Genomic DNA, 72089 nt, shown 5'->3' on the forward strand with positions numbered 1-72089 from the left:
GCCTTTGCAAAGAAGCATCTCTGGGACCACTACCCCACCTCGCCGAATAAACCACTTTACTTCTAGGTGTGGTTCTGGGGTACTCAACATACCTGTGTCTGTTGCCATTAGCAACATTACAATATCGTGCAATGTGACCGTATTCCCTGCATGAGAAACAAAGGATAGCTCGCCTCCCTCCACAATAACTGGCACATGGCGATTTGAATTGGCGCACAACATTAACCATCCTAGCATGAGTAGCTCCCACATTACGATCTGTATTGAGTCCACTTACCATGGACTCATCTGAGGAATCTTCTGGCCTTGTGTTAACACTTCCAGCTCCAGGGTCAGACAAATTGTCCATCTCCATCCCTGAATCGGTTCCACTATCTGAACCACAATCCTCAGACTTCTCCGTGCTTACTGCCCATACATTGCCTCTAATCCCAGACACATTACTCTCCAACGGTTGTTTCAATAACTCTGGCAATTCCCTTACAGCACCCTGTGCAGGCCTCAGGCTTCCAGATAAACCTTCATTCTACTTTCCATTGCACCAGAAAACAAACACCACAATGGTTGCTACAAAAAAACAAAACACTAGTACTAGTTGTCCCAATACTTTTGGCACAGAACTACAAGTACCTCCTTTCTACACTGTAATACCCACATTAATTATGCCAAAAGTCTACAATTCAGTGTAACAGCCACAGATACACAAACATTAAGCAGAATCATCAACTATAGGACGATTTCACCACTAAACTGCCACTAATGGTCACACAATGGTTCCTGTATCAGACTGGTCATTGCGCTATAACATAACTGAACACTAAACCGATATCAGCACAAAACTTATTAAAACAAAATCAAACTGTACATAGAAAGGTTACAAAAAGACAAGATAACTATTCAACAAAACTAACATTTCAGGCAAAAACAATCAAATTGCTTCCCATAGCAAACTAATTAAGATGGCCGACAAACTTAAAGATGGCCGACAAGCATGGTAAAGATTGCCGACAAGCATGGTAAAGATGGCCGACAAGCATGGTCACACAAAGGAAATCAAGATAGTGTCTACAATATCCAGCAATAAAAACAGTTTTTATATTTCCCTATGTTTAAACCAGAGCAAAACCTCCCCTCTATGGGTGATTTACAGGCTAACAATACAAAAACCACTCTGAACGCTGTCTCTAATGTACAGACACTAAAACCAATTGCTGCCTCTATAAACCTCTATAAAATCGCTTCTTACAAAATCACAGTAACATAAAAGTTAAGAAGTTACAAAAAACACAATTCCCTGTCCTGCTCATCATACAATCTCTGTACAATCAACACAACGGAAAAACGCTTACCTTATCCTTACACCCCTTGATGCGGCAGACAACAACCACATAGGTTGTTTGAACAGATTTTTCTTTCCTTTGATACCAGCAGATTGGAGGACACAGATTTCAGTTCACAAAGAGCAAAACTTTCTCAAAAATGAGAGTAAAGAAAAGGATATTACCTTATGCCGGCCTTTTTTGCTTTTTGAAAATTAAATTGTGTCTCCTTTTAAGTTCTGCTGATAACAGGGAAAAAAAAATATTTCCTTCCTGAGCTCGCCATCTGTTGTGGAAATTTTATCTTAGGATGTGTGTGTGTTTTATAGATTGTCATCATGTCTCTCAGTGGTAATGGTAGATTATTGTATACATGTGTTTGTATGGGGTGTGTCCAATGTGGCTGTGCAGACAATGGACACACCCCATACAAACACATGTATACAATAATCTACCATTACCACTGAGAGACATGATGACAATCTATAAAACACACACACATCCTAAGATAAAATGTCCGCATAATAAAATTTCCACAACACCACCAAAGAGTGGGCCTCTATTCGGGACGTGTGTGCCGTTTTGCACAAATTTGACTACTCCACCAACATGGCCAGTGCTGAAGACGCCATCCTCAGCGTTACTATCCCAATTCTATGTCTCCTGGAAAAAACGCTTTAGGCGATGATCGAAGAGGATGTAGAACAGAAGGAAGAAGAGGAGGAACAGGGAACATTCCCACGGATATCAGGCCAGTCGTCCACACATGATTCGGAGGGTGGGGTCCTGTTCCAACAGCAACCAGGTTCACATCTGTCCAGCCAGGGCACAGTTTTGGAGGATGAGGAGGAGGATCCACATTCACAGCAGGGTGGCACCCAAATCAGCTGTTGGGCATCAATGGAGCGTGGTTGGGGGAATACAGAGGACAGCTTGTCGTTGCTTCTGGGCAGCCTAGCACACATGAGCGACTACATGCTGCAGTGCCTGCGCAATGACTGACAAGTTTCCTGCATTATTACCAGTGCTGATTACTGGGTGGCCACCCTACTGGATCCCTACTACAAGGACAAAGTGCCGCCTTTACTTCCATCACTTGAGCGTGGTCGGAAGATGTGCAAGTACAAGCGTATGCTGGTAGACGCACTACTGATGGTGTTTCCACCTGATAGCGGGGGCTCAATGGAAGTACAAGGTGAATAATGAGGAGGAGGAAGGCGCCAACACAGCTAGGGCACCGCTATCAGCTCAGAAGGGAGGGTTAGCATGGTTGAAATGTGGTAAAGCTTTGCTAGCATGACACAACATGGTGGAACAATATCTGTGCACACGTCTGAACGTACTGTCTGATGGGTCTGCCCCTTTTAACTTTTGGGTCTCCAAATTGTGCACATAGCTTGAGCTTGCCCTTTACACCTTAGAGGTGTCACATTCATTAAATTGAACCAGCATAGATCCCACAGGACTTGTCCATACCTTACACAGAGTAGAGAGTTATACCGACTGCACCCAGCCATCTCTTTGCCATTTCTGCCTGCACCAGCTCGTCAGCCTCCTCCACTCGGACTTCCATCTCCAGGCTCAAGGTTATTATGTCTTACATTGGCAGAATAGAGAAGTCTACCAGCCATACCCAGCCATTGTTATACTCCAGCGCACTTTGTGCGTTCTCTTTGGCTATAGGTCACACACAGAATTAACAGAAAAATCCAAAAAACTAAAACTTTGTTGGCTTCCTCCTCCCCCTATTCCACCTACACCACCACATCTACAGCTACAACTACCTACTCCACTTCGACCTCCTCCTCCTGGATAAATATTTTTTTTAAAATTGTTTGCAGGGCAATTGTGCTATTCTTACCCCATTTGGATCCATTTGCAGCCCTCTAGCTTTTTATATGACTTTTTACAGCCATTTTTTCAGCCCCAAAGTTCGGGTCTCCATTGACTTCAATAGAGTGCAATGTTCAGGGTCAAGTTCATGACCGGAACCAAACTTTGAAACAAAGTTCAGCCAAACCCGTCAAACCCGAACATCTACAGGTCCGCTCATCACTACAAATAACTGAAAAAGTCGGGAGCTTTTCTACCCCAGTTACAAAATCAAGGCGTTATAGAATTACTTATGTATAAAACATTGTGGACACCACAATAGCAGTATAACAGTAGTATTAGACCGCTTTTTCACCCCAATTAGTGATTCAAGGTGCTATAGTATTACTTATCTCTAACATCATGTAATCACCACAATAGCAGCAATATTAGTTTTTTTAGTTGTTTAACCTCAATTAGAGAATCAATGTGTTATAGAATTGCTTATCTATTAACCAAGGAGGACACTGTTCAATTAGTCCCTTCACTCTCCCTAGGCTCTCCCTATACTGTGTAAAAAGTCACCCTGTGATCTTCCCACACTGTCCCTGCGCTGTCTCTATTCAATATTTCACAATTAGAGGCTTTCTTAATCTCTGTCCCTAGCACGTCTCTCCTTACACTCAGTTCACAGTAAAATGGTGGAGACCGGGCAGGATGAGGATTGTATAGAGCTGTGACATCACAGGAGCTCGCTGCTGATTGGCTGTCTGCATGGCATTATGGGTGTTATTGTTCCCGGGCTTCTAACAGAGTGAAAGTAACTAGAGTTGAGCGAATCCGAACTGTAAAGTTCGGGTTCGTACCGAACTTTAGGTTTTTCGGCACCCGAACATTTACGTAAAAGTTTGGGTTCGGAGTTTTTTATGGCGCTTTTTGAAAGGCTGCACAGCAGCCAATCAACAAGCGTCATACTACTTGCCCCAAAAGGCCATCACAGCCATGCCTACTATTGGCATGGCTCTGATTGGCCAACTGCAGCATGTGATCCAGCCTCTATTTAAGCTGGAGTCACGTAGCACCGCCCGTCACTCTGCTCAGATTAGTGTAGGGATAGGACGCAGCTGCTGTGAGGGAGAGATCAGGGAGGAATCTTATGAAGAACTGCTTCTTTACTCAGCGATCTACAGCAAATGTGTTTTGTGGGTGCAGTGCACAATTGTTTTAAGCCTGCCCTGAGCCAACTACTGCTGAAAACAAACTTTTTTTTACTTCAGTTTGTCAATATCAATACATAATCGGCAGCCATTATATGCAACGATAGTGCACCAGCATAGGCTATCTGCATGTCTGCAAGTCCAGAAATACTTCTTTGAGACACTGGGGTTAAAAACACCTTTGTTTCATATAGTGCACATCTAGGATTATCGCTGCATAAGCGACTGTGAAATTTAGCCCAGAAATATGTCTCTCTCATACTGGGGCATACTGGGGTGAAAAAAAAAAAATCTGTTTCATATAGTGCACATCTAGGATTATAGGTGCATAAGTGAGTGTCACATTTAGTCCAGAAATACGGCTTTTTGTTTACTGGGGTTAAAAAACCCTCTGATATACTGCAAATCTGGGATTAAAACGTGCATAAGTGACTGTGAAATTTAGGCCACAAATACGTCTTTTTGCTTACTGGGGTTAAAAAAAAAACTCTGATATGCTGCACATCTGGGATTAGAGGTGCATAAGTTACTGTGAAATTTAGGCCACAAATACCGCTGTCATATAGAGTTAAAAAAATAATAATAATTGTGCAATACCCTACATCAGGGTTTTTATTGGAGGTTAATAATTTTTCACAGACTTGACCACTTTTTACTTTGCTTGGTGAACGCTAACTATGAGGCAAACATCTAATAAGGGACGCGGTCATGGTCGTGGTGGTGGTGTTGGTGGAGCCTCTGGTGTAGGGAGAGGACGTGGCCGTTCTGCCACAGCTACACATCCTAATGAACCTATTACCTCAGGTCCAGTAGCCACCAGAATCTACAGCGATATTTGGTCGGGCCTAATGCCGTTCTAAGGATGGTAAGGCCTGAGAAAGTACAGGCATTAGTCAATTGGGTGTCCGACAGTGGATCTAGCACGTTCACATTATCTCCCACCAAGTCTTCTGCAGAAAGCGCACAGGTGGCACCTGAAACCCATGCCCATCAGTCTGTCACATCACCCCCGTGCATATCTCGGAACCTGTCTGAGCCTCAAGTCATGCAGCAGTCTCTTATGCTGTTTGAAGACTCTGCTGGCAGGGTTTTCCAAGGGCATCCACCTAGCCCTTCCCCAGGGGTGGAAGACATAGAATGCACTGACACACAACCACTTATGTTTCGTGATGAGGACATGGGAATACCACCTCAGCACGTCTCTGATGATGACAAAACACAGGTGCCAACTGCTGCGTCTTTCTGCAGTGTGCAGACCGAAAAGGAGGTCAGGGAGGAAGACTGGGTGGAAGATGATGAGGTTCTAGACCCCACATGGAATGAAGGTTGTGCCGCTGACTTTCAGAGTTCGGAGGAAGAGGCAGTGGTGAGCCCGAGCCAACAGCGTAGCAAAAGAGGGAGCAGGGTGCAAAAGCAGAGCAGCCGTCGCCAAAACAATTTGCCTGCTACTGGCCACCATCACCAGGGACCGAGCACACCAAAGGCAGCTTCAAGGAGTTCCCTGGCATGGCACTTCTTCACACAATGTGCTGACGACAAGACCCGAGTGGTTTGCACGCTGTGCCATCAGAGCCTGAAGCGAGGCATTAACATTCTGAACCTTAGCACAACCTGCATGACCAGGCATCTACATGCGAGACACGGGCTGCAGTGGAGTAAGCACCTTCAAAACCACAAAAGTGCTCAGGGCCCTCCTGCTCCCTCTTCTGCTGCTGCCTCGGCCTCTTCCTCCGCCTCTGGAGGAACGTTGGCACCTGCCGCCCAGCAAACAGAGGATGTGCAATCAACAACACCACCTCCATCACCAAGCATCTCCACCATGTTACACTGAGGAGTTCAGCTCTCCATCTCACAAACCTTTGAGAGAAAGCGTAAATTCCCACCTAGCCACCCTCAATCCCTGGCCCTGAATGCCAGCATTTCTAAACTACTGGCCTTTGAAATGCTGTCATTCAAGCTGGTGGAGACAGACAGCTTCAAACAGCTCATGTCGCTTGCTGTCCCACAGTACGTCGTTCCCAGCCGCCACTACTTCTCCAGGAGAGCCGTGCCCTCCCTGCACAACCAAGTGTCGGATAAAATCAAGTGTGCACTGCGCAACGCCATCTGTGGCAAGGTCCACCTAACCACAGATACGTGGACCAGTAAGCACGGCCAGGGACGCTATATCTCCCTAACTGCACTTTGGGTAAATGTAGTGGCGGCTGGGCCCCAGGCGGAGAGCTGTTTAGCACACGTCCTTATGCCGCCAAGGAACGCAGGGCATCATTCTTTGCCAATTGTTGCCTCCTCTTCCTACTCGGCTTCCTCCTCCTCTTCTTCCACCTCCTCATCCGGTCAGCGACAGACCTTCACCACCAACTTCAGCACAGCCAGGGGTAAACGTCAGCAGGCCATTCTGAAACTGGTGTGTTTGGGGGACAGGCCCCACACCGCGCGGGAGTTGTGGCGGGCTTTAAAACAACAGACCAATGAGTGGTTGCCGCCAGTGAGCCTCAAGCCTGGCCTGGTGGTGTGCCATAATGGACGAAATCTCGTTGCAGCTCTGGGACTAGCCGGTTTGACGCACATCCCTTGCCTGGCGCATGTGCTGAATTTGGTGGTGCAGAAGTTCATTCACAACTACCCCGACATGTCTGAGCTGCTGCATAAAGTGCGGGCCATCTGTGCGCGCTTCCGGCGTTCTCATCCTGCCGCCGCTCAGCTGTCTGCTCTACAGCGTAACTTCGGCCTTCCCGCTCACCGCCTCATATGAGACGTGCCCACCAGGTGGAACTGCACCTTGCACATGCTGGAGAGACCGTGCGAGCAGCAGCAGGCCATAGTGGAGTTTCAGCTGCAGCACTCACGGGTGAGTCTCACTGCGGAACAGCACCACTTCACCACCAATGACTGGGCCTCCATGGAGATCTGAGTGCGCTGTTTCGAGTACTCCACTTCTATGTCTCCTTGAGAAAACACTTAGGGCGATGATGAAAGAGGATGTGGCCCAGGATGAGGAGGAGGAAGACGGGTCATCTTTAACACTTTCAGGACAGTCTTTTAGAAGTGGCTCAGAGGGAGCTTTTTTGCAACAGCAGAGGCCAGGTGCAAATTTGGCCAGCCAGGGCCCACTACTGGAGGAGGAGGAGAGGAGGAGGAGGATGGGGATTAAGCATGTTCACAGCGGGGTGGCACCCAACGCAGCTCGGGCCCATCACTGGTGCATGGCTGGGGGGATACTGAGGACACAGACGATACGCCTCCCACAGAGGACAGCTTGTCCTTACCTCTGGGCAGCCTGGCACACATGAGCGACTACATGCTGCAGTGCCTGCGCAACAACAGCAGAGTTGCCACATTTTAACGTGTGCGGACTACTGGGTGGCCACCCTGATGGATCCCCGTTACAAAGACAATGTGCCGTCCTTAATTCCCTCACTGGAGCGTGATCGGAAGATGCGCAACTACAGGCGCACACTGGTAGACGCGCTACTGAGAGCATTCCTGACTGACGCCACTGGACAAGTGGAAGCACAAGATGAAGGCAAGGGAGGAGGAAGAGGTCGCCAATGCAGCTGTGTCAGCGCCAGCACCTCAGAAGGCAGCGATAGTATGGCCGACATGTGGAAAAGCTTTGTCACCTCGCCGCAACAACCGACCCCAACTGCTGATATGGGGCGTGTTAGCAGGAGGCAACATTTGAACAACATGGTGGAACAGTACCTGTGCACACGCCTACACGTACTGACTGATGGTTCTGCCCCCATTCAACTTCTGGGTCTCCAAATTGTCCACATGGCCAGAGCTTGCCCTCTATGCCTTGGAGTTGGAGGTGCTGGCCTGCCCTGCAGCCAGTGTACTCTCTGAACGTGTATTTAGCACTGCAGGAGGCATCATTACAGACAGACGCATCCGCCTGTCCACAGCCAACGTGGACAAGCTCACGTTCATTAAAATGAACCAGGCCTGGATCCCACAAGACTCGTCTGTACCTTGTGCAGAATAGACAGTTCTAACAGCCTCAACCATATATATATATATATATATATATATATATATACACACACACAGTATGTCCCATTATTTTGGGGGATACCCTATGTAAAAATGCAAAATAACACACATCTGTTTTGGCTACCTATTCCTACTTCGCCGCCGCTTCCCCCTAGACCGCCACGGGAGCCTACACCGCCACATCCACCCATTCACCGCCTCCTCAACCTCTTCCTCCTACATCATTCCTAATTTTAATTTTTTTACGGTATTTTATGTTTTTTTTTATTAATTTCCCTATCCACCACATTTGTTTTCAAAGCATTTGCCATGCTCTTAAGCACATTTTGCTGCCCTTTGAAGCCCTCTAGCTCTTTCCAGGGCTATTTTGGAGCCATTTTAGTGGGCAAAAGTTCGGGTCCCCATTGACTTCAATGGGGTTTGGGTTTAAGTTCAGGTCAAGTTTGGGTCCCGAACCCGAACTTTTTTTTCAAGTTTGGCCAAACCTGCCGAACCCGAACATCAAGGTGTCCGCTCAACTCTAAAAGTAACATATGTAGCGGATTTGGTGCAAATCGAATTTGTCCTAAACTTTGGATACAATTCCATTTTATCAGCTTTGATTCGCTAAACACTAGCGATAATATAAGGGCAAATTCCAAAGCATGAATATGAAATATTAAAAAATTTAACTAATATATGATTTGGGAATGTAAAGGTGGATTATGTTATAGCAAGTGGATGCTTTGGAGTATTATATTTTCCTTTTACTCTACATGACAGTGAAACAAATGCAGTTAAAAGCGAATAAACTGTTAGTTTTTCATAGTCATTTTGCATCCTTGTGAGCGCATTCATTTCCTGGCAGTCTGTTTCTAACCTCCATTTAACGGCCATTAAAATCAGTCATTAACATGGATGAATTTCATTGGCTTGTTTTTTTAGAGCCCCAAACTCTGTGTTGCCTCAGTTTTTCAAGTTCCCCCCTTATGTCTCCAGTATAGATAATGCCCCTCAATAGTGCCCCTAGTATACAGTACAGACCAAAAGTTTGGACACACCTTCTCATTCAAAGAGTTTTCTTAATTTTCATGACTATGAAAATTGTAGATTCACACTGAAGGCATCAAAACTATGAATTAACACATGTGGAATTATATACATAACAAAAAAGTGTGAAACAACTGAAAATATGTCATATTCTAGGTACTTCAAAGTAGCCACCTTTTGCTTTGATTACTGCTTTGCACATTCTTGGCATTCTCTTGATGAGCTTCAAGAGGTAGTCACCTGAAATGGTGTTCACTTCACAGGTGTGCCCTGTCAGGTTTAATGAGTGGGATTTCTTGCCTTATAAATAGGGTTGGGACCATCAGTTGCGTTGTGGAGAAGTCAGGTGGATACACAGCTGATAGTCCTACTGAATAGACTGTTAGAATTTGTATTATGGCAAGAAAAAAGCAGCTAAGTAAAGGAAAACGAGTGGCCATCATTACTTTGAGAAATGAAGGTCAGTCAGTCCGAAAAATTGGGAAAACTTTGAAAGTGTCCCCAAGTGCAGTCACAAAAATCATCAAGCGCTACAAAGAAACTGTCTCACATGCGGACCGCCCCAGGAAAGGAAGACCAAGAGTCACCTCTGCTGCGGAGGATAAGTTCATCCGAGTCACCAGCCTCAGAAATCGCAGGTTAACAGCAGCTCAGATTAGAGACCAGGTCAATGCCACACAGAGTTCTAGCAGCAGACACATCTCTAGAACAACTGTTAAGAGGAGACTGTGTGAATCAGGCCTTCATGGTAGAATATCTGCTAGGAAACCACTGCTAAGGACAGGCAACAAACAGAAGAGACTTGTTTGGGCTAAAGAACACAAGGAATGGACATTAGACCAGTAGAAATCTGTGCTTTGCTCTGATGAGTCCAAATTTGAGATCTTTGGTTCCAACCACCGTGTCTTTGTGCGATGCAGAAAAGGTGAATAGATGGACTTCACATGCCTGGTTCCCACCGTGAAGCATGGAGGAGGAGGTGTGATGGTGTGGGGGTGCTTTGCTGGTGACACTGTTGGGGATTTATTCAAAATTGAAGGCATACCGAACCAGCATGGCTACCACAGCATCTTGCAGCGGCATGCTATTCCATCCGGTTTGCGTTTAGTTGGACCATCATTCAGTCACCGGACCTGAACCCAATCGAGATGGTTTGGGGTGAGCTGGACTGCAGAGTGAAGGCAAAAGGGCCAACAAGTGCTAAGCATCTCTGGGAACTCCTTCAAGACTGTTGGGAGACCATTTCAGGTGACTACCTCTTGAAGCTCATCAAGATAATGCCAAGAGTGTGCAAAGCAGTAATCAAAGCAAAAGGTGGCTACTTTGAAGAACCTAGAATATGACATATTTTAAGTTGTTTCACACTTTTTTGTTATGTATATAATTCCACGTGTTAATTCATAGTTTTGATGCCTTCAGTGTGAATCTACAATTTTCATAGTCATGAAAATGAAGTAAAACTCTTTGAATGAGAAGGTGTGTCCAAACTTTTGATCTGTACTGTATATAATAACCACACGGTGCCTTTTGTATATATAATGCCCCACAGGATTTATAATGGTTCCTTATTGTGCCCTAGTATATATAGTGCCCCCTCCTTCCCACGCTCCCAGTGTGGTGATGTCATATGATCCATATGATCCCGCTGGGAGTGCCAGGTCCTGCTGTCTCCAGTAGGGAGCACGTCTTTCTGTGCATGCCTGAAGTTGTGATTTTCATAGTGTATCCATTTTTATAAGGTGCACTTCATTGATTTCAACAGGTCCATCTGGCAATTAAACAGCCTAAAATAGGATGTGTCATATTTTTGGATTTCCTATATTAAGTGGCTGTTAAAAAATACAGTCATGAATAAACCCATAAAAAATACAGCCTTGAATAACCCCATAGACTCCATGGTTCTGAAAATGACTATGTGACAAACAGACCCTAATTGGGACTAGAGATGTCGCGAACATAAAATTTTCCGTTCGTGAACAGCGAACGCAAATTTTCGCAAATGTTTGCGAATGTGCGAACCGCCATTGACTACAATGGGCAGGCGAATTTTAAAACCCACAGGGACTCTTTCTGACCACAATAGTGATGGAAAAGTTGTTTCAAGGGGACTAACACCTGGACTGTGGCATGCCGGAGGGGGATCCATGGCAAAACTCCCATGGAAAATTACATAGTTGACGCAGAGTTGGATTTTAATCCATAAAGGGCATAAATCACCTAACAATCCAATTTTTTTTTTAACAACGTGGTTTAAAACATCCATTTGACCAACCGCAAACTTCCCATTTGCACAAGGTTGGATACCAAGCTAGCCATGTCCCGTTGATGTCATTGAAGGTTTCTTCCTCCACCCAGCCACGTACAACACCAAGGGTCCCGGAAAGGTGAATTGAATTGATTTTTCGAATAGGGAGATGGTTAAAAAAAACGCTGGCTCCCTCCCCTTTATTTGAACCCACGCCACGGTCACTGCGTCTGCGCCGTGCAATTTACTATCCCACCCGATATGAGTGGTGTTTCCTGTAGTTCTCTCTTCTCATCAGTTTAATCCCTGTAACGTCCCATATCAGGGTGGGATTGCCTTTTGTGAAAAAAGAATTTAGGCCGGGTACCTTCGACTGCCTTCACAGTGACAGACCAAACTCTGATACACCAAACTGAATTGATTTTAGGAACCGGGAGATGGAAAAAGCAGCTTGGTCGGTCCTCTTACTCCCAAGTTGGGGCACTGCGCGTGTACGGAGCAATGTGCTGTGACACCCTATATGAGTGGTGTCTTAACTAGTCCTATTCCTATCAGTTTAATCCCTGTTACGTCCCCTATCTGGGGACGTGTGTCGAATTGATTAACCATTGTCGAATTAACAAACCATTACGACATCCTGCAATAATTTTGTTCTGAGCTTTGTACTTGATTTGTATTGGAATTGTTGGGGATTTTTTAAATTGTCTGCATTATTTCTAATAAACTATTAAGAGACTTTAGTATGATTTTTCTTATTTTATGTATTAAAAACCCATACAACTTAAAAAAATATAAAATGAAAAAAAAAAAGTTTTTTCTATGAAAAACATCCAGCCGTCCCGATCGCTTTTGGTCTGATCATAATGAAGCAACGGCCTTATCATCTGGGGTGTGGCAACATTGCCAACACACTCATAGAGGTGATGATCGCTTCATTGTGATACGCAAGCCTCTTCACCACAACAAGGTAATGATCACGAAAGGGGAATTGACACTTGTATGTGCCTTTTTTGTTTGTTTTGTTTTTGCAGCCACAGTGCAGCACCAGAGGCCAGAAAAATTAGGCATGTACACATGCCTGAAAAACAATGTTATTGTTGCAGCCGCTGAAGTAGCAGCGGCCGGAAAAATTGATGTTTTCAAGGCAGAAAGGTGACTAAAACATTGCGGCTTGAACCCTAGTTGGTGGCGGAGAATTCACGAAAGTCATCTGGTATGCAGACATTAATTACAGCAGCGTGGGGACCATTTTGAGGCCAAGGCATGTCAGGCCTTTTGTTAGTTACACGTATCCCCTACTGTCAGTCCCTTCGGGATCCATGCCTCATTCATCTTAATGAAGGTGAGGTAATCAACACTTTTTTGACCGAGGCGACTTCTTTTGTCAGTGACAATGCCTCTTGCTGCACTGAAGGTCCTTTCTGACAGGACACTTGAAGTGGGGCAGGCCAGAAGTTCTATCGCAAACTGGGATAGCTCAGGCCACAGGTCAAGCCTGCACACCCAGTAGTCAAGGGGTTCATCGCTCCTCAGAGTGTCGATATCAGCAGTTAAGGTGAGGTAGTCTGCCACCTGTCGGTCGAGTCGTTCTCTAAGTCTGGATCCCGAAGGGCTGTGGTCGATGTGTAGGACTGAAAAAGCTCTGCATGTCCTCCATCAACAACACATTTGTAAAGCGTCCTGTCCATGCCGCCGTGGTCGTGGTAGGAGGAGGATTACTTTGACCTCTTCCCCAGTTAGATTCCCGTTGTGCTGTGACATCCCCCTTATAAGCTGTGTAAAGCATATTTTTTTAGTTTGGTTTTGAACTGCTGCATCCTTTCTGACTTCCGGTAATTTGGTAACATTTCCGCCACTTTCTGCTTATACCGGGGGTCTAGTAGCGTGGCCACCCAGTACAGGTCGTTCTCCCATTTGCACAAGGTTGGATGCCGAGCTACTAATTTCCCGTTCCTCCTCCTCACTGAAGTCATTGACGGTCTGTTCTTCCCCCCAGCCACGTACAAGACCACGGGTCCCAGATAGGTGACAACAACGAGCACCCTGGGATGCCTGCTGTGGTTGGTCTTCCTCCTCCTCAAAGCCACATTCCTCCTCTGACTCCTCTTCCTCATACTCCTCTTGCAGCGTTGCCGCAGGTCTGGCAAGCGATGATAACAAGGCTGTTTCTGGTGGTGATGGTGACCACAACTCTTCCTCTTCCCGCTCATCTACAGCCTGATCCAGCACTCTTCGCAGGGCACGCTCCAGGAAGAAAATAAATGGGATGAGGTCGCTGATGGTGCCTTCGGTGCGACTGACTAGGTTTGTCACCTCCTCAAAAGGACGCATGAGCCTACAGGCATTGCGCATGAGCGTCCAGTAACGTGGCAAAAAAAAATACCAGCTCCGCAGAGGCTGTCTTACCACCCCGGTCATACAAATACTCGTTGATGGCTTTTTCTTGTTGGAGCAGGCGGTCGAACATTAGGACTGTTAAATTCCAACGTGTCGGGCTGTCGCAAATCAAGCGCCTCACTGGCATGCTGTTTCGGCGCTGAATGTCTGCAAAGTGCGCCATGACCGTGTAGAAACGCCTGAAATGGCCACACACCTTCCTGGGATGTTAGAGGATGTCCTGTAAGCCTGGGTACTTAGACACAAAGCGTTGTACGATGAGATTCAACACATGTGCCATGCACAGCACATGTGACAACTTGCCCAAATTCAATGCCGCCAACAAATTGCTTCCATTGTCACACACTACTTTGCGAATCTCCAGTTGGTGCGGGGTCAGCCACTGATCCACCTGTGCGTTCAGGGCGGACAGAAGTGCTGGTCCGGTGTGGCTCTCTGCTTCCAGGCAAGTCAATCCCAAGACAGCGTGACACTGTCGTATCCGGGATGTGGAATAGCCCCTGGGGAGCTGGGGGGTTCAGTTGATGTGCAGCCAGATGCCGCAGCAGAAGAGGACTCAGCCGAGGAGGTTATGGAAGAGGATGGAGTAGGAGGAGTAGAGGAGGTGGCAGTAGGCCTGCCTGCAAGTCGTGGCGGTGTCACCAACTCCGCTGCAGAGCCACGCATTCCATGCTTGGCAGCCGTCAGCAGGTTGACCCAATGCGCAGTGTAAGTGATATACCTGCCCTGACCGTGCTTTGCAGACCAGGTATCAGTGGCTAGATGGACCCTTGCCCCAACACTGTATGCCAGAGATGCCATGACTTGCTTTTCAATCACTGAGCAGAGGTTTGGGATTGCCTTATTAGAAAACAAAATTTGTCCGGTTACCTTCCACTGTGGTGTCCCAATAGCGACAAATTTTTTGAAGGCCTCAGACTCCACCAGCTGGTATGGTAAAAGCTGGCGGGCTAAGAGTTCCGTCAAGCCAGCTATCAGACGCCGGGCAAGGGGGTGACTCTGTGACATTGGCTTCTTACGCTCAAACATTTCCTTTACAGACACCTGACTGTGGGCAGATGAGATGGAACTGCTCAAGGTGAGAGGCGGAGTGGCGGGTGGTTGAGAGGGTGCAAGTAGGACAGCAGTGGTTGACGTGGCTGAAGATGCTGGACCAGGAGGAGGGTGGTGGCTTTGTGCTTCTGTGCTGCTTCTACTCGTCATCATGTGTTGATCCCATAGGCGTTTGTGATGTTGTACCTAGATTGGTGTTGGATTTCCCACGACTCAGTTTCTTTTGGCACAGGTTGCAAATGGCATCGCTGTTGTCAGAGGCAGACACACAAAAAAAATGCCACACTGCTGAGCTTTGCAATGACGGCATTCTGGTGGTGGCAACAGCATGCATTGATTGGCGTGCTGTCTGGCTGACCCCGGGTGCCGATACATGCTGTCTGACTGTGCCACTAGCTCCTTGCGACGACCTCCCCCTGCTTCCAACTCGTCTCCTCCTTCTCTCTGTCTCCCCTTCTGAACTTTCCCCCTCTTCTTCTTCTCTTTGAGCAGGCACCCATGTGGCATCCACGGACACATCGTCATCATCAACCGCTTCACTTGTATCTGACACCTCAGCAAAGGAAGCAGCAGCGGGTACAACATCATCATCACACTCTACGTCCATGTGTGTAATGCTGCCTGACTGAGACATATCCCTGTTATCTACATCCCCTGGCAATAATGGTTGCGCATCACTAATTTCATCCAACTGATGTGTAAATAACTCCTCTGAGGGATCAACTGTAGCGGCTGTGGTGGCTGTGGTGGTGTTGGCGGCGGGCGGGAGAGTGGTGACCAAAGCTGAGCTGGAGGAGGATGGTGCGTCAAGGTTCTTAGCGGAAGCTGTTGAAGATTGGGTGTCCTGTGTAAGCCAGTCAACTATTTTCTCAGAATTTTTTGGGTTCAGGGTACGTGGCCTCTGAACACTGGGCATTATTCCAGGGCCGGTGGAAATCACAGCACCACGAACACGACGGCCCCTGCGGCGTGGCCTGCCTCTGCCTGTCATTTTTTTATTAGATAAGTGTTACTATGCGTGCAAGGTACTGTGCCACCCTATATAAGTGGTGGGCAGTGGACACAATACAGTATGTGTGGGGGCCTTACACACACGGGCTTGCAAATGTGATTAGATCACAGTTAAATTTTAAATATAATTTTTTTTCTGCAAGGTATTTGACTGAATGACACCCTGTAACTGTATAAGTGCAGGCCGAACCAGCCACTAGCCAGTGGACACAATACAGTATGTGTGGGCCTGACACACACGGGCTTGCAAATGTGATTAGATCACAGACAAATATTAAATAGATTTTTTTTTTATCTGCAAGGCATTTTCTGTCAGACCCTGTATGAATGGTGTGCACTGTGCACACAGTGCTGTCTATGACTGAGCCTGCAGCCTCTCACACACGGGCAGCCAGGCAACTGCAATATATATATATATATGAAAAAAATTAAATAAAACAGACTGATGTACCAGCCCTGAAAAGGGCTTTTTGGGGTGCTGTCTGGACGCTGTCCTTACAGCAGATGAGTCTGTGGACACAGAGCACTGCCCTAGCTAACGCTTTCCCAATTGAATCAGCAGAAGCTACACTGTCCCTCCTCTCGCTGTGAATGCAGATTCCGAATGAATCTAAAATGGATGCTGTCCAGGAGGTGGGAGGGTCTGGGAGGGAGGGTCTGCTGCTGATTCGCTTGAATGTGTCTGCTGACTGTCAGGTAGAGGGTCAAAGTTTACTCAATGATGATGTATAGGGGGCGGACCGAACATCGCATATGTTCGCCCGCAGCGGCGAAAAAGCTATGTTCGCCGGGAACTATTCGCCGGTGAATAGTTCGGGACATCACTAATAGGGACCTGCAGACATAGAGAGAAGTTGGTTGGGCTGGAGAAAGACCATCGGGACATTCACCTCATTAACACCTCTGTAAGCTGGAAAACATTCACATTTGGTCTTGTGTAGGTCTCGCCTGCATGCAAAACCAATCATCTCCTGGAGATCGGACATCCTGATACCTTATGTCCAGTGATATTCAATATGATGATACTTGATTTTAGCACATAAATTTACACATTTATCATTAATTTCATATCCTACCTACCGAATTATGTTTCCATGTTATCTGTCTTGTGATATTCAGCTGATCTGGAGATAAAGGATCAAATATTCCGACAGGCCAAACGAATGACTTCTGGTTTAAATTATGCAGGCTTACCCAGTTTGTAATAAACAGAGGTGGTAACAGTTCTCCTTTCTCATTGATAGGTATATGCAGGTCCAGTTCATTTTCAGAATGGAGTCTTTTGATGTACTGGGTTAGCTTAAAAAAAAAAAAAAAACAACACTTGTGATATTCATTATTACTACTTTAATTGTAATATTTCTAAAAACAAGATGGACACCTTTAATTGTAGTTTTATAGCATCAGGTTCTGAAGCTTGTAATCATAAGGGTCATACTAAAGGGGGACTTCAGCAGCAATAAGTTATCCCCTATCCAGGGGTTAACTATTAAATTGTGTCAAACCGCTGGGAGAAGAGGTCTCATGTCCACTCATTAGATAAAGCAGCGTTTGAGCAGGAACACTGCTACTCCTTTCAACCTCTATTGGCTTTGGTGCCCCATACGCAGAAGGGATCACTGAACTGTTTTATACACGTCTGGTAGCCCCCCTGGTTTATTTTCGTGGTGAACAGCTCCACTGTAGCACGTCAATCCATCCTTATGCAACTTCATAGCCAACATTTACCTCTCACATCAATGCCACGTGATGCTCTGCTGTTTTCATGTTGCTTTTTCACAATGGTGACATTTGTCCACTCACGATACACTTTCATCACAGCAGAAGAACAGATCACAGACTGCGCAGTTTCAGAAATGCTGCCACTCTTGGCCCGGAATCCAATAATCATCCCTTTTTGTAGCTGGTCAGCTAAGACCTGTTCTAGGTTGCTAATATAGCTTATATGTCTATACAGCTAAACCTGCTAATAACCTTAATACAGTTGCTATGTTTTTGTGTTAAAGACAAAAGGAGAGTTATTTACAGTGACTTCATGTTCGCATGTCATATAACTGTTATATATATTGTGTTCACAGAAGCAGAAAAGATAATATGCCTTTAAGATTCATTATATAATGTAAGGTAAGCTCAATGACACAGCAGAAACAACAGAAAGCATAGTGTTAAACTATTGTTGCTGGGCAGGAGTGCTGACCAATCACAGCCAGCCTCACACACAGCAAGAGTTTTGACCAATCACAGCCAGCCTCACACACAGCCTGTGTAGGTAAATTCCCCTAGCAGGAGCTGCTAGAATCATTACACCAGAGGAGAGAAGCTGAACAGACATTCACTCCACTAAGATCTTTGTTTTATTGAAGCAGAGAGGCAAAAATAGGTATTTAGAACAGTTATATAATGTTCCTATTGTTAATATAGTGATTAGAACTGTATACTGAGCTAGTTATGTGTTTACTCACAGTTCCACCATACAAATTGCATACAAACTGCAAACTGCTCATACCAGATCATAAGCGATTATATAGAGCAAACTAAGTTGAGCAAGTAGAACTATTGATTAACCTCAGATATACCTCTCAGAGAGATCATAAAGTGCTTAAATAACTTAAATTGAGAGTACAGATACAGAAGATAGAAATATATCCACCATTTTATGTTGAATGACAAAATTGAACAGTTAAACCACCATCTTATGCATATCATCATTTTGTGATACTTTATTCAACACGTGTTATGTACATGGACTATCTGCTGCGGAGGCGGCAGTGTTATATATGAAGAAAAGTTGAAGTTAATAAGGAAGTTATTTCAAGCATTTGGTGTGCTCTTTAAACCTACTGTTTCCATAGAACGGCGCTAGAGGAATTACAGAGTAATAGACAGTCTGGTTAGACTAAAAGGTTCAAAATTCTTCTAATGCCACAGCACAAAATGCACTTCATAGTGCTGCACCTGCCACACTTTTGCAATGCTGATAAATCACCAATTTAACCCGTAAAAACAACAAGGGATATGTGTGCGGACATCCTATCACAAACCTTATATACCCACCAAGCCATCTCACCACACGTGACTTCCTGCATGAGCTCTAGGAGTAGAGATGAGCAATTTTTTCAAAAACTAAATTCAGACGTTCGCTGAATTTTCCCAAAAGATTTGATTTGACCCGAATTTACAGTGGGATGCAAAAGTTTGGGCAACCCTGTTAATCATCATGATTTTCCTGTATAAATCGTTGGTTGTTACGATAAAAAATGTCAGTTAAATCTATCATATAGGAGACACACACAGTGATATCTGAGAAGTGAAATGAAGTTTATTGGATTTACAGAAAGTGTGCTATAATTGTTTAACCAACATAAGGCAGGTGCAGACATGTGGTCACTGTTGTTGTCATTTTATTGATTCCAAAACCTTTAGAACTAATTATTGGAACTCAAATTGGCTTGGTAAGCTCAGTGACCCATGACCTACATACACAGGTGAATCCAATTATGAGAAAGAGTATTTAAGGGGGTCAATTGTAAGTTTCCCTCCTCTTTTAATTTTCTCTGAAGAGTAGCAACATGGGGGTCTCAAAACAACTCTCAAATGACCTGAAGACAAAGATTGTTTACCATCATGGTTTAGGGGAAGGATACAGAAAGCTGTCTCAGAGATATCCGCTGTCTGTTTCCACAGTTAGGAACATATTGAGGAAATGGGAGACCACAGGCTCAGTTCAAGTTAAGGCTCGAAGTGGCAGACCAAGAAAAATCTCGGATAGATAGAAGCGACGAATGGTGAGAACAGTCAGAGTCAACCCACAGACCAGCACCAAAGACCTACAACATCATCTTGCTGCAGATGGAGTCACTGTGCATCGTTCAACCATTCGGCGCACTTTACACAAGGAGATGCTGTATGCGAGAGTGATGTAGAGGAAGCCTTTTCTCCGCCCACAGCACAAAAAGTGCCGCTTGAGGTGGGCTAAAGCACATTTGGACAAGCCAGCTTCATTTTGGAATAAGGTGCTGTGGACTGATGAAACTAAAATTGAGTTATTTGGCCATAACAAGGGGCGTTATGCATGGAGGAAAAAGAACACAGCATTCCAAGAAAAACACCTGCTACCTACAGTAAAATATGGTGGTGGTTCCATCATGCTGTGGGCCTGTGTGGCCATTGCAGGGACTGGGAATCTTGTCAAAGTTGAGGGACGCATGAATTCTACTCAGTATCAGCAGATTCTGGAGACCAATGTCCAGGAATCAGTGACAAAGCTGAAGCTGCGCCGGGGCTGAATCTTTCAACAAGACAACTACCCTAAACACTGCTCAAAATCCACTAAGGCATTTATGCAGAGGAACAAGTACAACATTCTGGAATGGCCATCTCAGTCCCCAGACCTGAATATAATTGAAAATCTGTGGTGTGACTTAAAGAGAGCTGTCCATGCTCGGAAGCCATCAAACCTGAATGAACTAAAGATGTTTTGTAAAGAGGAATGGTCCAAAATACCTTCAACCAGAATCCAGACTCTCATTGGAACCTACAGGAAGCGTTTAGAGGCTGTAATTTCTGCAAAAGGAGGATCTACTAAATATTGATTTCATTTATTTTTTGTGGTGCCCAAATTTATGCACCTGCCTAATTTTGTTTAAACAATTATAGCACACTTTCTGTAAATCCAATAAACTTCATTTCACTTCTCAAATATCACTGCGTGTGTCTCCTATATGATATATCTAACTGACATTTTTTATCGTAACAACCAACGATTTATACAGGAAAATCATGACTATTAACAAGGTTGCCCAAACTTTTGCATCCCACTGTATTTGTGACAAATCACGTTAAAAATCTGCTATTTCCCAGCTACAGAGAGCTTGTGCATTGCAGAAACTCAAGTGTGAGCTTAACCTTATAGGTCAGTGTTAGTGTCAGGTATAAAGAACCGTGCAGTGGCCCAAGATTGTACTATAGAGCAAAAGAGATCACTCCTTTTACACCGTCGTCAGCTAATTCTACATAGATTTCTACAGAACCTTTTCTTTTACACGCTGATACAAGTAGTGTCTCCATGACAGAGTGGAGAGGGTGTCAGGAGTAAGTTTGTCTTGACGTCACTGTTTATTTTTCTCTCCTTCTGATCTGTAATAAGAACAACCCCCAAAAGTCGGATCCTGACTATTGAGCATCCGCCTTCACATGGTCAGCATTTGGTCAGTAATCCATCAGTATTGCTAAGGCCAAAAAAGAACAGGATTAAATCCAAAACAGAGATGACACGTGGTTGGAAAGTTTGCATGTCTTCTGTGTTTTGTACCCGTTCCTGCTATTGGCTTCGAAATCATGAGCATATCCTGATGCAAAATAGGGACTGTGTGATACAGGCCTTACAGATGCTCCAAAGACAGGATTCATTGTGTTAATGACTTTTCCGTCCTTCTGATGGAAGAAGGGTAAAATAAATAGTGATCTCAACAAGGCCAAACAGGGACAATAGTGGGGACCATAGAGTGGGGAGGGTGACAACAGCATGAAGAGTCAACACAATGGCCCAGTCACAGAGTGGTGAGGTGGCAACTGCATGAGGAGTCAACACAGTGGTCCAGTTACATTATGGGGAGGGTGGCAAACACATTAGTAGTCAACACAATGGCCCAGTCAAAGAGTGTTGAGGTGGCAAACGCATGAGGAGTCAACACAGTGGTCCAGTAACATAGTGGGGAGGGTGGGGTACAACAACAGTGGCAGTAAAAGTAACAGCATGAGGGGACAACATAATGGTCAGTTACAGATTGGTGAGGGTGGCAACTTCATGAGAAGTCAACATAGTGGTCAGATACGTAGTGGTGAGGGTGGCAAACGCATGAGGATTCAGCAAAGTGGCCCAGAGTAGGGAGGGTGGTAACCACATGAGGAGTTTAAACAATGGTCCAGTCACAAAGTGGTGAGGTGGCAACCGCATGAGGAGTCAACATAGTGGTCAGTCACAGAGTGGTGAGGCGGCAAACACATGAGGATTCAACACAGTGGCTCAGTCACAGAGTGGGGAAGGTGGGGGGGGGGAAACAACAGTGGCAGTAACAGAATAGTGGGTGAAGCAGGTGTCCAGAAGAAACAGGTCTCTTTTCACAAAGTTTGGATGTGGCAAACAGAATGATCTAATATGATGCATCATGTACTGGTGTGTAAAAATCCTGGCTGAGCCACACCTGATTCTTCTTCACAAAGGTCATTCTCTCCACATTTTTGGTGGAACGTCAAGTTCTCCTTGAGGTAACTATGCCTCCCGTTGCACTAAACACCCTCTCTGATGCCACACTACTGGCCAGCAGGAAAACTTGTCCAGGGCAAACTGGGACAGTTGCAGCCACAAATTAAGTTTGGCTAGCCAGTAGTCCAAAGGATTTTGGATATGGGGTGGCATGGTGCAGCCCAAATATGCCACCACCCGCTGGTTCAAGTTCTACTCCATGTTTTGCTGCTGCTGGGTGGAACAAAGGCCGAAATTTTGGAGTGGTAGTCAGGGTCTAACATGGTGGAGAGACAGTAGTTATCCCTCTACTGAATGGTGATAACACGGCTGTCACTACATGCAACTCACTGTGCATCTGGCCATTTGCACAAGGGACTCTGAGGGACTCCCTGCCTCCATCTCCAGTGCATACTGCCATGGTGTGTCAGGGTCATCTGCCTAGTCCTCCCCATCGCCCCCTTAGCTCCTCCTGCTCTTCCTGTTTCTCTCCTGTCACTTGTGCAGAAAAAAACATCCATTTCTATATAAATTGCTTGTGCATGAATTTCCTCCTCCTCTTCCTTCAGTTCATCCCTGACAGGGCTCAGGTGGCGGTGATATTTAGGTGCCACGTCTACTGTCCCCTGACCCTGCCAGACTTATCAGTATCTGCTCCAGGACCTGAAGGAGTGGAAGGACGTTGCTCATCTTGTCGTTTAATTTTGTGACTGACAAATGAAGTGGCCTCCTCAAAGGGCCTGAGCAAATGGCAGGTGGCATGAGCTGCCACTAGTTACAAGTTATACAGGGAAATGCTTCTGTCCGCCTGCATCATCGAGAAAAAATGTATGGCCTTCCTCTGCTCTTAGAGTCAGTCCAACATGTGGAGTTCCAACGGGAGGAAATGCGGCATGCCAGACCTTGCAGGGGAATTATGTGTGAGGTCACGGTGTGAGCAATAGGTGGGCCGAGGTAAATACAGTTCTGGTTACTCACGGTTATGTCGTCCCTGGGCAGGCTCGCATAAAAGTGAAAAGGAGAATGGCACAGGGATTCTCTGGGGCACACTCTGGTGTAAGGGACACTGGCCAGATGGTGGTTTGAGGTGCCCTTGGCGGTCTGTGGTAATGTGCCAGTGGCAAGTAGTGATGTCCCGAATAGTGCGCCGGCGAATAGTTCCTGGCGAACATAGCTTGTTCACGTTCGTCGCTGCAGGCGAACATATGCGATGTTCGGTCCACCCCCTATACATCATCATTGAGTAAACTTTGACCCTCTACCTCACAGTCAGCAGACACATTCCAGTGAATCAGCAGCAGACCCTCCCTCCCAGACCCTCCCACCTCCTGGACAGCATCCATTTTAGATTCATTTGAAAACTGCATTCACAGTGAGAGGAGGGAGAGTACTGCTGCTGCTGATTCAATAGGGAAAGCGTTAGCTAGGGCAGAGTTCTGTATCCACAGACTCATCTGCTGTAAGGACAGCATCCAGACAGCACCCCAAAAAGCCCTTTTCAGGACTGGTACATCAGTGTGCTGATTTGTTTTTTTTTCATATATATATATTGCAGTTGCCTGGCTGCCCGTGTGTGAGAGGCTGCAGGCTCAGTCATAGACAGCACTGTGTGCACACCATTCATACAGGGTGTGACAGAAAATACCTTGCAGATAAAAAAAAAATCTATTTAATATTTTTCTGTGATCTAATCACATTTGCAAGCCCGTGTGTGTCAGGCCCCCACACATACTGTATTGTGTCCACTGGCTAGTGGCTAGGCCTGCACTCATACCGTTACAGGGTGTCATTCACTCAAATACCTTGCAGATAAAAAAAAAATAATCTATTGAAAATTTGTCTGTGATATAATCACATTTGCGAGCCCGTGTGTGTCAGGCCCACACAGATTGTACTGTGTCCACTGCCTACCACTTATATAGAGTGGCACAGTACCTTGCACGCATAGTAACACTTATCTAATAAAAAATGACAGACAGAGGCAGGCCACGCCGCAGGGGCCGTCGTGTTCGTGGTGCTGTGATTTCCACTGGCCCTGGAATAATGTCCAGTGTTCAGAGGCCACGTACCCTGAACCCAAAAAATTCTGAGAAAATAGTTGACTGGCTTACACAGGACACCCAATCTTCAACAGCTTCCGCTAAGAACCTTGACGCACCATCCTCCTCCAGCTCAGCTTTGGTCACCACTCTCCCGCCCGCCGCCACCACCACCACTACCACCACAGCCAACACAGCCGCTTCACTTGATCCCTCAGAGGAGTTATTTACACATCAGTTGGATGAAATGAGTGATGCACAACCATTATTGCCAGGGGATGTAGATAACAGGGATATGTCTCAGTCAGGCAGCATTACACACATGGACGTACAGTGTGATGATGATGATGATGTTGTACCCGCTGCTGCTTCCTTCGCTGAGGTGTCAGATACAAGTGAAGTGGTTGATGATGACGATGTGTCCGTGGATGCCACGTGGGTGACTGCTCGAAGAGAAGAAGAAGAGGGGGAAAGTTCAGAAGGGGAGACAGAGAGAAGGAGGAGACGAGTTGGAAGCAGGGGGAGGTCGTCGCAAGGAGCTAGTGGCACAGTCAGACAGCATGTATCGGCACCCGGGGTCAGCCAGACAGCACGCCAATCAACGCATGCTGTTGCCACCACCAGAATGCCGTCATTGCAAAGCTCAGCAGTGTGGCATTTTTTTTGTGTGTCTGCCTCTGACAACAGCGATGCCATTTGCAACCTGTGCCAAAAGAAACTGAGTCGTGGGAAATCCAACACCCACCTAGGTACAACTGCTTTGCAAAGGCACATGATCGCACATCACAAACGCCTATGGGATCAACACATGATGACGAGTAGAAGCAGCACACAAGCTCAAAGCCACAATCCTCCTCCTGGTCCAGCATCTTCAGCCACGTCAACCACTGCTGTCCTCCTTGCCCGCTCTCAACCACCCGCCACTCCGCCTCTCACCTTGAGCAGTTCCATCTCATCTGCCCAACAGTCAGGTGTCTGTAAAGGAAATGTTTGAGCGTAAGAAGCCAATGTCACAGAGTCACCCCCTTGCCCGGCGTCTGACAGCTGGCTTGACGGAACTCTTAGCCCGCCAGCTTTTACCATACCAGCTGGTGGAGTCTGAGGCCTTCAACAAATTTGTCGCTATTGGGACACCACAGTGGAAGGTACCCGGACAAATTTTTTTTTTTAATAAGGCAATCCCAAACCTCTGCTCGGTGATTGAAAAGGAAGTCATGGCATCTCTGGCATACAGTGTTGGGGCAAGGGTCCATCTGACCACTGATTCCTGGTCTTCAAAGCACGGTCAGGGCAGGTATATCACCTACACTGCGCATTGGGTCAACCTGCTGACAGCTGCCAAGCATGGAATGCGTGGCTCTGCAGCGGAGTTGGTGACACCGCCACGACTTGCAGGCAGGCCTACTGCCACCTCCTCTACTCCTCCTACTCCATCCTCTTCCATAACCTCTTTGGCTGAGTCCTCTTCTGCTGTGGTGTCTGGCTGCACATCAACTGAACCCCCCAGCTCCCCAGGGGCTATTCCACATCCCGGATACGACAGTGTCACGCTGTCTTGGGGTTGACTTGCCTGAAAGCAGAGAGCCACACCGGACCAGCACTCCTGTCCGCCCTGAACGCACAGTTGGATCAGTGGCTGATCCCGCACCAACTGGAGATCGGCAAAGTGGTGTGTGACAATGGAAGCAATTTGTTGGCGGCATTGAATTTGGGCAGGTTGTCACATGTGCCGTGCATGGCACATGTGTTGAATCTCATCGTACAACGCTTTGTGTCTAAGTACCCAGGCTTACAGGACATCCTCAAGCAGGCCAGGAAGGTGTGTGGCCATTTCAGGCGTTCCTACACGGTCATGGCGCACTTTGCAGACATTCAGCGCCAAAACAACATACCAGTGAGGCGCTTGATTTGCGACAGCCCGACACGTTGGAATTCAACACTCCTAATGTTCGACCGCCTGCTCCAACAAGAAAAAGCCGTCAACGAGTATTTGTATGACCGGGGTGCTAGGACAGCCTCTGCGGAGCTGGGAATTTTTTTGCCACGTTACTGGACGCTCATGCGCAATGCCTGTAGGCTCATGCGTCCTTTTGAGGAGGTGACAAACCTAGTCAGTCGCACCAAAGGCACCATCAGCGACCTCATCCCATTTGTTTTCTTGTTTTCTTCCTGGAGCGTACCCTGCGAAGAGTGCTGGATCAGGCTGTAGATGAGCGGGAAGAGGAAGAGTTGTGGTCACCATCACCACCAGAAACAGCCTTGTCATCATCGCTTGCCTGACCTGCGGCAACACTGCAAGAGGAGTATGAGGAAGAGGAGTCAGAGGAGGAATGTGGCTTTGAGGAGGAGGAAAACCAACCACAGCAGGCATCCCAGGGTGCTCGTTGTTGTCACCTATCTGGGACCCGTGGTCTTGTACGTGGCTGGGGGGAAGAACAGACCGTCAATGACATCAGTGAGGAGGAGGAACGGGAAATGAGTAGCTCGGCATCCAACCTTGTGCAAATGGGGTCTTTCATGCTGTCATGTCTGTTGAGGGACCCTCGTATAAAAAGGATGAAGGAGAACGACCTGTACTGGGTGGCCATGCTACTAGACCCCCGGTATAAGCAGAAAGTGGCGGAAATGTTACCAAATTACCGGAAGTCAGAAAGGATGCAGCAGTTCAAAACCAAACAAAAAAATATGCTTTACACAGCTTATAAGGGGGATGTCACAGCACAACGGGACTCTAACTGGGGAAGAGGTCAAAGTAATCCTCCTCTTACCATGACCACGGCGGCAAGGACAGGACGCTTTACAGATGTGTTGTTAATGGAGGACATGCAGAGCTTTTTCAGTCCTACACATCGCCACAGCCCTTCGGGATCCAGCCTTAGAGAACGACTCGACCGACAGGTGGCAGACTACCTCACCTTAACTGCAGATATCGACACTCTGAGGAGCGATGAACCTCTTGACTACTGGATGTGCAGGCTTGACCTGTGGCCTGAGCTATCCCAGTTTGTGATAGAACTTCTGCCCTGCCCCGTTTCAAGTATCCTGTCAGAAAGGACCTTCAGTACAGCAGGAAATCGCCTCGGTCAAAAAAGTGTTGATTACCTCACCTTCATTAAGATGAATGAGGTATGGATCCCGAAGGGACTGACAGTAGGGGAAACGTTTAACTAACAAAAGGCCTGACATGCCTTGGCCTCAAAATGGTCCCCACCTGCTGTATTTAATGTCTGCATACCGGAAGACTTTCGTGAATTCTCCGCCACCAACTAGGGTTCAAGCCGCAATGTTTTAGTCACCTTTCTGCCTTGAAAACATAAATTTTTCCGGCCGCTGCTACAACAGCGGCTGCAACAATAACATTGTTTTTCAGGCATGTGTACATGCCTAATTTTTCTGGCCTCTGGTGCTGCACTGTGGCTGCAAAAACAAAAAAAGGCACATACAAGTGTCAATTCCCCTTTTGTGATCGTTACCTTGTTGTGGTGAAGGGGCTTGCGTATCACAATGAAGCGATCATCACCTCTATAAGTGTCGTGGCAATATTGCCACACCCCAGATGATAAGGCCGTTGCTTCATTATGATCAGACCAAAAGCAATCGGGACGGCTGGATGTTTTTTCATAGAAAAAACTTAATTTTTTTTATTTATCTTTTTATAAGTTGTATGGGTGGGTTTTTAATACATAAAATAAGAAAAATCATAATAAAGTCTCTTAATAGTTTATTAGAAATAATGCAGACAATTTAAAAAATCCCCAACAATTCCAATGCAAATCAAGTACAAAGCTCAGAACTAAATTATTCCAGGATGTCGTAATGGTTTGTTAATTCGACAATGGTTAATCAATTCGACACACGTCCCCGGATAAGGGACATAACAGGGATTAAACTTATAGGAATAGGACTAGTTAAGACACCACTCATATAGGGTGTCACAGTACATTGCTCCGTGCACGCGCAGTGCCCCAACTTGAGAGTAAGAGGACCGACCAAGCTGATATGGGACGTAACAGGGATTAAACTGATGAGAATAGTACTACAGAAAATACCACTCATATCGGGTGTAACAGTAAATTGCACGGCACAGACGCAGTGACCGTGGCGTGGATTCAAACAAAGGGGAGGGAGCCAGCAATTTTTTAACCATCTCCCCGTTCGAAATATCTATTTAATAAATGGACCCCAGATTGGGGACGCAACAGGGATTAAACTGATGAGAAGAGAGAACTACAGGAAATACCACTCATATCGGGTGGGACAGAAAATTGCACGGCACAGACGCAGTGACCGTGGATTCAAACAAAGAGGAGGGAGCCAGCAATTGTTTAACCATCTCCCCGTTCGAAAAATCTATTTACTAAATGGACCCCAGATTGGGGACGTAACAGGGATTAAACTGATGAGAAGAGAGAACTATAGAAAATATCACTCATATCGGGTTGGACAGTAAATTGCACGGCACAGACGCAGTGACCGTGGATTCAAACAAAGAGGAGGGAGCCAGCATTTTTTTAACCATCCCCCCAATTAGACCTTTACGGGACCCTTGGTGTTGTACGTGGCTGGGTGGAGGAAGAAACCTTCAATGACATCAACGGGACATGGCTAGCTTGGTATCCAACCTTGTGCAAATGGGAAGTTTGCGGTTGGGCAAATGGACTTTTTGCGGTGGTTTGTGGTGCATTAAAAGGGGAGTTTGGTCTGTCAATGTCTGTGAAGCGGGAGTAACCCTTATACTACCTGATCGATACAACATCATACCTGATCGTATACACACACTGGATGTTTTAAACCACGTTGTTCAAAAAAAAATTGTATTGTTAGGTGATTTATGCCCTTTATGGATTAAAATCCAACTCTGCGTCAACTATGTAATTTTCCATGGGAGTTTTGCCATGGATCCCCCTCCAGCATGCCACAGTCCAGGTGTTAGTCCCCTTGAAACAACTTTTCCATCACTATTGTGGCCAGAAAGAGTCCCTGTGGGTTTTAAAATTCGCCTGCCCATTGAAGTCAATGGCGGTTCGCCCAGTTCGCCCGTTAGCGAACATTTCCAAAAATTCGCATTCGCTGTCCGCGAACGGAAAATTTTATGTACGCGACATCTCTTATCAGCTGGTGGTGCCGGTTGTTGTGGCGTGCTGACAAAGCTTTTCCACATTTCGGCCATGCTAACCCTGCCTTCTGAGGTGCTGGCGGTGCCCCAGCTGCGTTGGCGACCTCTTCCTCTGCCTTCGCCTTGTGCTTCCAATGTGCCCCCGCTGTCAGGTGGGAATGCCACCAGCAGTGCAGCTACCAGCGTGCGGTTGTACTCACGCATCTTACGATCACGCTCCATTGATGGAATTAAGGACGGAACGTTGTCCTTGTAACGGGCAATCAGCAGCGTGCCCAACCAGTAATCAGCACAAGTTAGAATGTGGTCAACTCGGCGGTCGTTGCGGAGACACTGCAGCATGTAATCGCTCATGTGTGCCAGGCTGCCCAGGTGCAACGAAAAGCTGTACTCTGTGGGAGGTGTATCGTCTGTGTCCTCTGTATCCCCCAGCCACGCACCAGTGATGGCCATGAGCTGGTCTGGGTGCCACCCTGCTGTGAACATGGTTCCTCCTCCTCCATCTCCTTATCCTCCACCTTGTCATCCTCCAGAACTGTGCCCTGGCTGGAAAATTGTGTACCTGGCATTTGTGGGTGCAGGAACCCACTCTCGGAGCCATTTGAATGACTGGCCGGAAACCCTACAAAATGATCCCTCTTCCTCCTCCTGTGCCACATCCTCTTCCATCATCGCCAGCAGAGTTTTTTCAAGGAGGCATAGAAGTGGGATAGTTACGCTGAGAACGGCGTTATTGGCACTGGCTATGTTGGTGGAGTACTCTAAACAGCGCAACAAGAAACAGAGGTCTTGCATGGAGGCCCAGTTATTGGTGGTGAAGTGGTGCTGTTCCACCGAGCGACTCACCCGTGCGTGCTGCAGCTGAAACTCCACTATCGCCTGATGCTGATCGCACAGTCTGGCCAGCATGTGCAAGGTGGAGTTCTACCTTGTGGACATGTGGCATATGAGGCGGTGAGCGGGAAGGCCGAAGTTACGCTGCAGCGCTGACAGGCGAGCAGCAGCAGGGTGAGAACGCCGAAAGCACGCACAGATGGCCCACAATTTATGCAGCAGCTCTGACATATCAGGGACATTTTTAAGAAATCTCTGCACCACCAAATTCAGCACATGCGCCAGGCAAGGGATGTGTGTCACACCGGCTAGTCCCAGATCTCCTACGAGATTTCGCCCATTATCGCACACCACCAGGCCGGGCTTAAGGCTGACTGGCACAAACCACTCATTGATCTGTTGTTCAAGGCCCGACCACAGCTCCTGTGCGGTGTGGGGTGTGTCCCCCAAACAGATAAGTTTTAAAACTGCCTGCTGTCGTTTACCCCTGGCTGTGCTGAAGTTGGTGGTGAAGGTGTTACGCTGACCGGATGAGGAGCCGATAGAGGGTGAGGAAGCGGAGTAGGAGAAGGAAGCAACAGGAGGCAAACTGAAGCGCCCTGCAATCCTTGGTTGTGGAAGGACATCTGCCAAACTGCTATCCGCCTCTGGCCCAGCCTCCACTGCATTTACCCAATGTGCTGCTATAGAGATATAACGTCCCTAACCATGCTTACTGGTCCACGTATCTGTAGTGAGGTGCAACTTGCCACAGATGGCATTGTGCAGTGCACACCTGATTTTGTCTCCTACTTGGTTGTGCAGGGAAGGGATGGATCACCTGGAAAAGTAGTGACTGCTGGGGACGACAAATTGTGGAACATCCACCGCCATAAGGCCTTTAAAACTATCCGGGCAAGGGATCACGTGTGGATAGGGGGGGGTACTTCCTCTTCCTCTCCAGTGTTTGGGAGATGGAGATCTGAATGCTTCCGTGTGACATTGTGGAGATGCTTGGTGACCTAGGTGGTGGTGTTGCTGGAAGATCCTCTATTTGCGGGGTGGCAGGTGGCACTGTCATTCCAGAGGTGGATGAAGAGGCCGAGACTGCAGCAGAAGAGGAAGCAGGAGGAGCCAGAGACCTTTCTTGGTTTATGAGGTGTCTACTCCACTGCAGCTAGTGATTAGCACTTAAATGAGTGGTCATTCAGCTTGTGCTCAGGTTGAGAACGTTTATGCCTCGCTTCAGGCTCTGATTGCACAGCGTGCAAACCACTCATGTCTTGTCATCAGCACATTGTCTGAAGAACTGCCACGCCAGGGAACTCCTTGGAGCTGGCTTTGGTGTGCTCGGTCCCTTGCTGCTGTGGGCAGTAGCAGGCGTACTATCTAGAGGACGGCCGCTCCGCTTTTGCACCCTGCACCCTCTTCTGCTGTGATTGTGGCTCTGTGCGACCACCGCCTGTTCCTCAGATCTACATAGGTCACTCGCATGACCTTGATTCCATGTGAGGTCGAGGACCTCATCGTCCTCCACATCATCTTCCACCCAGTTTTCACCCCTGCCCTCCTTGTCGGTCTGCCAGCAGTTGGCACCTGTGTTTCGTCATCATCCAAAACGTGCTGCATTGGTCCTCCCATGTACTCATCTTGAAAGATAAGTGGTTGGGCATCGATACACTCTATCTCTTCCACTTCTGGGGCAGGGAATAGGTGGATGGCCCTGGGAAACCCTGCTAACAGAGTCATCAAAAAGCAGAAGAGACTGCTGCATGACTTGGGTCCCAGCAGGTTTTGGCAATATGTGGCAGGAATTTATATCTAATCTGCTTCTGGTACATACGCCTATAGATCTGGCAGGTATCTGTCTTCTGCTCTGTCTGTAGTCTGCTTAGTTTGGGCCTGACTAGCTGAGGAGGTACTTATCTTCTCCTGGTCTTGGGATCTGTACTCACAGGACTGCTCGCAGGGTATGGTGGTGTCTTCCTGGAGATCTATTGTTCTGTGGATGCTGCTTCTCTGGTCGTCCAGCTGAGGTAGATGACTCAGGCTGGGAAGATGGATCTTGAACCTCAGCCGAGGTTGGATCCAGGGTAAGATCCCTGTAACTGGGAGCTCCTATCAACACAACCTACCCCAACATGGGTGGCTGGTACACTCACTAGACTTCCTACTCCTCCTCATGATACAGGGCATGGGAATGTCCCACTTCTGCTCATACAGGGGAGCCTAGACTGGAATGGACTATTCTGGTCTAGATATACTAAACTGTCCTATAGACTGCCTATATATTGCCGCCACCTACTGGTGTACATGAATAATTACAGCAATTTACATGAAACAGTCCTAGGAAAATCAGATAATGCAAATGTAATGTTAGATTACACAAGATGATAACACATTTATACTTTAACATCATGTAGCAGGGTGACAGAGTTTTAGTGACATACTCTGGGATGTTACATACCCCGTTACTTTAAGATAAGCCGTCCTCGGCGCAAGATAGGCGGGTGAGGAATAAGCTCTGGGTACCCAATATAATACAAAGTGCTGCATGAATTACATATAATGACAAACAAAGACAAGACATATAACAGTTTCCTCGAGGTTCCTGCCCGCTACAATAAGGTGTCCAACACACAGTTTCCTTACCTTAGTATAACCAGGTAACCTAACACTGCACTAAGCAAACATTACTGATTGACTTTTGGGGTATTGTCCACCAATACCAAAGAAAGAATGGAGGTGTCTTTACTCCGTAATCCCACCATTGTGTAATGCAAAGCCCGCAAATAGAAGGGTGGCTTTATCCTGTATTACCTTCCCTGCACCATAGCCTGAAGAAATTTGGCTTGTAGCACGATCACTATGATGTCTATGAGGAAGCTAAGTAGTGGCTCTAAGGTTTGAGGCGCCTTACCTTAGGCAAAAGCTCAGAAGGGAAGGTATCTATCGTCTCCATGTCTTCTGGCTAGTCACAGGAGGAGGATCTTTAATCCTGTGCGCTCCTGGAAATGAGACACCTCCGGATGGGAACAATCCGGAACATAAAACAAGCGGGAAGGAGCAGCCTAGGGCTTCTAACGATTCCCGAAGCAGCAGGGGTACCTGTGTAACTGGATATGCCTGGACTTACCCCTTGGGTACCTATGTGTATATATCACCGAGTGTAGGCCATTAGTATTCAATGTCCCTAGTCTGTACAAGGGGGAAGAGAACAAGAGCTGTTAAAAAGGCACACTTTAAGTAAGTGGCTATAATGATAGCCTCAAAGGCTATCAAGCAACCTGAGAAAGGGGATAAAACAGTTAACTTGGAGATGGGGGGACATGACCATCTGGATGAGGACAAACACTGGCAACCTTGAACAAAACAGTTAAAACACACTAAAACTACCAAACAGGTCCTCACCCGTCAAGCAATCAGTCCATGGAGTGGCTCCCAAACAATGTCACTGATATTATTTTTCTGTAGTGGGGACACCTTACAGGTAGGTGTCCAGCTCCTCGTCACTACTGGAGCTGCTGAAGCTCATCAGAGGTAACTCCTGCCTCTCATGATAGCACAGGGTAGCGTTGGTAGTAGTACGCCACCGCCCTCTACCGGTGACAGTAGGGATAGACTGCGCAGACAGCCTGGACAAAGCTGTAGTGACACTCTGCAAACCGGGATCCACAGCCGGTGCAGGTAGTGGCAGAATTTCTGGCTTCAAAGGCTCAGGGAGAGCTGAAACAGTGCCCTGGGGCTGTTGTGGTTGCTTCCAAGGAAGCACATAGGGAGGCATGAAACATGGCTGCACCTTGGGGTTGAATGTCAAGACACTGTTATTTACAAACCGGATTCCAAAAAGTTGGGACACTATACAAATCGTGAATAAAAACTGAATGCAATGATGTGGAGATGCCAACTTCTAATATTTTATTCAGAATAGAACATAAATCACGGAACAAAAGTTTAAACTGAGAAAATGTACCATTTTAAGGGAAAAATATGTTAAATCAGAATTTCATGGTGGCAAAAAATCCCCAAAAAGTTGGGACAAGGCCATTTTCACCACTGTGTGGCATCTCCCCTTCTTTTTACAACACTCAACAGACGTCTGGGGACCGAGGAGCCCAGTTTCTCAAGTTTAGAAATAGGAATGCTCTCCCATTCTTGTCTAATACAGGCCTCTAACTGAGGAAGGGGTAAGAACGTTGGACCCCGAAACGCGTCTGGTGCTACACCCCCATCTTTGTACCGAAAGACGAAAGACCCAAGTACCTACAATCGATTACCTTAATGAACTAGAGGTGGACCATATACCGACGAAAGTCTCTGCTATAACACCACTGCGTAACTTGTACTCAAAGGTCGAGATTCAACGGCCCAAGCAGCGAAGAAAAATCGATCTGCAGAGCCGTCTTTAATCTCCCGATTAAACAAGTGCTGTACGAATTACAGGCACATTTGGTGGAGTGAGGGATCCTCAAGGTCTCGATGAAACACCTCAATCGAATATAAGGTAACTGACTATTAATTGCAAGTAACTTTGTAGAGGGACGCCGCTACCCACTCTGCTCCGGCGGGACACCGTCAAAATTAATTGTGGGACATTTATCCTTGGTCTCAAATACATCGATACTCAGGTACTTCCACTATTAAGCTATTCACAAATATCGGATGGTACAACTCGATTATTTGCATCCTTAATTATCGAATTATCAAATATCTAGTGGACTTTTTATGCTAGGTTAGAACACTGCCACCGCTTTTACCGATTTCTTTGATCTTTTATTGTATAATATATATATGTAATGTACATGGTTGTTGCATTTTAGTAATTTTATAGCAATTTTTATATGTTTAAGCAATAAAGCTTTTATTTGTTCCAACCACATGGTCACGGTTATTTATTGTGCCCTGTAATTTATTCAATTACTATTTATCCATTTTATTGAGCGAGTGGTCTCAATTTTACAGGTGCATCTGGTGGTGTCCATTTCTCCTAGTGCGACATCTTACTGTATTCTGATCTACAGGCCTCTAACTGTTCAATCGTCTTGGGCCTTCTTTGTTGCACCTTCCTCTTTATGATGCGCCAAATGTTTTCTATAGGTGAAAGATCTGGACTGCAGACTGGCCATTTCAGTACCCGGATCCTTCTCCTACGCAGCCATGATGTTGAGATTGATGCAGAATGTGGTCTGGCATTATCTTGTTGAAAAATGCAGGGTCTTCCCTGAAAGAGATGACGTCTGGATGGGAGCATATGTTGTTCTAGAACCTGAATATATTTTTCTGCATTGATGGTGCCTTTCCAGACATGCAAGCTGCCCATGCCACACGCACTCATGCAACCCCATACCATCAGAGATGCAGGCTTCTGAACTAAGCGTTGATAACAACTTGGGTTGTCCTTGTCCTCTTTGGTCCGGATGACATGGCGTCCCAGATTTCCAAAAAGAACTTCGAATCGTGACTCGTCTGACCACAGAACAGTCTTCTATTTTGCCACACTCCATTTTAAATGATCCCTGGCCCAGTGAAAACGCCTGAGCTTGTGGATCTTGCTTAGAAATGGCTTCTTCTTTGCACTGTAGAGTTTCAGCTGGCAACGGCGGATGGCACGGTGGATTGTGTTCACTGACAATGGTTTCTGGAAGTATTCCTGAGCCCATTCTGTGATTTCCTTTACAGTAGCATTCCTGTTTGTGGTGCAGTGTCGTTTAAGGGCCCGGAGATCACGGGCATCCAGTATGGTTTTACGGCCTTGACCCTTACACACAGAGATTATTCCAGATTCTCTGAATCTTCGGATGATGTTATGCACAGTTGATGATGATAGATGCAATTTTTCGCTGGGTAACACCTTTCTGATATTGCTCCACTATCCTCTACCCATCTTGGCTTCTGAGAGACACTGCCACTCTGAGAAGCTCTTTTTATACCCAATCATGTTGCCAATTGACCTAATTAGTGTTAATTGGTCTTCCAGCTCTTCGTTATGCTCAAATTTACTTTTTCCAGCCTCTTATTGCTACTTGTCCCAACTTTTTGGGGATTTGTTGACACCGTGAAAATTTGAATCAACATATTTTTCCTTTAAAATGATACATTTACTCGGATTAAACGTTTGATCTGTCATCTACGTTCTATTACAAATAAAATATTGACATTTGCCATCTCCACATCATTGCATTCAGTTTTTATTCACACTTTGTTTAGTGTCCCAACTTTTTTGGAATCCGGTTTGTATTTGCCCTACTTTCAGGGTTGGTGGCGGTAACAAATCTGGAATCAAAGGTGCAGGGGCAGGTTGCGCCTTTTCTCTGAATAGTAGGCGGCCATCCAGGGTCTCCTGTAGACAACGGGTCCTGCCCGCAGAGCCTGGATCCTCCTGCCAGGTCTCTGGGGTGACGGCAGGGGAGAGTGGCTACTGCAACAGTGTGACTCCCGCAGCAAAGAGTCCCTGCATGGACCTCATGGGGGTATACTCCACCTGATCCCCCACATATAGATTATGCCTTTCCTGGGGCAGATAGTGGCGTTTCACGGACCGGCGGCCCACAAATACCTCAGTCCCGGAATAATTGTCCTGGAGGAATCCCACTCCTCTCTCCACCGAGAACCATAGGACGGTTCCGGTCCTCCTGGACAACTTGGGGTCTCCCGGTTGGGGATCATCAATTACCTGCTTCACCCATTCCTCGACCGCTGACTTATATTCCCATGCAGTCTGGGCGAAAGCAGTGATCTCATGCGGGACATCTGGGTTCAGGCTGCGGAGCCACCTCCGCCGCACCAGGATGCACAGACAGCGGTGCAGGTTGGGGGTCCGGTGACGTCCGGGTCCGGGTGTCGCGGGACGCGGTGCAGGCCTGGGCCTGACGGCAGGTATCGGGGTCTCTGGACGTGGCAGTGGGGTGGACACGGACCGGGCCTGGGCCTCAGGGAGCGGGGTTGCTCCTACCTGTTGTCGCGGCCGGACAGCCGGTTCCGGTGTCCCCTAGTCACGATCCTGAGGCTACATCTTCGTCTGCGCCACAGACTAGATGCCGGCCTCTGCGGTGGATGGCTCGACGTCAACTTCCATTCCGGTGGGCACGTCTTCTTCCACGGCCTCTGTGAACTTGAACGACTCCTGGCTTTTCACATCAGGGATCGGGGCCTCAGCGGTGGCCTTCTCCGACTCCTCTGGGATGCTGGACAGAGTAGGTGATGCTGGGTCTTTGGGCACGGAAGGATCCACTGCTTCCGGCCTGGTACCAAAGATTGATGGTCCACGTCTCTGCAATAGCTGGGAGACATGGATCTCCAGCGGCTGTTCTGGGTAAACAGGCTCCCTGCCGATGGACATTTCGTTTCACCTGGGACGCGGGTAGGCCATGCTTGCTGTTCTCCGGAACACACTGATTGCCAGAACTCAGGGAGGGGCGCAGAGGGTGGAGTCTTTATCACCTCGGGCAAGTTCATGGAGGACGGCCTCTATTTTTCCCGCTCCTGAAGGGGCGTATTCGACATCTTCGCGCCTTTCTGTAAGGGGTGTTACTAGATGTTCCCGCTTCTGGGGGGCGTATTCTTCATTTTCGCGCTCTTGAGAGGCGTTCCTTTACTCCTTTGTTTCTGGGCATGGAGATGAAGCGCCATTTTAAAATGAATATGGCAAATTTCCACAATGTCAAATTAACTTCTTGAATGCTGCAGCGCACACCCAGCGCTTTATTGGCACTTAGTTTGGGATGTTACCAGACTGCTTGGCTGATTTGCAAGGTGGTGAGGTGAAAGACTGATGGACATCGGCTGCAGGTGCCAACTCTGCCCAGTGACGCCCCCCTGCAGTGCCCAAGAACGCCTCCTGATCCTCAAATAACCTCCCACAGCCCGGCAAACGGTTCCACCCCCTCCCCACGTCATGGTCTACTTATAGAAATGCCCCGTCCTTCTTCCTGTCTGCGGCCAGAAAACTTGCGCAGGCGCAGTACCACCTGCGGCCTGCGCCTGCGCGATCTTCAACCTCCTGAGGGCAACAGCCTCAAAAGTCTTACTGGGCATGCGCCGAGCCCAGTGATGTAACCTGAGCGCTGTTGCCATCAGGACGTTGATGATCGCGCAGGCACAGGCCGCAGGCGGTACTGCGCCTGCGCGAGTTTTCTGGCAGCAGACAGGAAGAAGGACAGGGCATTTCTATAAGGTAGACTATGACGTGGGGAGGGGGCGGAACCGTTTGCCGGGCTGTGGGAGGTTATTTGAGGATCAGGAGGCGTTCTTGGGCACTGCAGGGGGGCGTCACTGGGCACCGGAGAGTGAAAAAAACGCCCCTCTAGGCACCTTGGAGCCTCATTAGCATAACATAAAAAGCGCTTTTATATCAAAACTACAAAACGAAATAAAGTAAAAAGAAGACTGCTGGAAATAAGGTACTTTAGTGAACATAGCGATGGTGACAGCTTAAAATGGTAAAAGCAGGTGACAGATTCCCTTTAAGGTGTTGCAACTCACGTACCAGGTGAGGAATGCCAGGGGGGATAATGTCTCTGAGTAATGTCAACGGTGTCTCCTACCTTGGTATGGCTGGACTCCTGGATCCTGGCTCACTTGCAATAAATTGAGTGCTTTGCTAGTAGGAGTAATTGAGGAACTTGGAAGCAGTAAATGAGATCCAGACTTATGATATAATCCAACTTGTCTTTACTTAATGCAGCATAAATCTATACGAGTTACAGCAGTAGTCATCTATGTCCCAGCAGGTATTAGCAATATGTGGCAGGGTTCAAGATCTCTTCTGCTTCTGATCATATGCCTGGAGAATATGGCAGGTATCTATCTTCTGCTCTGTCTATCTTCTGCTTGGTGTGGGCCTGACTAGCTGAGAAGGAATTTGGCTTCTCCTGGTGTCTGGATATGTACCCACAGCTTGGCTCACAGGGAATGCTTCTTCCTGGAGGCTGGAGATGGCTGCTTGCTTGTCAACCAGCTGAGGCTGAAGGCTCAGGCTGGGAAGGTTCTCTGGTCTCAACCGAGACAGGGTCCTGATTTGGGATCTCTAGAACTGGGAGCTGAACACCTTACGCTGAACACCTTACCCGAACCCGAACTTTTACTGAAATGTTCGGGTTCAGATCCAGGGTCCAAAAATCCTAAAGTTCGGTATGACCCCGAACTTTACAGTTTGGGTTCGCTCAACCCTAGTTAAAAGACATCAACAGTATCCCCCATAACAGTGACCTCTACAGTACCCTGCCTCCTTAAAATGGGACCTCTACAACAGCCCTACTCCCTTGATATTGACCTCCTCAAGGGCCCGCCCCTTTAACAGTGACCTATATAGAACCCCACCCCTTAACACTGACCTTCATAGGGGACCGTCCCCTTATCTGTAACCTCCACTGTTCCCTGCCCCCTTAACATAGACCTCCACAGCACCCGCCCCTTTAAAAGTGACTGCCACAGTACGCCGGTCCATTAACAGTGACCTCCACAGTACCCCGCTCCCTTAACAGTGACCTCACAGTACCCTGCTGCCTTAACAGTGACCTCCACAGCAGCTGCCTGTCACGAACATCTCCGTGACGGGTGACAGGAGATCCTTGTGGATCAATTTTTATTTTTTTTTTTGTGATGGCCACACCCCTTGCTTCAGGTGTTGTGTGTGTGGTCATTTGACCCTGCCTATTTATTTCCGTCTCTCCCTCTGTGGGGTGCGGTTTATAGATTCATTCCCTGGACTTCAAGTTAGCTGTTTGTTGGAGCTCTGCTGAGCTCCATGGTGCTGCAGTTTTTCTACTTGAAGTTAAGTCCTTTCTTCCTTTTGTAATTTGTTTGTTATATTTCCCTTCCCTGCAGATATTAGGCCTGAGGGGGTCTCCTATTCCTTCATCTGGGAAGGAATAGGTCATCCGTGTCCTTTCCCTGTCTGTATGGCCCAGTTAGGGTGAGATTGGGCTTAGGTTCCAGCATATGAATATCCCTACCATCGAGGTTTGTTTATACTGTTAGCAGTCAGGGCACCGATTAGGGACTCACTAGGTGGTGACCATTCCCCATTCCCTAGATTCCAGGCCTAGTCACTTTCCCCCTTCCTCCTGTGTTTAATGTGGAGCGTTTTCCCCACACCACACTGTGACACTGCCCCTTTAATAGTGGCCCCTGCCCCCTTAACAGTGACCTCCACAGTACCCGTCCCTTTAACAGTGACCTCCACAGCGGCCTGCCCCTTCAAGGCTAGGGCTACATGATGACTTGTGTCACGCAACATTTTGTCGTAACCATTTTTATAATGATAGGCTATGGTGTCGGACTGCGACATGCTGCAACTTCGACATGACGGTCACAAAAAATTCATCCAAGATGGATGCATGTAGCAGCGTAGTTGTGACCTATGTGTTGTGCGACTTATTGAAGTTCTGTAGCCCTAGCCTAAAGCTGATCTATAGCAGTGAAGAAAATGGCTGGGTTGTTATGGAAACCTGGAGTAAAATTGTGTGTATGTGGAGACTAAGGGCCTGCGAGCTTCTATTGGCTGATAAGGGATATGTGACCGTGTATATCGGTTGGGGTGTGAAGAGAAAGACTTACAGGCTAGTATTGTCTAATGCAGGTCATTTTTTTGGAATAAAAACACAAAGTCTCTGTATAAGAAATCGGTCCACTCAAGCGCTGCAGATCCCAAGACAATGTGGGTAAAAGTCTGTTAGATAAAGTGATAGGAGAAAGGATTGCGCTGCAAGAGAGTTTTTTTTTTTTTAAGTTCCTATTATTTTCTCTTTCTTACATTCGGAAAATCTTCAGTTAGATGGACCACATTCAATCATAGCAATTCAACAGATGCATGGAAACCTAAAATGCAGTGGAAAAAAAACGCACTATGGTGTAGTATGTTCAGACACCAGTCGCATCAGATGTATGCGATATACTCACAAGGATCACTTGTAATGCGCATAGAAAGAGATCGGTGTGTCTTCAGTCAAGGAGCTCAGGTTGTGGGGCAGGTCAGGCCCAAAAGCTGTCAATTCAGAAGATCTTTGTCTGAACTAGGATCCTACCAAGAGAGCGTCACTCCAAGATATCACCCGTCTCACACTTCCATAAGGCTCAAAAAAGGAAGGAAGGCGCAAAGATGGTGAAGTACGTACCAGTGGTTGCAATTGAAAAGGGTTTATTGTACTTACAAAAAACACAGGAATAAAATCGTGTTAAAAACAATGGGCAGCATACATCTGATTCGACTGGTGTCTGAACATACTACACCATAGTGTGTTTTTTTCACTGCATTTTAGGTTTCCATGCATCTGTTGAATTGCTATGATTGAATGTGGTCCATCTAACTGAAGATTTTCCGAATGTAAGAAAGAGAAAATAATAGGAACTTTAAAAAAAAAAAAAAAACTCTCTTGCAGCACAATCCTTTCTCCTATCAGGTCATTTTTGGGGAATATCTCAGGAACCCGGTCTAAAACTTTCCCGGACACCTGATGTACCTGTGTGCCAAATTTGGTGATCGGTCCAGTCATTTGGTCGATCATAAAGAACATCCAGACAGAAACAAATTTTTATATACATATAAGAGATATAGATGGTTCCTTCAGTCATGGATGTTATACACGCACTCAGCGTATCCCGCTCACCTTGTATTTATAGTCACCTCCTGAAATACTGTGTTTCCCATGATTATGAAGAGCCATATCTACATTATGTAAAGCCCGAGCCATCAGTAAGACTGCCATGTACACTTGAAAAGGGGTTAAGTCGTCAGGAAAATCCAAGAAATAATCTGGAAATTGCTCCTCTCCTGAGCAGTTATGGAAAGGAAAGGTATATGTTCTTGGAATAAGCAGGTTCTTTAATTTATTTCTTGAAAAACAATGAAATGCAGCCATCCAAATATCTTCCAACAACGGATCAGAAGGTTGATTAGGATATTCTGCTTTAGAAAAATACTCCTGCATCCCAGTAATCCTGTATTTAAAGGGTGAAAACACCAAACTGCAATTAGCAGGAGCTCCACCTTCTGTATAATGTACGAGCTCTGTAGCAAGTGACCATGAAATTGGAAGAATGAGAGTCTTGTTACTCAGAACATAAACTGCATTGTACAAAAACTTGATGTAAGTCGCACTATAGGTGCCACAAATAATAATAACATCAGTGGACGATGTCTGTAAAGATACTGGGACATGCTCATAAGTATGCTCAGATATGAAGATGCTGAACTCCACACAAATCCGATGATGTGTAAACTTCTTGATTAACTGCTGTAACTCCTGCCGTCCACTGTCATCATCTGATGTGATGATCCCAACCCAGTTCCACTGGAACCTCTCCAGTAGCTTTACAAATGCTGAATATTGTATCTTGTCATCGGGGACTGTTCGAAAAATATTTGGGTAAAGCTTTTTATCACTTAGAAGAGGATCTCTTGCCCCATAACTGATCTAGAATAAAACAAGCAATAGTTGTCTCCATACTGTATGAGAAAATTGGATTATGGGTCAACCAAAAACACTTCTATGAGGGGTGTTCAATAAGTTATCTACCTGAATATGAAAACAACATTGAACTTACTACTTTTCAGTGTAATCCCCCTAGTCCTCAACACACTTATTCCACTTCATCTCCAGTGATTGGATACCTCCGGAATAGAAGAAGACTTCCTGTTACTGAAGGAAACTTGTTACTAAAGATGGCATTGCGGTTCGCCCGGCAGTTGTTTTGCGGCGAACTTTGTTCTTTTGCGATTTGCCGAACATGCGAACATATGGCTGTATTTGCGCGCGCCATATTATTTTGCATTGTGCCGAACTTTGACCCATGACACATCCATCAGGTGAGACAGGACAGCCAATTGAGACATTTCAGCACATGGACATACCCCCTACCTTATAAATATAACCGATCTGGCCGCCATTTTACATTCAGTCTTTTGCCAGTGTAGGGAGAGGTTGCTGTTGGAGCAGGGACAGACTGTTAGGGACACCAAACGCTAGCTAATAGGGCCACAAAAGTCATTTTAAGGACTGGTATAGGTGTGCTATCGATAGGTGTGACTTACTGAGGGGTGTTATATACTTATAATATACTTTCTAACATAGAAAGTATATTATAGTACATTTGTATTGTGCAGCAGTTGTGTGCGGTTCTGCTGCATTACTGCAGCTACAGATAGGGACAAACGCTATTGGAACAAATAATTTCTACTGTTGGGATATACCAGTGGCCCCCCTAAAAAGTGATTGAAGCAAGGGTGTTATACACCTGCTTCCACAAATACTGCTCTTCTATAGGGACTTTTGCCACAGGTTCATTTTTAAAATGACAGGCAGAGGAAGAGGCAGGCCATTCCGCAGGTGTGGTAGGGGTTGGGCAGGTGCATCAGGCCGGAGCCTAAGTGGGAAGTTGGAGAAGGCGCGTGTGATAACTTCAAAGGCCGCACCAGAGTTGGTTGAGTGGCTCACTTAGCCTTCTGCTTCTGCATCCTCCTCATCCTCTGGATCTGGACCCTCCTCACTCTCTGCTGTGTGCACCCCCAAAGACAGCACCACCACCACCATAGCCCCTCCACTCAAGTCAGAGTTCTTGGCATGGGATCAGGAAGAGGAGGTAGCAACGACCGCCGGTGCCCTGAAGACGGAGGTCCCCGCTGTTGCTGCCTACTCCGAGATCTCTAATGTCAGTGGTGGCAAAGGTCACAATGATGATGTGTCACGTGGGTGCCCACAAGAGAGGAAGAGGAGGGGAGTTCAGAGGGAGAGATGGAGCAGCAGATAGGGGGTAGAACTAGGAGAAGCAGGCAGAACCCTAAGTGCACAGAAGGCAAAAAGCAGACTACAAATGTTTCTAAAGCGAGCCATCCACCATGCACGGTCACATCTGACTCTCCCAGGACGCAAGCACATGGCTCTGCAATGTGGGCTTGTTTTAACGTGTCCGATGCTGACAATAGTGTTGCCATCTGCAGCCTGTGCTGTCAATGCATAAGTCTCCAAAAGCCCAACACTCACCTAGGGAAGACTGCCTTAAGAAGGCACCTGGCCTCTCATCACCGAGCCCAATGGGAGCAACGCCGTCAGAAACCACCAAGCCACACTCCCGGTGCTCCACGTCCTGCCTCTTGTCCTTCTCCTCTCTTCCCCCATTTGTCCTTCACTCCACCTTCCACCGTGACGTGGTTGCGTTCATCTGGCAAAAGGCAAGCTTCCGTGGCCCAAATGTTAGAGCGTAAAAAGATGATGATGATGCCAGATAACCCTCTTGCCCAACGGCTGACCGCTGGCTTTTCGGAACTGCTAGCCCTCCAACCATTGCCATATAAACTGGTGGACTCTGAGGGCTTTAGAAAATTTGTGGCCTTTGGCACACCGCAATGGAAGGTCCCCGGAAGTAACATTTTCTCCCAGAAGGGCATCCCAGAGCTTTATGGCCACGTTCAGCAGCAAGTGAATGTATCTCTGGCACACAGCGTCGGTGCCAAGATACATCTGACGACAGACACGTGGTCTAGCAAACACGGGCAGGGAAGGTACATAACTTTTACTGCCCACTGAGTGAACCTTCTGACGGTTCTCAAGCATGCAACCCATGGCACCCATGTGGATTTGGTGTTCCTGCCACGGATTGCATGCAGGCCTGCCTCTTCTCCTACTCCATCTCTTCCTTGGCTGACTCCTCCTTCTCCACTGCTACCGCCGCTTCTGCTGCGCCCCCCAAACCTATTTGATGTTCCAGGTTAGCCGTTGCCATGCTGTGCTGTGGTTGTTTTGCCTGGAAGCCAAGAGCCATGCTGGTCCTGCACTCCTTTCAGCTTTGCAGTCACAGGCCGATAAGTGGCTAACCCCACTCAATATGACAGTTGGTAAAGTGGTGTGCGACATCTGCTGAGCGCGCTGAAACAGGGCAAAATGTCACACATGTCATGCATGGCTCATGCGCGACGCATGCAGACTTCTGTGGCCATTTGATGAGATCACCAAACTAGTCACTCGCAGCCCAGGTGCCATCAGTGACATCATACCTTACGCCTTCTTTCTGGAGCATGCATTGTGTCTTGTCATTGATCAAGCCGTCGAGGAGCAGGAGCAGGAAGATGAGGAATTCACAATGTGGGATTAATTCCTAGGGGGTGCTACTCCATCTGAGACCAGTCAACAGTAGTCATTTTTTTAATTTATATTTTTATTGGTTTTCCAACAATAAACAAGGGGTAGCAAGGTACCAGGGTAGAGGCACGCAGGCCTGTCTAGATACCAAAATAAGTACATTACATTTTGGCGACAGATGCTGCATAAGATCAAATCACACATTCTATACACCATAGGTATTACATAGTCAGATAAAGTGGAATTGTGGGGGAGAAGGGAGCATATTATTAGGCTAGAACAAAGCATCTCAGAGCGAAATAAGACAAACATGCAGGCATAAGAGGATGCTTATCCCTAATCAGGACACTGTCTATAGGGGGTGAGAAGGGCTGTTCTTTATGTACGTTCGCCAGACCCAGAGGGTATGTAACCTGCCCAGTGACCGCCGAGGTAGAAGGCTGTCTAGGGGGTGAACTGTTAAGGCAGAGGTCAATCCCCTGGGACAACGACAGTGTCGTCAGATGGGAGTCTAGTTGACTTTTGGGGGTTTCTGAAAACCGACCAAAGGAGCCACTTCTTGAGAAAGGTTTCATGGGATCGCATCTCCCAAGAAGAAAGCTCCTCGAACCTATGGATTTGGTCCACTTTTTGGATCCAGTGGTCTATGGTTGGGACGTGGGGTTGAAGCCAATGCTTGGGGAGCAAAAGGCGTGCAGCCATTAGCATTTGAGCAAATATGTATGGCGGTTTTGCCGCATTTTCAGTTAGGGGGATGGATAGGAGAGCTAGCTGCGGGGAGGTTGGGATAGAGGTCCCACAGATTTTGTTTGAGTGAGCAAAAATCTCTGTCCACCATTTATGAATGAGAGGACAGGTCCACCATATATGGAAAAAAGTTCCCTTCTCCCCGTGGCACCTCCAGCATACGCCTGAAGCTGAATCAGAGTACAATGATGTCTTATCAGGGGTATTATACCATCTAGTGAGGATCTTGTAGCTATTTTCCTGAATTCATTCGCAGCGGGAGGCACCATGGGGAGAACCCAGGAGACGAGGTAGATTATTAAATGGGATCACAATATTGAGATCTCTTTCCCAACTACTAACAAATGATGGTTTAGCAAGCATAGGAGGCGAGCAAAGTCTGCTATAAATCAACGATATGAGCTTCCTAGGGGTGGAGTGGTGAGAGATAATCGACTCAAACCACACCGTGGGGCGAGACAAATCCCCTATATTTATATGTTGTTTCAGATAAGCTCTAATATACACGATAGTGAAGATATCACAAGGATGGGGGTTTAAAAGAGCATTCGTTGTTTGATGATCCATCCACTCTCCCGAGGGGAGTGCCAAGGTGTTAATATGTATGGAGGAAGACTTGAGCCCTTGGGAGGTCGCAGATCTTATGGGGGAAGGAGCTGTATCAACAATATCCTTTACTGTCAGGAGGGGAGAGGGGAATGGAACAGAGAAGTGCGAGAACCATTTCCAGGCTTCTAATGTAGCTTTTATTATTGGGTAATGGGAGTATTGTCCTGGGAAAACCATTTGAGAGCCAAGGAGCAGGGCCCTGGGGGATTTCTTCAAGATATCCCTATCATATCTCTCTGAGAGAGAGTGCGGGGAAGGCCGCAACCAGGCCACCACTCGGGTAAGGAGGATAGCCCTACCATAAGTTTCGGGGTTAGGCATTCCAATCCCTCCTGCATGTCTAGGCCTAGTGAGTAGGGAATACGACAGTCTCGCTTTTTTGCTGTTCCAGATAAAAGTTCTAAACTTTTTGGTAATTTGCACGTAATATTGTTTGGGAACAGGGATAGGTAATACCTGTTGTAAATAGGTTAGTCGAGGGAGGATTAGTGATGCAAGGAGATTCTTGCAGCCGAACCAAGAAAGAGTTGGGTTGGATTGTGCCAGTTTGTCAATGGCCTCAAATATGGATTTTCTTAGGGGGATATAGTTATGAGAAAAAAGGTTGTGTATGTTTGGACTGAGTTTGACCCCTAAATATGTAATGGTAGGTGAAGACCAGTTAAAAGGTGAGTCTCTCATCAACTCGTTCTTTGTGGATTGGGGAATTCCCCTGCATAGGACCAGAGATTTGCTTGCATTGATTTTGAAGTCCGAGGCTAAGCTGAAACTATTCAGGTGGGTTTGAATCCGTGGTAGAGAAGTTTTAGGGTTAGTCGTCATCATAAAAACATCGTCGGCAAATGCTGCAGCTTTCTGCTCCCTGCCTCCCAAACATAGACCTGAAATCTCCTCATCTCGCCTAATGCCAGCAAGAAGCGGTTCTAATGCCAAGATAAATAGGAGGGGTGAAAGGGGGCAGCCTTGTCTTGTCCCATTGCTTATCGAGAATGGGGCAGATAAGCTTCCGTTAACCTGTACCCTAGCTGACGCCTGCTCATACATGGCAAAGGTTGCCCTTGCAAAGGGGTCAGGGAGGCCAAACTTAAGCAGAGTGTGTTTTAGGTATTGCCAATTAACCCTATCAAATGCTTTCTCCGCGTCTGTACTAAGGAGAAGTAGGGGGGAAGAAAGCCTTTTGGCATGACAGAGGACATTAATCACTCTGGAAGTGTTGTCTTTGCCTTCTCTGGCCCGGATGAAGCCAACCTGATCTCCATGTATGAGAAGGGGGAGAAGGACGGCAAGCCTATTGGCTAACATCTTGGCTAGGAGCTTGAGGTCTATGTTTAGGAGGGATATGGGCCTGTAGTTGGAACATTGTTTGGGGTCTTTCCCTTCTTTTGGTATAAGGGAGATATGCGCCACCGTCATGTCTCTGGAGAGTGGGCTGCCTAGGAGAGACTGATTGCAGACCTTCAAGAGATGAGGGAGGAGGAGGTTCTGAAAGGTCTTATAATATGAGAGTGGAAGCCCGTCTGGGCCTGGACTCTTTCCTACAGGCATTTGTAACACAGCGTTCTTGAGTTCCAGGGTGGTGAAGGGGGCTTCTAGCTTTAATTTCTGCTCGGGGGAGAGATGAGGCACTTTGGATGAATCTAAGAAACTTTCTATAACAGACATTCTTTTGTCAGTAGAATCAGGGGGGAAAGGTTATATAAATTATTATAGTATTCCCGGAATTGAGCAGCAATCTGAGTAATGGAAAAGATCGGCTTACCACCAGGAGAAGATAACTGATGGACATAATTAGAGGACCTCCTACCCCTGATTCTACTCATCAGAAATTTAGTGGCCTTATCTCCGTGAGCAAAAAACTTATGTTGCATGCTCATGAAGTATTTACCTGCTTTAGATGATAGAAGAGATTTAAGTTTCGCTCTGTATTCAGAAAGTTCTCTTAACTGGGATTCAGTGGGGGAAGATTTATGGCAAGACTCAAGACTCTGTATCTTTTTCAGGACTTCGTCTATGGTTTTTTCTTGTAATTTTTTCCTATAGGACCCAATATTAATAAAATGACCCCTAATAACCGGTTTATGGGCGTCCCAGAGGGTGTTAAAAGAGATGTCTGTGCCTTCATTCAAAGAGAAATAGTCTGCTAGGTGTTTGGAGACTTGGTCTACTAAATCTTGGGAGCCTAACAGGGTCTCATTTAATCGCCAATTAAAACATGTAGGATTTTTAGCGGGGGCTAGAACCTTAATAAATATAGGGGAATGGTCAGACAAGTGAATGGAGCCTATTGACGCTGCGCTACATAGATGGAGATGTTCCTTAGAGATAAAAAGGTAGTCCAGCCGGTGATATGTGCCGTGGACTGGAGAGTAGAAGGTGTAGTCAAGGACATTGGGGTGAAGGGAGCGCCAGGAGTCAACCAAGTGAAGGTCCCAGAGGGTTTTCCTGACAAATTTGAGGGATTTGCCAGAGTGGGATGACCTGTGTGAAGATATGTCGAGTTGTGGGAATAAGGCAATGTTCAGGTCTCCTCCCACTATCACAATCCCTTCTCTAAAAGGGTTGATAATTGGGACTAAATTGGCTATCCATTGGGATTGGTTGGAGTTAGGACCGTAGATGTTAATGAAAGTGTAAATTTGTTGGCCAATGGATCCCTTAATCAGCATATACCTTCCCTCTGGGTCAAGTACTTGGTCGGCCAGCTTGAATGGGATCTTTTTGTGGAAACCTATGCTCACCCCTCTCGACGCAGAGGAGTTACCTCCACAGTGATACCAATCAGAATAATAGGAGTACTGCATGTTGGGGTAGCGATTAAAACGAAAGTGCGTCTCTTGGAGGAACACCACTTCGGCCTTGGCTTTCCTTAGAACGGCAAAAACCTGACTCCTCTTGGAAGGGGAGTGGAAGCCTTTGACATTATAAGAAGCAATATGTAGATCAGCCATATGATGTAGTGTAAGTGAAGTTACCTCTAAGCCAACGGTGTCTCCTCCATGAGAGTAAAAGGGTATCGTGCATTCTCATCTCTAGATGTGTTAACAGGATCAGGATGCAGCAATGGTCGCATGATGCGAATAGAGGTGTCTCGTACCTTGGGGAAAGAACTGGGTAAAAAAATAGAACAGAACATAATAAAACAAACAAAAAAGAACTAAGCATAATTGCATATGCTACATACATGAGGGGGGAGTGTGGTCTTGTGACCATGAAAGAGGTCGTATAACACCTCAGAAATCTAATGGGTTATCGGGGAGAATGAATCTACCCGGGCAGGTAGAGCAGATACATACATTTTAACGGTATGTCCATTAAAAGATAGTTAGCAGAAAAAACGTATGAGAACCTACTCAGGAAGGAAAAAGAAAACGGTAAGACAACAGTCGCATTCATGCAGAGAGGAATTACTGCGGAATAGATTGGTGATCCCGGGAAAGGCTTCTAGGAGTAAACTGTAGTCCTCTTTTCCTGGATCTGGATGACTTCGGGGTACGCAGAACCTCAAAGGGGACTATTTTAAGAAACATAGAAACATAGAATGTGTCGGCAGATAAGAACCATTTGGCCCATCTAGTCTGCCCAATATATCTGAATCCTATGAATAGCCCCGGCCCTATCTTATATGAAGGATGGCCTTATGCCTATCCCATGCATGCTTAAACTCCTTCACTGTATTTGCAGCTACCACTTCTGCAGGAAGGCTATTCCATGCACTACCCTCTCAGTAAAGTAATACTTCCTTATATTACTTTTAAACCTTTGCCCCTCTAATTTAAAACTGTGTCCTCTTGTGGTAGTTTTTCTTCTTTTAAATATGCTCTCCTCCTTTACCGAGTTGATTCCCTTTATGTATTTAAAAGTTTCTATCATATCCCCTCGGTCTCTTCTTTCTTCCAAGCTATACATATTAAGGTCTTTTAACCTTTCCTGGTAAGTTTTATCCTGCAATCCATGTACTAGTTTAGTAGCTCTTCTCTGAACTCTCTCTAGAGTATCTATATCCTTCTGGAGATATGGCCTCCAGTACTGCGCACAATACTCCAAGTGAGGTCTCACCAGTGTTCTGTACAGCGGCATAAGCACTTCACTCTTTCTACTGCTTATACCTCTCCCTATACATCCAAGCATTCTGCTTGCATTTCGTGCTGCTTTATTACATTGTCTTCCCACCTTTAAGTCTTCTGAAATAATTACTCCTAAATCCCTTTTCTCAGATACTGAGGTCAGGACTGTGTCGAATATTCTATATTCTGCCCTTGGGTTTTTACGCCCCAGGTGCATTATCTTGCACTTATCCACATTAAATTTCAGTTGCCAGAGTTCTGACCATTCTTCTAGTTTTCCTAAGTCCTTTTCCATTTGGCGTTTCCCTCCAGGAACATCAACCCTGTTACATATCTTTGTGTCATCAGCAAAAAGACACACCTTACCATCGAGGCCTTTTGCAATATCACTTATGAAGATATTAAACAAAATTGGTCCCAGTACAGATCCCTGTGGAATCCCACTGGTAACATGACCTTGTTTTGAATGTTCTCCATTGACTACAACCCTCTGTTGTCTGTCACTCAGCCACTGCCTAATCCACTCAACAATATGGGAGTCCATGCTCAATGACTGCAGTTTATTGATAAGTCTTCTATGTGGGACAGTGTCAAAAGCCTTACTAAAATCTAGATATGCGATGTCTACTGCACCTCCACCGTCTATTATTTTAGTCACCCAGTCAAAAAAATCTATAAGATTTGTTTGACATGATCTCCCTGAAATAAAGCCATGCTGTTTTTCATCTTGCAATCCATGGGATTTTAGATGTTCCACAATCCTATCCTTTAATAGGGTTTACATTAATTTGCCTACTATTGATGTCAGACTCACTGGTCTATAGTTGCTCGATTCCTCCCTACTACCTTTCTTGTGAATGGGCACGACATTTGCCAATTTCCAATCTTCCGGACGACTCCTGTTACTAATGATTGGTTAAATAAATCTGTTAACGGTTTTGCCAGCTCACCACTAAGCTCTTTTAATAATTTTGGGTGTATCTCATCAGGCCCCTGTGACTTATTTGTCTTCACTTTAGACAGCAAACTTAGAACATCTTCCTCTGTAAAGACACATGCATCAAACGATTTAATAGTCATCCTTTCTAGTGGAGGTCCTTCTCCTTCTTTTTCTTTTGTAAAAACTGAACAGAAGTATTCATTAAGGCAGTCGGCTAGCCCTTTATTCTCTTCTACATACCTTCCGTCCTTTATTTTTAATTTAGTTATTCCTTGTTTTAATTTCCTTTTTTCATTTATATATCTGAAGAATGTCTTATCCCCTTTTTTCATAGACTGAGCTAGTTTTTCTTCTGCCTGCGCTTTAGAAGTTCTTATAACTTGCTTGGCCTCTTTCTGCCTAATCTTGTAGATTTCCTTATCTTCATTGCTCTGTTTTTTTTTATAATTACAAAATGCTAGCTTTTTATTTTTAATGATTTGGGCCACTTCTGCCGAGTACCACAGTGGTCTCTTCCTTTTTTTGCTTTTACTGACAAGTCTAATGCAATTTTCTGTTGCCTTCAATAATGCACCTTTTAAGTAGTCCCATTTCTCCTGGACTCCATGTAATCCGTTCCAGTCTGATAAGGACTCATTTATGACTAATTTCATTTTTGAAAAGTCTGTTTTTCTAAAATCTAAAACTTTTGTTTTTGTGTGGTGGGACTCTTTCACAGTTCTTATATTAAACCACACTGACTGGTGATCACTAGATCCCAAGGTTTCGCCTACAATGACATCATATACCGAATCCCCATTTGTGAATATCAAATCCAAAATGGCCTCCCTCCGGGTTGGCTCCTCAACCATTTGTTGTAGGGATAACCCCAGTAGGGAATTTAGAATATCTGTACTCCTGGTAGAACTTGCTATTTTGGTTTTCCAGTTTATATATGGAAGATTGAAATCTCCCATAATGATAACTTCTCCTTTCATTGTCATTTTAGCTATTTCTTCGACTAGTAGATCATCTAGTTCTTTAACTTGACCAGGTGGTCTATATATCACACCTACACGAGTTACTGCATGATTAGCAAACTGCAACGTAACCCAAACTGACTCTATGTTGGCCTCACCAACTTGTATTAGGTTAGATTTAATGCTATCTTTCCCATACAGGGCCACTCCTCCTCCTTTCTTGCCTTCTCTGTCTCTTCTGTATAAAGAGTACCCTGGTATGGTTATGTCCCAGTCATTTCTTTCATTAAACCATGTCTCCGTAACAGCCACTAAATCTACATTCTCAGATGCCATTATTGACCCAAGTTCATTGATTTTTTTACCTAAACTGCGAGCATTTGTAGAGAGGACTCTGAGCTTATCATTTCTTAACCTCTGTGCATCTGACCTGTTCTGGCATTGTTTCGGGGGTAGAGTTGAGCGAACACCTGGATGTTCGGGTTCGAGAAGTTCGGCCGAACATCCCGGAAATGTTCGGGTTCGGGATCCGAACCCGATCCGAACTTCGTCCCGAACCCGAACCCCATTGAAGTCAATGGGGACCCGAACTTTTCGGCACTAAAAAGGCTGTAAAACAGCCCAGGAAAGAGCTAGAGGGCTGCAAAAGGCAGCAACATGTAGGTAAATCCCCTGCAAACAAATGTGGATAGGGAAATGAATTAAAATAAAAATTAAATAAATAAAAATTAACCAAAATCAATTGGAGAGAGGTTCCATAGCAGAGAATCTGGCTTCCCGTCACCCACCACTGGAACAGTCCATTCTCAGATATTTAGGCCCCGGCACCCAGGCAGAGGAGAGAGGTCCCGTAACAGAGAATCTGTCTTCATGTCAGCAGAGAATTAGTCTGCATGTCATAGCAGAGAATGAGGCTTCACGTCAGCCACCACTGCAACAGTCCATTGGCATATATTTAGGCCCAGCACCCAGGCAGAGGAGGGAGGTCCCGTAACAGAGAATCTGTCTTCATGTCAGCAGAGAATTAGTCTGCATGTCATAGCAGAGAATGAGGCTTCACGTCAGCCACCACTGCAACAGTCCATTGGCATATATTTAGGCCCAGCACACACACAGGCAGAGGAGAGAGGTCCCGTAACAGAGAATCTGGCTTCATGTCAGCAGAGAATCAGTCTGCATGTCATAGCAGAGAATGAGGCTTCACGTCAGCCACCACTGCAACAGTCCATTGGCATATATTTAGGCCCAGCACACACACAGGCAGAGGAGAGAGGTCCCGTAACAGAGGATCTGGCTTCATGTCAGCAGAGAATCAGTCTGCATGTCATAGCAGAGAATCAGGCTTCACGTCAGCCACCACTGCAACAGTCCATTGTCATAAATTTAGGCCCAGCACCCAGGCAGAGGAGAGAGGTCCCGTAACAGACAATCTGGCTTCATGTCAGCAGAGAATTAGTCTGCATGTCATAGCAGAGAATGAGGCTTCACGTCAGCCACCACTGCAACAGTCCATTGGCATATATTTAGGCCTAGCACACAGGCAGAGGAGAGAGGTCCCGTAACAGACAATCTGGCTTCATGTCAGCAGAGAATCAGTCTGCATGTCATAGCAGAGAATGAGGCTTCACGTCACCCACCACTGCAACAGTCCATTGGCATATATTTAGGCCTAGCACACAGGCAGAGCAGAGAGGTCCCGTAACAGACAATCTGGCTTCATGACAGCAGAGAATAAGTCTGCATGTCATAGCAGAGAATGAGGCTTCACGTCACCCACCACTGCAACAGTCCATTGGCATATATTTAGGCCTAGCACACAGGCAGAGCAGAGAGGTCCCGTAACAGACGATCTGGCTTCATGTCAGCAGAGAATCAGTCTGCATGTCATAGCAGAGAATGAGGCTTCACGTCAGCCACCACTGCAACAGTCCATTGGCATATATTTAGGCCTAGCACACAGGCAGAGGAGAGAGGTCCCGTAACAGACAATCTGGCTTCATGTCAGCAGAGAATCAGTCTGCATGTCATAGCAGAGAATGAGGCTTCACGTCAGCCACCACTGCAACAGTCCATTGGCATATATTTAGGCCCAGCACCCAGGCAGAGGAGGGAGGTCCCGTAACAGACAATCTGGCTTCATGTCAGCAGAGAATCAGTCTGCATGTCATAGCAGAGAATGAGGCTTCACGTCACCCACCACTGCAACAGTCCATTGGCATATATTTAGGCCCAGCACCCAGGCAGAGGAGGGAGGTCCCGTAACAGAGAATCTGTCTTCATGTCAGCAGAGAATTAGTCTGCATGTCATAGCAGAGAATGAGGCTTCACGTCAGCCACCACTGCAACAGTCCATTGGCATATATTTAGGCCCAGCACCCAGGCAGAGGAGGGAGGTCCCGTAACAGAGAATCTGTCTTCATGTCAGCAGAGAATTAGTCTGCATGTCATAGCAGAGAATGAGGCTTCACGTCAGCCACCACTGCAACAGTCCATTGGCATATATTTAGGCCCAGCACACACACAGGCAGAGGAGAGAGGTCCCGTAACAGACAATCTGGCTTCATGTCAGCAGAGAATTAGTCTGCATGTCATAGCAGAGAATGAGGCTTCACGTCAGCCACCACTGCAACAGTCCATTGGCATATATTTAGGCCCAGCACACACACAGGCAGAGGAGAGAGGTCCCGTAACAGAGAATCTGTCTTCATGTCAGCAGAGAATTAGTCTGCATGTCATAGCAGAGAATCAGGCTTCACGTCACCCACCACTGCAACAGTCCATTGGCATATATTTAGGCCCAGCACCCAGGCAGAGGAGGGAGGTCCCGTAACAGAGAATCTGTCTTCATGTCAGCAGAGAATTAGTCTGCATGTCATAGCAGAGAATGAGGCTTCACGTCAGCCACCACTGCAACAGTCCATTGGCATATATTTAGGCCCAGCACACACACAGGCAGAGGAGGGAGGTCCCGTAACAGACAATCTGGCTTCATGTCAGCAGAGAATTAGTCTGCATGTCATAGCAGAGAATGAGGCTTCACGTCAGCCACCACTGCAACAGTCCATTGGCATATATTTAGGCCCAGCACACACACAGGCAGAGGAGAGAGGTCCCGTAACAGACAATCTGGCTTCATGTCAGCAGAGAATTAGTCTGCATGTCATAGCAGAGAATGAGGCTTCACGTCACCCACCACTGCAACAGTCCATTGGCATATATTTAGGCCCAGCACCCAGGCAGAGGAGGGAGGTCCCGTAACAGAGAATCTGTCTTCATGTCAGCAGAGAATTAGTCTGCATGTCATAGCAGAGAATGAGGCTTCACGTCAGCCACCACTGCAACAGTCCATTGGCATATATTTAGGCCCAGCACACACACAGGCAGAGGAGAGAGGTCCCGTAACAGACAATCTGGCTTCATGTCAGCAGAGAATTAGTCTGCATGTCATAGCAGAGAATGAGGCTTCACGTCACCCACCACTGCAACAGTCCATTGGCATATATTTAGGCCCAGCACCCAGGCAGAGGAGGGAGGTCCCGTAACAGAGAATCTGTCTTCATGTCAGCAGAGAATTAGTCTGCATGTCATAGCAGAGAATGAGGCTTCACGTCAGCCACCACTGCAACAGTCCATTGGCATATATTTAGGCCCAGCACCCAGGCAGAGGAGGGAGGTCCCGTAACAGAGAATCTGTCTTCATGTCAGCAGAGAATTAGTCTGCATGTCATAGCAGAGAATGAGGCTTCACGTCAGCCACCACTGCAACAGTCCATTGGCATATATTTAGGCCCAGCACACACACCAGCAGAGGAGAGAGGTCCCGTAACAGACAATCTGGCTTCATGTCAGCAGAGAATTAGTCTGCATGTCATAGCAGAGAATGAGGCTTCACGTCAGCCACCACTGCAACAGTCCATTGGCATATATTTAGGCCCAGCACACACACAGGCAGAGGAGAGAGGTCCCGTAACAGAGAATCTGTCTTCATGTCAGCAGAGAATTAGTCTGCATGTCATAGCAGAGAATCAGGCTTCACGTCACCCACCACTGCAACAGTCCATTGGCATATATTTAGGCCCAGCACCCAGGCAGAGGAGGGAGGTCCCGTAACAGAGAATCTGTCTTCATGTCAGCAGAGAATTAGTCTACATGTCATAGCAGAGAATGAGGCTTCACGTCACCCACCACTGCAACAGTCCATTGGCATATATTTAGGCCTAGCACACAGGCAGAGGAGAGGTTCATTCAACTTTGGGTAGCCTCGCAATATAATGGTAAAATGAAAATAAAAATAGGATTGAATGAGGAAGTGCCCTGGAGTCCAATAATATATGGTTATGGGGAGGTAGTTAATGTCTAATCTGGACAAGGGACGGACAGGTCCTGTGGGATCCATGCCTGGTTCATTTTTATGAACGTCAGCTTGTCCACATTGGCTGTAGACAGGCGGCTGCGTTTGTCTGTAATGACGCCCCCTGCCGTGCTGAATACACGTTCAGACAAAACGCTGGCTGCCGGGCAGGCCAGCACCTCCAAGGCATAAAAGGCCTGCTCTGGCCACGTGGACAATTTAGAGACCCAGAAGTTGAATGGGGCCGAACCATCAGTCAGTACGTGGAGGGGTGTGCACACGTACTGTTCCACCATGTTAGTGAAATGTTGCCTCCTGCTAACACGTTGCGTATCAGGTGGTGGTGCAGTTAGCTGTGGCGTGTTGACAAAAGTTTTCCACATCTCTGCCATGCTAACCCTGCCCTCAGAGGAGCTGGCCGTGACACAGCTGCCTTGGCGACCTCTTGCTCCTCCTCTGCCTTGGCCTTGGGCTTCCACTTGTTCCCCTGTGACATTTGGGAATGCTCTCAGTAGCGCGTCTACCAACGTGCGCTTGTACTCGCGCATCTTCCTATCACGCTCCAGTGCAGGAAGTAAGGTGGGCACATTGTCTTTGTAGCGTGGATCCAGCAGGGTGGCAACCCAGTAGTCCGCACAGGTTAAAATGTGGGCAACTCTGCTGTCGTTGCGCAGACACTGCAGCATGTAGTCGCTCATGTGTGCCAGGCTGCCCAGGGGTAAGGACAAGCTGTCCTCTGTGGGAGGCGTATCGTCATCGTCCTGCCTTTCCCCCCAGCCACGCACCAGTGATGGACCCGAGCTGCGTTGGGTGCCACCCCGCTGTGACCATGCTTCATCCTCATCCTCCTCCACCTCCTCCTCATCCTCGTCCTCCTCGTCCTCCAGTAGTGGGCCCTGGCTGGCCACATTTGTACCTGGCCTCTGCTGTTGCCAAAAACCTCCCTCTGAGTCACTTCGAAGAGACTGGCCTGAAAGTGCTAAAAATGACCCCTCTTCCTCCTCCTCCTCCTCCTCCTGGGCCACCTCCTCTTCCATCATCGCCCTAAGTGTTTTCTCAAGGAGACATAGAAGTGGTATTGTAACGCTGATAACGGTGTCATCGCCACTGGCCATGTTGGTGGAGTACTCGAAACAGCGCAACAGGGCACACAGGTCTCGCATGGAGGCCCAGTCATTGGTGGTGAAGTGGTGCTGTTCTGTAGTGCGACTGACCCGTGCGTGCTGCAGCTGAAACTCCACTATGGCCTGCTGCTGCTCGCACAGTCTGTCCAGCATGTGCAAGGTGGAGTTCCACCTGGTGGGCACGTCGCATATGAGGCGGTGAGCGGGAAGGCCGAAGTTACGCTGTAGCGCAGACAGGCGAGCAGCAGCAGGATGTGAACGCCGGAAGCGCGAACAGACGGCCCGCACTTTATGCAGCAGCTCTGACATGTCGGGGTAGTTGTGAATGAACTTCTGCACCACCAAATTCAGCACATGCGCCAAGCAAGGGATGTGCGTCAAATTGGCTAGTCCCAGAGCTGCAACGAGATTTCGCCCATTATCACACACCACCAGGCCGGGCTTGAGGCTCACCGGCAGCAACCACTCGTCGGTCTGTTGTTCTATACCCCGCCACAACTCCTGTGCGGTGTGGGGCCTGTCCCCCAAACATATGAGTTTCAGAATGGCCTGCTGACGTTTACCCCGGGCTGTGCTGAAGTTGGTGGTGAAGGTGTGTGGCTGACTGGATGAGCAGGTGGAAGAAGAGGAGGAGGAAGCCGAGAAGGAGGAGGTGGCAACAGGAGGCAAAGAATGTTGCCCTGCGATCCTTGGCGGCGGAAGGACGTGCGCCAAACAGCTCTCCGCCTGGGGCCCAGCTGCCACTACATTTACCCAGTGTGCAGTTAGGGAGATATAGCGTCCCTGGCCGTGCTTACTGGTCCACGTATCTGTGGTTAGGTGGACCTTGCCACAGATGGCGTTGCGCAGTGCACACTTGATTTTATCGGATACTTGGTTGTGCAGGGAAGGCACGGCTCTCTTGGAGAAGTAGTGCCGGCTGGGAACAACATACTGTGGGACAGCAAGCGACATGAGCTGTTTGAAGCTGTCTGTGTCCACCAGCCTAAATGACAGCATTTCATAGGCCAGTAGTTTAGAAATGCTGGCATTCAGGGCCAGGGATCGAGGGTGGCTAGGTGGGAATTTACGCTTTCTATCAAATGTTTGTGAGATGGAGAGCTGAACGCTGGCGTGTGACATGGTTGAGACGCTTGGTGACGGAGGTGGTGGTGGTGGTGTTGGTGGTACATCCCCTGTTTGCTGGGCGGCAGGTGCCAACGTTCCTCCAGAGGCGGAGGAAGAGGCCGAGGCGGCAGCAGCAGAATAGGCCGAGGCGGCAGCAGCAGAAGAGGTAGCAGGGGGAGCCTGAGTGACTTCCTTGGTTTTAAGGTGTTTACTCCACTGCAGTTCATGCTTTGCATGCAGGTGCCTGGTCATGCAGGTTGTGCTCAGGTTCAGAACGTTAATGCCTCGCTTCAGGCTCTGATGGCACAGCGTGCAAACCACTCGGGTCTTGTCGTCAGCACATTGTTTGAAGAAGTGCCATGCCAGGGAACTCCTTGAAGCTGCCTTTGGGGTGCTCGGTCCCAGATGGCGGCGGTCAGTAGCAGGCGGAGTCTCTTGGCGGCGGGTGTTCTGCTTTTGCCCACTGCTCCCTCTTTTGCTACGCTGTTGGCTCGGTCTCACCACTGCCTCTTCCTCCGAACTGTGAAAGTCAGTGGCACGACCTTCATTCCATGTGGGGTCTAGGACCTCATCGTCCCCTGCATCGTCTTCCACCCAGTCTTGATCCCTGACCTCCTGTTCAGTCTGCACACTGCAGAAAGACGCAGCAGTTGGCACCTGTGTTTCGTCATCATCAGAGACATGCTGAGGTGGTATTCCCATGTCCTCATCATCAGGAAACATAAGTGGTTGTGCGTCAGTGCATTCTATGTCTTTCAACGCTGGGGAAGGGCTAGGTGGATGCCCTTGGGAAACCCTGCCAGCGGAGTCTTCAAACAGCATAAGAGACTGCTGCATAACTTGAGGCTGAGACAGTTTCCCTGGTATGCATGGGGGTGATGTGACAGACTGATGGGGTTGGTTTTCAGGCGCCATCTGTGCGCTTTCTGCAGAAGACTGGGTGGGAGATAATGTGAACGTGCTGGATCCACTGTCGGCCACCCAATTGACTAATGCCTGTACCTGCTCAGGCCTTACCATCCTTAGAACGGCATTGGGCCCCACCATATATCGCTGTAAATTCTGGCGGCTACTGGGACCTGAGGTAGTTGGTACACTAGGACGTGTGGATGTGGCAGAACGGCCACGTCCTCTCCCAGCACCAGAGGGTCCACTAACACCACCACGACCATGTCCACGTCCGCGTCCCTTACTAGATGTTTTTCTCATTGTTATGGTTCACCACAACAACAAATATATTATTTGGCCCAATGTATTGTATTCAAATTCAGCGGGATATAAATTTGAGGCCTAGTATTTAGGCGCTGGGTGACCGGTATGGATTTAGTGACAGAATTAGACTTGGAAATGCACAGAAGCGTGTGTGTGAAGTTATTCTGAATGACCCTATGTGCACCTTCAATATGATCTACCCTTTTAGGGATAGATTTCAAATAGCTCTGATATAGCAGAAACGACTAAATTATGAAATTGCTAAATTGGGAATTGTATTTCAACCCAGAACAAAAAATGTGCTTTGACGGACACTAAATAACTTTCCCAGCCACAACAGGACAGCGGTAACGAGAGATTTAGCGGGATATAAATTTGAGGCCTAGTATTTAGGCGCTGGGTGACAGGTATGGGTTTAGTGACAGAATTAGATTTGGAAATGCACAGTAGCGGGTGTGTGAAGTTATTCTGAATGACCCTATGTGCACCTTGAATATTATATACCCTTTTAGGGATAGATTTCAAATAGCTCTGATATAGCAGAAACCACTAAATTATGAAATTGCTAAATTGGGAATTGTATTTCAACCCAGAACAAGAAATGTGCTTGAACGGACACTAAATAACTCGCCCAGCTACAGCACTAAGGACAGATTTAGCGGGATATAAATTTGAGGCCTAGTATTTAGGCGCTGGGTGACAGGTATGGGTTTAGTGCCAGAATTAGACTTGGAAATACACAGTAGCGGGTGTGTGTGAAGTTATTCTGAATGACCCAATGTGCACCTTGAATATTATATACCCTTTTAGGGATAGATTTCAAATAGCTCTGATATAGCAGAAACCACTAAATTATGAAATTGCTAAATTGGGAATTGTATTTCAACCCAGAACAAGAAATGTGCTTGAACGGACACTAAATAACTCGCCCAGCTACAGCACTAAGGACAGATTTAGCGGGATATAAATTTGAGGCCTAGTATTTAGGCGCTGGGTGACAGGTATGGGTTTAGTGCCTGAATTAGACTTGGAAATACACAGTAGCGGGTGTGTGTGAAGTTATTCTGAATGACCCAATGTGCACCTTGAATATTATATACCCTTTTAGGGATAGATTTCAAATAGCTCTGATATAGCAGAAACCACTAAATTATGAAATTGCTAAATTGGGAATTGTATTTCAACCCAGAACAAGAAATGTGCTTGAACGGACACTAAATAACTCGCCCAGCTACAGCACTAAGGACAGATTTAGCGGGATATAAATTTGAGGCCTAGTATTTAGGCGCTGGGTGACCGGTATGGATTTAGTGACAGAATTAGACTGGGATATGGCCAAAAAATAAACAGACTATTGCTGGTTAAATGCACTTGGTGTGACAGCTTCACCCTGATGTAGGCTTTAGCCAAAAAACAACCACACCATTGAGGGTTAAATGCACTTGGTGACAGGCGCAGCTTGCCCCTGATTTAGTATATGGCCAAAAAATGAACAGACTATTGCTGGTTAAATGCACTTGGTGTGACAGCTTCACCCTGATGTAGGCTTTAGCCAAAAAACAACCACACCATTGAGGGTTAAATGCACTTGGTGACAGGCGCAGCTTGCCCCTGATTTTGTATATGGCCAAAAAATGAACAGACTATTGCTGGTTAAATGCACTTGGTGTGACAGCTTCACCCTGATGTAGGCTTTAGCCAAAAAACAACCACACCATTGAGGGTTAAATGCACTTGGTCGCAGCTTGTGCTGGCGCACCACAAGACACAAAATGGCCGCCGATCACCCCAGAAAAATGTGACTGACAAACGGTCTGTGCAGCCTAAAAACAGTGAGCAATTGAGTATCAGCAGCTCAATGACCCACAGCTGCAGATCGATCAGTTAATCAAGTCCTTTGGAGGAGTTAATCTGCCTAATCTCGCCCTACTGTCGCAGCCGCAACCTCTCCCTACGCTAATCAGAGCAGAGTGACGGGCGGCGCTATGTGACTCCAGCTTAAATAGAGGCTGGGTCACATGGTGCTCTGGCCAATCACAGCCATGCCAATAGTAGGCATGGCTGTGATGGCCTCTTGGGGCAAGTAGTATGACGCTTGTTGATTGGCTGCTTTGCAGCCTTTCAAAATGCGCCAAGAAAGCGTCACAAAAGCGCGAAGAAAGCGACGAACACCGAACCCGAACCCGGACTTTTACGAAAATGTCCGGGTTCGGGTCCGTGTCACGGACACCCCAAAATTCGGTACGAACCCGAACTATACAGTTCGAGTTCACTCATCCCTATTCGGGGGGCAATTGGACTCTTTTATTTTCACTCTTTTGCCCCCCCCCTTCCTAGTTTGAATACTCTTTCGCAAATTCTTGGAGTTGTTCACTAAGTACATTTTTTCCTTTGAGAGAAAGATGCAAACCATCTTTTTTGTACAGTTCCTTTCTATTCCAAGTAGAGCTATTATGAGAAACAAAGCCAAATCCTTGCTCTTGACACCATTTACCAAGCCATGTGTTGAACTCCTTTATGCGCCTCTGCCTATCATTCTGAACATTATGTACAGGCAGAACTTCAGAAAATGAAATGGTGGATGCAAAATCCTGTACGTCATTACCAAGTGTGATAAAAGATTTTTTCACCTCTGACACTTCATTGCAAGCCAGGTCATTTGTCCCTAGATGGACAAGAACATCCACGTCCCCTTCCTGCTTTGCTTGCTTAACAATATTAATAATACGTCCTCTATCTCTTCTAGCAGTAGCCCCAGGGAGACATCTCACAAAACCATTTTCTTTAAGCTCCACACTTCTTATGATTGAATCACCCAGCAACAGCTGCTTCCTTTGAGACTTCACTTTATCTTTTTTGTCCTTGGCTGCAGTCTTGCCTACATTAGTCATAGGAGTCGATGGTTTCTCACCCTCTACGCTTGAGTCCATAACCATGTTGTCCTTACATTCTGAGAGTGCTGCAAATGAATTTTGGAGAATCACCGACTGTGGGACATGTCTTCTATCCACCACTCTAAGTCTTCCAGAACCTACAGTAACCCATCTGCCATTTCTGGGGGTCCTCTGTTTGCAGTGGCATTGCAGCAGTCCTAGCTGGAGTTTGTTTAACAGATAATTTAAATATATCAGATTTTAAAAATGCAATTTCCTGCTGCAGTAAGGAGAACTGTCTACAGATCTGACAGCATCCGAATCTCCAAAGAGTGGAACATGAAATAAATGCACAACAATTCCTGCACTGAACCAAGTCTGCCATTTTAAAGAGGAGAAAAAAATGAAAAAAGAATAAAAATTTGTCAATTTAAATCAAACAAATCTTACCTTTTTTTTTTTTGTATTGTTTCCACCTTCCAGCCTACCTCCTGACTATCTCCTGCAATATCTCTTCACTGTACTTAATGTAGTACTTGAAGGTAGAACTTGCAGCTAATGAATTAGGCCAGCTAATGAGTGTGTCTCTATATATACACACACTCCTTCACAAGCTCCTCCCCCAGCAACAAATGTAACACCTCAATGAGCTAGGCTCATTAGCAAATGCACAATAGCAAACACCAGGAAGGTCTGGGAGGTCGCTCAGATCCTGGTAAAGCTCCCAATTCTCGATTGGCAAAGGGTCGATGCTCAAGACGTAAGTAGCTTGCAGGTCTGTGAAGGATGAGATGAAAACTTTTTTCCCTGCACAGGCGAACGAGAGTCCAAAAGGATAGGACCAGCGATATATGATTTTATTAGAACGAAGCCAGTCGGTCAAGGGCTTTAGTGCCCTACGTTTCTTCAAAGTAGAGGGGGCCAAATCTTGATAGATTTCAAGTTTAAAGTCCTCATAGGATAAATCTGCACTGTTGCGGGCTGCTTCTAAAATGGCGGACTTGACCGGAAAGTTCAGAAACTTGCTAATAACATCCCTGGGCGGGTCAGAGGGCTTGGGTTTCGGGCGCAGGGCCCTGTGTGCCCGTTCAATGACCACTTCTTGCGGGAAGTCGGGCCCCAATAGTGAGCCGCAGATAGCCAGGACGGTTGCTGGTACGTCCCCCGGTAGTATCGCCTCTGGGATCCCACGGAACCTTAAGTTGTTGCGGCGCCCTCTATTTTCCTGATCCTCGATCGCGTTGTGAAGCCCATTCAGGTAAGTAGAGCATCGGCGTAAGGAATCAGACACTGCAGTATGGTGATTTAGGGACGCTGTTTGGTGTGTTTCTAAGGCCTCCACCCGGTCCCCGATGTGTCTTACCTCCTGCCTAAACGCCGAGATTTCCATGAGAATGGGTTCCATAACCCGATCCAGATATCCAGATATCTTCTGGTTAGGGGAAGGTCAGAACTGACCTGAGGATCCTCTGATTCGCTTTCTCCCTCCGAGAGGACTGGAGCACGCTTTTGCGCTTTAGGTTGTGGTGTCGGCGCCATCTTAGTTTCTCTCTGCGCGACCGTTGCTGCAGCCTTCTTGAGAAATTTCTCCATGTCACCCGGAGGAACTTGACCTTTAGAGGTGGTGGAGTGATCCCCTTGTTTCGGGTTACCGATTTTGACCATTCTCGCCCAAAAGTGCTGCTGGTAGCTTGTGTTATACACAATCCTCTTAGGAGAGCAGTGAACTATGCGGCCATCTCTGTCCGGCGCTAGCTCCGCCCCCCCAGTCAACAGTAGTCTTAAGAGGAGTCAGAGGAGGATAGTGCCGGGGGGATGAGGAGGAGCAAGAAGAGCATGCTTTAAACTTTTCTGGGATCCCTGGTGTTGTCCGTGGCTGGGGGAGGAGAATGAGGATGACATTATCCTGGACAATGAGCAGGAGCCAGGCCGCTGCACAGCTTCTAATTTAGTGAAAATGGGGGTCTTCATGCTTCAGTGTTTGAAGACGGACCCCCGTATCAAAACCAAAAAGGACAAGGACCAGTACTGGGTGGCAACTTACTTAGATCCCCGGTACAAACACAAAATGTTGGACATGTTACCAGCATCACTGAGGGCTGTCAGAATGCAGCACTATCAGGCCTTGCTTCGAGAGATGCTGCATTCTGCTTTTGCATGCACCGGCAGAGGAATTTAAACTCACAGAGAAACAGTTGAGGGTACCAATCCTACAGCGCATGCAAGAAGAGGGCGGTTTGAAGATGTTTTGGTCACTTCGGATATGAGATCATTCTTGCAGCCAACCCATCGACAGCCGCCCTCCGGATCCAGCCTCAGGGTATGCCTCATGCAAGCCCACACATAGCCACCACCACCCAGAACAAATAATGTTCCCTGTCTTAGGTAAATACAGCGGCACAAAAAAGCCTTTTCTGTCCATTGAATGCCTAATGTTTTGGGCCTCGGAGGAATTCAACACCTGTGACAACCACGTGTTTCAAATATTATCATTAGGGTTAGAGAAATATTTAGGTTACAACATTGCTCCAAAAATGCATAAACCCAGTGTAGAGCAACCTATAATGACCACCTAAAAAATAACAACTCACTGGAAACAGATAAACCTACAGCGAAACAAAGGAGTCCTTAGACGGCAATATGTACAAAAATAAAAATACATTTTATTAAACACATGCAATGAGCAGGACACTGGGTCAGTGGGGTTGCTATGCAGTGGGTCAGTATATATGTGTAAGAGTTTGTGACACCAATTGCAGCTTGCGCAGGTACTGTAGCAGGGCCCTTTAAGATGTTATAGCACATATACAATGTGAGGAATGCCAGAGGGGGATAATGTCTCTGTGTAGTGTGAACGGTGTCTCCTACCTTGGTACGGCTGGACTCCTGAATCCTGGCTCACTTGCAATACAATTTAGTGTGGTTAGCAGGAGTAATTAATGAATAATTGAGATCCAAACAGGTAATAGGACCCAGCAGGTTTTGGCAATATGTGGCAGGAATTTATCTATTCTGCTTCTTGTACATACGCCTAGTAGAATCTGGCAGGTATCTATCTTCTCTTTGTCTGTGGATCTGTACTTACAGGACTGCTCGCAGGGTATGGTGTCTTCTTCCTGGAGGTCTATTGTTCTGTGGATGCTGCTTCTCTGGTCGTCCAGCTGAGGTAGATGACTCAGGCTAGGAAGATGGATCCTGAACCTCAGCCGAGGTTGGATCCAGGGTTGGGATCTCTGTAGCTGGGAGCTCCTAACCACACAACCTACCCCAACAGGGGTGGCTGGTACACTCACTAGACTTCCTACTCCTCCTCATGATACAGGACATGGGAACGTCCCACTTCTGCTCATACAGGGGAGCCTAGACTGGAATGGACTATTCCGGTCTAGATATACTAAACTGTCCTTTATATTGCCACCACCTACTGGTGTACATGAATAATTACAGCAATTTACATAAAACAGTCCTAGGAAATCAGATAATGCAAATGTAATGTCAGATTACACAAGATGATAACACATTTACACTTTTACATCATGTAGCAGGGTGACAGAGTTTTAGTGACATACTCTGGGATGTTACATACACAAATATAAAAGCATCTAGATAACAAGACACACACAAAATGTGTGATACCTCCCAGCGGACAGAGTATACATAAGCCAATAGATACAAAGTGAACACATATAAAGAGAGCCTGCAAGTGTCTATATACTGAGCAGTTTACAAAGTGCCAAGTGCAACAAGCATACAGCCTACAAAAGCAGGAACCAAAGGTTTATAATGGCGCCCACACAGGTGAAGTGTATGCATAACAATAATTGTAAAGTGAACACATGTAAGGAGAGCCTGCAAGTATCTATGTACTGAACAGTTGTAAAGTGCCAAGTGCAACAAGTATACAGCCTACAAAAGCAGGGACTAATCAAGGTTTTATAGCCCCCACATTAAGTAAAATATATGCATATACTATAACTACAGCTTACCTAAAATGATGCTGTCACCACAAGGAGGACCACATTCCCCGACCCGCGTTTTGGCAGAAACACCTTTTGGGGGTGTGGTTCTCCCCAATGGCGAAAACCATTTAAGCAATGACCCACCAATTGGAAACCAAAAAACTTTAATCAATGATAACTCATTACCGGTGTGTAGGAACAAGGAAGCATGTTGTATGATAGCAATTCCTGGGGTAATCGCGGCCCAACATGATGACCAATTTAATGTGCAGGCGCTGACTAGTTAGTAAGATCAGAGCTCCACGTACATAAAGCTGCATAAATGTCAGGCACAAAATGGGGCCGAACGCTGCACCTTCGTGATGGCCAGTCACGAGGGCAAGCGTCTGCCCCCGTGTGCCCGACGTAGGATAAAAGAGGCTTGCTTGGAGACATTACAGCGTTGCATAATGTGGACGGAAGTGCCGCCCGGCCACATGATGGCCGGTCACGTAACCCCGGCCACAGAATACATGCAAAGAGGAGCATAATTAGATCACCGTATGAGCCAAAAAGGAAATGAAAATGCTGAAAATAACAAGTGTGATGAATAAGCAGTGATGAGTGATGAGTGCGAAGCAATACTGGAAAAAGAAATCACAAGGATTAAATAAAATAATGAGGTGATGAAAGCAATGTGAGTGGAGAAAAGAAACACACAATGTGAACAGGGGTGAAGTGAAAAAACAGTTTTTGGACAAAAAAACAACTAATTAGTGGATAGTGTATGCATATACAGTGCATGCTTGTATCGTGCACAGCACAATTACAACAAACTGCAGAATGTCAAATAGCACGGGTAAAATGCTCCAGTGATGTTTCATTCAGATGTTATCTTCCAACAAGATGTCTAAAGGCAATATATAGCAGCAACAGACCGGTGGGAATGGAAACTAAAATAAAATTAATTAATTAAATTAATGACACGTTAATAATAATAATGGGGAGAACCACTAGAGAAATGCAATGGGTGACTTAAAAAGCATAAAATTATAGAAAAGGAGCAAAAGTCAGAACATCATTGAGGCCTCGTGGCTGATTATGTTTAATGTCCATATCCATTTGGTTTCACATTGAGAAAGACGTTTTGTGGTGTTGCCACCACGCATGCCAAGATCCACATGATCAATTCCTCGGACCTTTAATAAGTAGTGATGAGCGGCAGGGGTCATATTCGAATTCGCGATATTTAGCGAATATTTTTTAGAATATTCGTCGAATATTCGAAAATTCGCGATTTTTTGTTCTTGAAAAAAAATCGGCAAAGTAATGATTGTGTAATATGCAAATTTTCGTAATTCGAATTTTCGGATTCGAATTTTTATTGCGAATTTTTCAACTTACAACTATTAGACAAAGAAGATTATAGCACTATATTAGCTAAATTGCTCTATATTCGATTTTTCGAATATTCGCTATATTGCTATAACAGTTTTTTCGAATATTCGTAATATATAGCAATATAGCGAATATTCGAAAAAAACTAATATAGAGCAATTTAGCTAATATAGTGCTATAATCTTTTTTTTATAGTTGCAATTTTTTTCCAATCTGAACTTCAGATGAGAAAAAAATTACAACTATTAGACAAAGAAGATTATAGCACTATATTAGCTAAATTGCTCTATATTCGTTTTTTTCGAATATTCACTATATTGCTATAACTTTGTTTTTTCGAATATTTGTAATATTCTAAAACAAGAATATATAGCAATATAGCGAATATTCGAAAAAAACGAATATAGAGCAATTTAGCAATATAGTGCTATAATCTTGTCTAAAAGTTCGCAATAAAAAATCGAATCCGAAAATTCGAATTACGAAAATTCGCATATTACACATTTACACATTTCAAGAAAAAAAATCGCGCATTTTCGAATATGACCCCTGCCGCTCATCACTACTCCTAAAGTCAAGTATATTGCAGCCTTCTTATTGGCCCACAAGCAAGAAGCAGGAAGGGATCATGTGTACTGATTTAAAAATAAAAAATAAATGGAAAAAAAAAAATTGGGAAAAAACGGAAAAAAATTTCTAATATTCGAAATTACGAATATATATAACTATATTCGAAATATTCGCGAATTTTCGAAGTACCTATATTCGCGATAAAAATTCAAAATTCGAATATTCGTGATCAACACTATTAATAAGGAGGAATTGCTATTGTGGCATGATGTAGAGTGTTTGAGAATGGGTTTTAGAGACGACAAATCCTCAAAATTTTTAGATTTATCAATATCTCGTACATGTTCCCTAACACGCACCTTAAATTCTCTAGTCGTTAGACCGATGTAAATCTTAGGGCAAGGACGGGTAGCATAATAAACAAAAGCTGTAGTCGTAAAAGGAGATATGATGGGTAATAAGGTACATTTTAGACTGTGTTGAGTTGGTGAAGTTGGTTGCTCTCGAGATGTTGGGGCATGCAATTAATTTCCCACAAGGAATACAGCCCCACACTGGTCCTTTTGAGCCTAAAATTGCACCTGTTTTTTTTAGGGGAATAATAAGATTTAAACAAGTGATCACCCAAGTTTTTGGCACGGCTGGCCACTACAGCTGGATACGGGGTTAGAATTTGATGTGGTGAGTAAACAGGATGACTTTGTATTCTTGCAGACGGATGTCTACAGGAAAGAACATAGAAACATAGAATGTGTCGGCAGATAAGAACCATTTGGCCCATCTAGTCTGCCCAATATGTTGAATACTATGAATAGCCCCTGGCCCTATCTTATATGAAGGATGGCCTTATGCCTATCCCATGTATGCTTAAACTCCTTCACTGTATTTGCAGCTGCCACTTCTGCAGGAAGGCTATTCCATGCATCCACTACTCTCTCAGTAAAGTAATACTTCCTGATATTACTATTAAACCTTTGCCCCTCTAATTTAAAACTATGTCCTCTTGTAGCAGTTTTTCTTCTTTTAAATATTCTCTCCTCTTTTACCTTGTTGATTCCCTTTATGTATTTAAAAGTTTATATCATATCTCCTCTGTCTCGTCTTTCTTCCAAGCTATACATGTTAAGGTCCTTTAATCTTTCCTGGTAAGTTTTATCCTGCAATCCATGTACCAGTTTAGTAGCTCTTCTCTGAACTCTCTCCAAAGTATCAATATCCTTCTGGAGATATGGTCTCCAGTACTGCGCACAATAGGCCAAATGAGGTCTCACTAGTGCTCTGTAGAGCGGCATGAGCACCCCCCTCTTTCTACTGGTAATGCCTCTCCCTATACACCCAAGCATTCTGCTAGCATTACCTGCTGCTCTGTGACATTGTCTGCCTACCTTTAAGTCTTCTGAAATAATGACCCCTAAATCCCTTTCTCTTTAGATACTGAGGTTAGGACTGCATCACTGATTTTATATTCTGCTCTTGGGTTTTTACGTCCCAGGTGCATTATCTGCCAGATTTTTGACCATTCCTCTAGTTTTCCTAAATCCTTTTCCATTTGGTGTATCCCTCCAGGAACATCAACCCTGTTACAAGTCTTTGTGTCATCAGCAAAAAGACACACCTTACCATCGAGGCCTTCTGCAATTTTGCTGATAAAGATATTGAACAATACAGGTCCCAGAACAGATCCCTGAGGTACCCCACTGGTAACAAGACCTTGGTCTGAATATACTCCATTAACTACAACGCTCTGTTGTCTGTCCCTCAGCCACTGTCTAATCCATTCAACAATATGGGAGTCCAAGCCTAAAGACTGCACTTTATTGATAAGCCTTCTATGTGGGACAGTATCAAAAGTCTTATTAAAATCTAGATAAGAGGTGTGTACTGCACCTCCGCCATTTATTATTTTAGTCACCCAATAAAGAAAGAAAAAATCAATAAGATTAGTTTGACATGATATCCCTGAAGTAAACCCATGCTGTTTTTCATCTTTCAATCCATGGGATTTTAGATGTTCCACAATCCTCTCCTTGAGTATGGTTTTCATTAATTTCCCCACTATTGATGTCAGGCTTACTGGCCTATAGTTGCCCGATTCCTCCCTACTACCTTTCTTGCGAATGGGAACAACATTTGCTAATTTCCAATGTTCTGGGACGACTCCTATTAACAGTGATTGGTTAAATAAATCTGTTAATGGTTTTGCTAATTCACCGCTAAGCTCTTTTTAGAGTCAATACATTTTTATTGAAGTATATTAAAAGAGACAAATCATGCTGTTCAACACACGCAGGTGAGTACAGACATGTATACAATGAAATCCCCAGACAGGGGGAATTGAAAAACAAAATCAAGGTGATTGATAGAGCAAAGTGACAATTAAGAATAACACAGTAAATCAACAATTCCTCAGAGTGTACCAATAGGGGATAGGGAGAAGAAAGAGGGAGTTATCGACCGTAATCTTCCTCAGCTGGGAGAGTTAGGAGGGGGACATGTAACTTGAGGACTTCCATAGTCCCCACGTTTTCTCATATTTTGTTGTGTTGCAAGTTGCGTTACAAGATGCAGAAGCCATAATTCGTTCAAAGAGGCAGGTTTTGTTAACCCTTTGGGTTACTTCCATTATCGTGGGCGGGTGCAGGGATTTCCACTTTGAAGTGATGGCGAGTTTAGCTGACAGGAGGATGTGACAGGCCAGGCCCCTATATGCTATGGGTAAGTCAGCGATTCCAATCATTAATAATGCCATCGAGGGAGAGGGGGAGTACAGAGTCTGATTTACAGAGGGACTATTCATAGGATTCAGATATATTGGGCAGACTAGATGGGCCA

This window comes from Bufo gargarizans, chromosome 1, assembly GCF_014858855.1.
Source record: "Bufo gargarizans isolate SCDJY-AF-19 chromosome 1, ASM1485885v1, whole genome shotgun sequence".
NCBI classification, from domain to species: domain Eukaryota; kingdom Metazoa; phylum Chordata; class Amphibia; order Anura; family Bufonidae; genus Bufo; species Bufo gargarizans.